This window comes from Antechinus flavipes, chromosome 1, assembly GCF_016432865.1.
Source record: "Antechinus flavipes isolate AdamAnt ecotype Samford, QLD, Australia chromosome 1, AdamAnt_v2, whole genome shotgun sequence".
Taxonomy (NCBI): Eukaryota; Metazoa; Chordata; class Mammalia; order Dasyuromorphia; family Dasyuridae; genus Antechinus; species Antechinus flavipes.
Window position 1 is genome coordinate 543,828,378 of NC_067398.1, and position 72,089 is coordinate 543,900,466.

Consider the following 72,089-nt stretch of genomic DNA (forward strand, 5'->3'; position numbering starts at 1 on the left):
TTAGGGCAAGGAAGTCCACTTTCCCCTTCAAACAAATTAATCTTTTATAACCTGTATTACAAGAAGCAATTAAATAAAAAAGAGGAAACAATCATGGGGGCCTTATTTGGGACTCTTTCGGGCTTGAGTTAACATTTGCACCAGTCAGAGATTTTCAATTAGTAGTGCCTTAGAAAACACGGACCCCTGCCTTTGTCAGGGAGCTGGAGAAGAAGAAGAGCAAATAGATTGGAAATGGCCTTATAGCTCCAGCTCCTGGGAAAATGTAACAGGTGTTCCAGCTCAGCTGGGTGTGAGATTGATGAAAAAGGCCCACTCAGACTTTGCCCATAGAATTCCCCTTTCTAACCAGGGCTTCAAGGAGGAAGAAACTAATGACTTCATTACCATCTCAATTCTGGGAAATGCTTGGTCCAGACCTGAATCATGAAAGGAAAGGTATAGCACTCTGTGTGACCTTACAAGATCAAAATGTTATTTAGAGCAATTCCATTAGTTAGGGCTATAAACCTGAAAGAACACACCCTTTTGGGCTCACTCTTTGCCCATAAAAAACAAAACAAAACAAAACAAAACAACACACACAAAGATGGGGGGGGGAGGAAAGGGGAAAAAAAAAAAAAACATATTCTGCAGTCATTGTATAGCATTATTTCCTCTGCTTTCTTTGAAAAGCCTCTACTTCCAGCACTTCTTCCCTTCATTCTGTGTTGTGACATATTCAATAGCTCTTGTCCCTTTCCCATTTCCAGTGGGTTATAATTGGGGGGTAAAGCTGAAGCCAAGAATGATGTCAAATTTTCAGGCAGTACAAGGCGAAATAAATCTCTTCAGTCCTAATAGTACTTAACTGAACTAACAGTAGTAATTAACAGCCATTTTTTATTAGATAATTACTTCTTTTATTAATCCAGAATGGGAAAAACATAGCATGTGAGAGATTGTCTCCTGTCCTATTCAGCCCTAAAAACAGTCCTTGGGAGCTGTTTTTATTTTATTTTGCATCCATATATCAACTAAAGAAAAAACTCAACCAGTGAAAAAATATTGTTTCAGCCAATTTCTTGCTGTCCATTTGTCACTAGGGGTGGGAATAGTAATTTGTCCCCTTGATCTTCCATTAGGATCATATTATTGGATCATAGATTTAGAGCTGGAAGGGACCTTTGCAATTTAACAGCATAGATTTAGAGCTGCAAGGGACCTTAGAGGTCACTCAGTCCAAACTCCTAATTTAACAGATGAAAAAACCAAAGTTCAGAGAGGTTAAATCAATCAATCAATCAACATGAATTTATTAAACACTTATTTATGTTCCAGGCACCTTGCTAGGTTTTGAGAACATGAATATAAAAATAAGAAAGTTCCTGACATCAGTATCACATAGCTATGAAGAGGCAAAACAGAAATTTGAACCCAAGTTTTTCTGCTGCTAATTCAGCACTTATTTCTATTATGAAATCATACTTAAAAAAATAAAATAAAATACTAGGTCTCTCTACCTTCCCTAGGCTGGATATGCAGAAACTAATACATGAGCCAGATCCCATGATTGATCAGCATGGGTGCTTAGAAATGCTCTTTAAGTTGACTCTTCCAAGGAAACTTATTGGTCCCCTGTTCCTGAGGGAGCAACATATAAGGTTGGACTTAATGCTGACATCTAGTTGGTTTATCACACTGTAAGTCAGAATTCCCAAACACGAGCCATCCCTTAGCCTCAGCCACTTTGGTATCAGGGATGACTGGTATGTGCCATCACATCTGGCTGTGTGTCACTCTTAACCCTAGAAATCATCTTATCTGAGACATCATTTAAAAAAAATAAATTTCTATTGATGCCATTTATTTTTTAACATCACTAAAATTCTTCACAGTATCTTTCCCCTCACCTTCCAGGTCACCTCATATAACAAATGATATTTTTTTAAAGAAAAAAAGAAGAAAAAATGAATATAATTTATTAATACATCAAAGAAGTCTAAAAATATCTGCAATGTTCCACTCAAGTCTTGGGACTCCTATCTCTGTAAGGGAGTATGGAGTCGGATGGCTTCTCATACCCCTTCTTTCAAGCTGAAATTGTTCTTTCTAATTTTACAATATTTACTTTTGATATATGTGTTTGTGTGTGTGGTTAGTCATTCCATTTACATGGTGGAAATCATAATTCTTTGGGAGAGGAAATGAAGGGGAACAATTCTGTGAGGCATTTTGCTGATATAAAAATGATTCTAGTAAAAACTTATTTATAAAAATTAAGTAGCTGAACAAGATGATTTCTAGGGTCAAAATAAGTGCTATAGAAAGTTGTAGTGGTATATGCCTATTATCCTTGTTATTAGAGAATGCTTCTCTGCATTCATCATATTTATTTTTTTGCAAAACAGTCATATTTTATTTTATTCATATACCACCACAATTTATTTAGCTGTTCCCAATTTGTTTAGCTTCATTTTATAGTAAAGTTAAGAGACTTGTCCAAGAAGAAAGCAGCAGGTCCAGGCCCTTTGTCTTCATACCTAAAGAAGTTAACCTCCCATGTGTTCTGCTTTCCAAGACAAAGGAGATACATTTCAGAAAAATCTAGCTTTCATGACCTGAGACATAAACAGAAAAAAAGGACATTAAATTTAGCTCAGAGAATGCAGGTTTGTGTCCTAGTTCATATGGCCTAATTCTGCCATTTGCTAGCTATATGACTTTGAGTAAGTTAATCAATCCATTCATCAATAAATCAGCATTTATTATTGTTATTATTGATGATGATGATGATGATGATAAGAAGATATGCCGGTCATTGTGCAAAGCACCAGGCATACAAAAAGAGACCAAAGACATCCCTTGAGTTTTCCTCAAAGAGATCCTTTTCAATAGGGGGAGACTTCATGCTAAAATATACATATATGTATGCAAGCTATGGACAGAACAAATAGGAAATAATTAACAGAGGTATTTTGGATTTTGAGACAGTTGGAGAAATAAGATTAGAGGTCATTTCTGGATCTGAGTTTCCTTAGTTATTGGTCAAGATGTTCATTCTTTATTATATACTTCAATTGGGTGGGCAAGTGCTGCATTGGAAAGAGTGATGGGCCTAGGAAGACTGAGTTCAAATCTTGCCTCAAATATTTATTGGTGTGTGACCCTGGGCAAGTCATTTAACTATATTTGTTCAGTTTTTTCATCTGTAAAATGAGCTGAAGAAGGAAATGGAAAACCTCTCCAGTATCTTTGTCAAGAAAATTCTAAATGAGGTCATAAAGTGTCAGACATGACTGAAAAATGACTAAATAACAATAATATGCTTCAATCACTGTAAATTTATATTATTATACATGATGGTACATAAGTGTCATTTCCCTTTTAGACTATAAGCTTCTTGAACTGAGGCACTCTGGTGATTTTCATTATTTAATACCCATTGATTTGCACACAAGAGAATTGGATGTTTTCTGTGAATTTATTTGATATAATTCCTAACATTTATATAGCACTGGAAGCTTTACAAAGGGACTTCTTATGCATCCTCTTATTTGACTCTCAATCCAACCCAGAGGTAGGCTCTCTAACTGCCATTTTTTTTTTTGGGGGGAGCCAGGACTCAGCTAGGAAGTCTCAGAGCCTAGGTGTGAACACATAGTCTTTGATTCCAAAATCTACAGTGATATAAAGCAATCAGTCCACCATTCTTATAGTTATACTATGCTTCTTCTTCAAATAAAATGTTTATATTGATTAATGCTTTTTCAACATAACTAATTCAAGGACAAGCATATTCTGTATTGATTATTAAATCTTTCCCTTTAGAAAGACCACAAATTCATCTCAGGAAGTGTCAAACACATGCAACCTACTACATTGCCAAGTGTGGTCTGAACCAGATTAAAATGTTAAAATAAAAAAAAATTAAAATTAGGAAACATTTAACAAAACAAATAAAATATAATAAAAATAGATAATATGAATATGTGGTTTTCTAAGGAAATATATAGTTCATAAGGACCCTTTGTTTGGTTTAGTGGTCTCCCTTTCTATTTGGATTTGACATCACTGGTTTAGACCAACATTCCTTTTTCTCTAGAGGCATAATAATGTTGTCTTTTAAAAAAAATGAGATCATAAAATACTTTCTGGATGGCCATTCCCATAAACTCAAACTATAATGTGGCATTGATCATAAAAATGAGGACATTGAATATCAGCTTTTATTGCATGAGAGGTGGATGAGTAGCAGAAACTTCTAATTTGTTATGATTTGATTCAAATCAATTTATAGATATCAGAGACTTGTCTAAGACTAAGTTTAAGTAGGTCTTGAGCTTCATTCTAACTCTGTGATTAACTTGGATAAGACACATGTTTTCCTGGTCTCAGTTTTCTAATCTGGCAAATTGGGTCAATGCCATTCTCTACTTCCCTAAAGTGTAATGAAGATTAATTAGGAAAAAAAAGGCTTTAAAATGCCTTAAAATGGGTATAAGACCAATGCAAAGTAGAGCATCATTTTAATATCAATTTTGTGCGAAACTAACAGAAACAATCCTTGTTCTTTTGGTCCTTAATGGTAGGGACTGTTTAATTTTGTCTTTATATACCCAGTACCTAATCTGGTACATGGTAGGAACTTCATGAGTGCTTTTGAGTTGATTAATTGTCAGTGGTATGTTGCTTATTATACAATACTCCATTCATCTGGAAATGATTATTTCATTTTTCTTATAGTAATTTGTTGGATCTTTCATGGCTTTCCCACAGTTTTCAAGTAGAAGGAACTTTAGCAGTCATGTAGTTTACAATCTCTTCATTTTACAAATATGAAAGAGTAGGGTAATATATTGAATAGACAGACCAAGAGAAGCCTAAGTTCAACTTTGCCCTCCTATCCCTACTAGCTGTGTGATACAGGACAAGTCACTACTACATCTCAATGTTTATATATGTATATATATACACACACAAATACACATATATATACATATATATGTATATATATACACACACAAACACATATATATATACATATATATATATATATATATATATATATATATATATATATATATATATAGTAAATAATAATGACACCTACTAGGCTTGTTATGATGATAAAATGAAATGAAATTATAAATCACTTTATATATTAAATCACTAAGTGCTCTCTTCTCTAATTATTACTAATTAGGAATTAGGATTTTTTATTTCTATTGTTCTTATAGATAAGGAACCCAAGACTCAGAAAGTAGAACAACCAAGGTCATACACAAAGCAAATAGAAAAGTCAGGATTCAAACTCAGCATGTGTAATAAACATTTTGAGGATTGCTTACTGCATTTCCAATAAACATTTATTAAGCACCTACTTGTGCCATATAAAAACAAAATAACAAAATAAATAGGCACCTTCTTGTGCAAAATACTATATAAAAACAAAACAAAACACATTATTTAGGGACAAAATAAACAAAAGACGGACACTATAAGACCTAGAGATCATTTAGCACAGTCCATATCTGATCAGACAATTCTCTTCACAACATCCCTTACAAGAGGTCATCCAGTTTTCACTTCAGGACTACAAGTGAGGCATCCCACTCTGAGCCAGTCTAGTCCATTTTAGATTAATCTAATTGTTGAAAGGTTTTTCTGACACAAATCCTAAATATTCTGTCTTAGAATGTTTATATATTGCTCATTTTATACACTGAGAATACTTGGAGACTGTTATTATATCAACTTCAAGTCTTCTTTCTTCAAAGTTCTTCTCATTTCCTTCAACCAATTCTTAATTCAAATGACATGTATTTATATCTATTACCATCCTAATTATTCTCCTTTGTGTATTTGTCTTTACCAAAATATAGAACCTGGAATGAAATCTTATATTCTAGAGGTGACCTGATCAAGAAAAAATAAAATAGACTTATTCTCTAAAGAGTCCTGTAATATTCCTCTTTATGTGGACAGACATCACATCTCATTTGGTTTTGTTTGGTTTTTGATTGCCACGTTACTTTGTTGATTCATATTGAGTTTTCATTCTTTGAAAATCTGAAAATTATCCTTTTCTACTAAAACCTTCATAGCCTTTACTTTATGCTTTCTATTTTGTGTCTGAGAGGTTGATGGTTTGATTTCAAGTTCTAGATTTTACATTTATTGTGATTGCATTTCATTTCATTAGAATTGGTTCATTCTTTTACCTTACTGAGATTTCTTGGTTTGGATACTAAGATGGATACAAGACCAAGGCAAAATAGGCTATCCTTTCTATTCCAACCTTGTGGGAAATTAATAGAAATGATCTTTGTACTTTGGATCTTTAATGGTAGGCAATGTGTAATGTTTGTCTTTGTATACCCAGCATCTAACCTGGCACATGGTAGGAACTTCATAAGTCCTTTTGGGTTGATTAATTGCCAGTAGTATACTGTTTATTGTACACGGTCCCATTCATCTGAGAATGATTATTTCATTGTTCTTATAGCAATTTACTGGATCTTTCAAAACTTTCTATAGTCTTAAGGTAGAAGGAACTTTAGCAGTCATGTAGTACAATTTCTTCATTTTACAAGTATGAGAGAGCAGGGTAGTGTAGTGAGTGGATAGACCATGATAGACCTAAATTAAACTCTGCCCTCAAATCCTTACTGCTTATATGATCCAGGACAACTCACTGCTCCATCTGTGCCCAACCCATATCTAACCAGAGAATCAGACCAGTTTTATTGACCTGTAAGTTAGCCCTACTAGCTCTGTGCTGTCTGCAAATTGGAAATGACTGCCATGTATGCTTTCATCTATCATGGCTAAAATATTAGGCAGTAGTAGAAGGGATATCTCATGGCATTCCAGAGGAAAATTGCTTCCAAATTGGCATCATATCATCAGTGACAATTCCTTGGATTTGATCAATAAATCAGTTTGAATCTATTTAACTGTGACCTTGTATAACATATCATTCCATTTTGTTTGCAATGATAGCATGAAATGTTTTGTCAAAATCTATAATAAACCACATCTATACATTACCATGAACAACCACTGTAACAACCCTTTTGTAAATGTAAATGAGGTTACTTTTTTATGGTCCCTTCATTAAAGAGGAAAGTGATTTTTCTGAAACTAACATGTATACATATATTGGATTTAACATGTATTTCAACATATTTAACATGTTGTTAAATATGTTAACATCTCTGACTACCTGCCAGCTAGGGAAGGGGATGGGGGGAAGGAAGGGAAAATTTGGAACAAAAGATTTTGCAAGGCTCGATGTTGGGAAATTTATGCATACATATGCTTTAAAAATAAAAAAAAATCAATCAATTAATTAACTAATTTTTAAAAAGAGTTTTTGAAAGATATAAAAAATAAAAGTTTTTCCAGATTGATTGGCTCTTCATGTTAATTTTTACTTTATTTACCATGAGTGACTCTTCCTTCTTTATCTCCTCCCCAAGTCAGAAGTAACTCTTACTTAGTTTTCTCACTCTTCTGCTTTATGTTTCTTATGTACTTAATAATTTTAAATTTGAATCATTATAATTGATTTGCACATATTTATTCCTCCTACTGAACTGTAAGCTCCTTAAGGGCAGATATTTTGTTATTTTTCAACTTTGTGTACCCAGTATTTTCCCTGAAAGATGTACTGAATGTGGACTCGTTACAAATTTAAAGACAGTGTGATTTAGATTTTACCTTAATGGATATTCTGTGGCATTTGAACAAATTTTGGCAAGGTAAGGGTTATGAATATCCACTGGATAAAATAACTTCACTGTGCATAAAGATTTCTTTATATTACAATGTCTTTCCCACAGAAGGACTGAAAAGAACTGAGTTCAAAGGACATTAAAATTACTTCAGGATTGATTTCATTAATCTGGCAATATGGCTAGGGAAGTTGAGGAACATGTTAGATATTTCAAACATGTTGCACAAGATCTTCTGCTTCATCTTGAAAATTTAGTTCAATTAGCTTTTTTCTTCAAATCGATATTTTATTTTTAACAAATCTATATATTTTTAAGGTTCTTGGATATTCTTCCCCCTATATTTTCTCAATAGTATTTTATTTTTCCCAATACATATAAAGATAGTTTTCAACATACATGTCTGAAAGATTTTGTGTTCCAAATTTTTTTCCCTCTCTCCCCACTGTCCCCTCCGATGTATAATTCTTCTAAATATATTTCCATATTTGTCATGAACAACTTTTACTATTAAATTAACATTTAATTATTGAAAGTCTCTAGTCCCATATGGGTTGGGGTAGTTAATTTTAAATTAAATTTATAATCAGTTTTCTGGGAAGCACAGTCCCATATTCACCTGGGTAAGGGTTACAAATAATACTTATCAGGGGAATTCTGGGCATTCCTTCCTTGTGAAGAGATATGGTACTTTGGATTTTTCATAGATAAAATGGGATGAATAATGGCCAATTCCTACAGTAGCAAAGGGGTATAGAGTCCCTTATACAAGCATTGAGAATCAGAATGCTGGCTCTCTAATCATTTTCCCTAAGATTCAGTTATAAAGCTTGTAGTCTAACAATCTTTTCCTCACCTTGAAACTTAGAATATCAGAAGGACTGCATGGTTATTTTAAGACATAGTATACAGCATTACAACTTTTCTATGTCAGAAGAATAGAGGTGGAAAGACCAATTTTCTGGGAAAATGAATAACTTTTCTCAAAAGGAAAAAAAAATCATCATGTTTCTAATGTATGATTAAGTTCATATGGACAAATCCAGGTTTTCAATGTGACCAAATTTTCATGATTATTTTGCCAACCTTATATTCTATCAAGTAATATGCCTTTTCCCCTATTTAGGACTCCTTTCCCTCTCCCTAAGGAAAGAAAAATTTGGAGTTTTAGAATATAAAAACAATTGTATTATATATATATACATATATATACATATATATACACATACATATATACATATATATATACACATACATATATACATATATATATATATATATATACATTTGTATATGCATATGTGTGTCTTAGTGACATTTCAAAAGACTACTTTGCAAGCACACTCCTTATTTTTTTCCCTTTAATGAACAAAGATTAGCATAAAAATCATTGGGTTAAATTTTGAATTTATAATTATGTAATTAACTATGTCACTGGCATAGGTATCACAATTTGAATTTTTTAGTGTGATTTTCTATGTAGGTAGAGAAGCATTTGAAACTTTGGGATTATGGGAAAGAGGAATGGAGATACTCTGTAAGGAATGAAATTTCAAATAATGGAATTTCCATAGTTATAGAGTTTTCCATAAAAACAAAGTATTTAGTAGAACTATTAGATTTTTAGAAATTGCCTAGCTTAATCTCTCAAATGATTATTTATTTTATAATATACCAGTTAGCTAACCATTCATTCTCTTCTATATTTTCAGCAATAGGAGCCCATCCCTTTGAAAATTTTATGTTTCATTATTGTAGTATATGTTTTTTTTTTTTTTTTTAAGTTCTTCCTTACATTGAGCTAATTTTTCTCTCCCTTTAATCTCTAAGCACTGGTCCTAGTTCCACTCTCTAGGTCAGGGAGTTCTCAACCTGTGGGCCCCTATAGGAGTGTGCTGGAATAGCTTGAACTGGAACCTAGGAGCATTGTTAAAAATTTCATTGTGAGCATTTACACCTCAAAAATCAGCAAATGTTTCAAGATAGCATTTGATTTGTTGTTTTATTGATTGTGAGGACAAAAAATATGATGCAAAATATTAATAAAGCAAATTAAACTTTAATATGTTTCATGCATACATTTTTTTGAACAGCTGATTATTGAACATTTACCAGTAGACTATTAAGTCCACTTATCTTCAAAGGATCCATGGGTAGATATCCACAGTTTTATCTCTAAATGAAATAAGCAATAAATATCATTTAGAAAAGGGATCCATAAATTTCACTAGTAGTCAAAGAAGTTCATGGCACAAAATACTAAGAACTGCAGCTTTAGAGCAACTTAAATAAGTATACTTTAAAAAAAAATAACTATGCTAGAACACTATTGTGCTATAAAAATGAAAGCAAAATGCTTTCAGAAAAATCTGAAAATACTTACATGAACTCATGCAAGTGAAGAGAACAGAACCAGGAAAACATTGTACATGTTAACAGCAATATTGTATGTAATTAACTGCAAATTTAGCTATTCTCAAAAGTATGATGAACCAAAACAATATGAAAGACTTATTTAAAAAAATGCTAACCATCTCCAGAGAAAGAAGTAATAAAGTCTGAATGAAGATTGAAGCTTGTTTTAAAAACTTTTTTTATTTGTGGGGATTTGGTTTTGTTCAGTTTTGAACTATGTTTTCTTGCACAACATGACTTATATAGAAATATGTTTTGTATGACTGTGGCACATATAATTTATAAATTTGCTTGCCTTTTCACTGAAGAGACAGGAGTCAAAGGGAGAAGAAGGAAAGAATTTGACACTCAAAATTTTAAAAAAATAATGTTTAAAAATGTTTACATGTAGTTGGAAAAATAAAATATTTTTAAAAAATAAGTGTACCTTTTCAACCATGGTAATTCATTTAACTAAACATTTGCATGTAGCTATCCCATCCAATCTAAATCTCTTCCTCCTCCTACAAAATTATTTCATAAGCTCCCAACATCTTGATCACTGTCTCCTGAATGCCACCTAGCTTGCCATCATTTCTCTGAAAGTATTAGATGTAGATGTGGTAGGACACCTAAACCAACTGAAGGTGGGTTTCCCTTTATCTTAACTCCATATGCTTCTAATAAAGAAGAATCACATTACATAGTGGATTGTGTCTCCATCAGTAGGAAAAAGTACCCACAGCAGTGACAATCCAGATTCTTTGAAGCATCAATTTATTGAAGGTGAAATGGGCCACTCCAGTGATTATTATGGGACTGAATATTTATGTACTGTTGTGCTGTTGTGACAATGATGCAGATAATGACTATTTTTTGCAAACATTCCTTGTTTTCACAGTGTGGTACTGCTCCAGTTCTTTGTCACAAACAAGTCTGCCAATGGAAAACTTGGTCTGGGAAATGGCATTGCATCTTTGAACTTGAAGGATGATGTTGTAGTTTATACTCTCTTAGACTCTGAGAAAATAACTTCTTTTTTTTTCCTTAAATGTTCCTTAAACCTTTTTAAAAAGGTTTCTTAAATGGGAGGTAGTTGATATACTTCCCTGGGAGTGAATAAGAGAAAGCTCTCTCAGACTTTTCCTCTCTTCCTTCTAGTCAGTCAAGAATAGAATAAGAGCTCAGCTGCTAGCAATTAATTGCCTCATCTGGGACAGAGAGGGACTCAGTTCACACACTTCAGGCTTTCATGGCTACACCCTCTAGGAGAAACAACAACAAAAAACGAGCAGTGACTATATAGGGAAATTGTCTTATGGGAAAGCTCATTGGTTTGGTTCCAGTGTTCTGTGACAGGGCCAACAAAACTTTAATGTCTGTAATGCTATTCATACTATCTCATCTCTTTGGTTCTATATCCCTGTCAATTATCTACACAAGCTTATTTGTTTTGTTTTTTTTTTTTTTTTTTAGAATCCTCTAACTGCAAGTGCTGTCTTTATTCATTCTGAGGAACCAATAATGCTTGCTATTGAATATATATATGTATATATGTATATGTACACACATACATGGCTATATGAATGAAAAAACCATATATGATTATATGAATAAGTCAAAAATTCTTTTTTAAGGATTTTTGTATATATTAAAAGTTTATTACTTCTCCCTAAAAGAATCTTAAATAGCATATTGTACTTAGAATTCCAAGATGGTACTTGAGTTGAATCCTGAAAGGCATGAGGATTTCTATGAGGCTATGAAAAAAGGAAGACATAAGCCAAGAGCTCTGTGACTGTGTCTTAACAAGTTCCTCAGAGTCAGGAGATACTTCTGACAATTCAAGGAGCCTTTATTTAAATATTTATGTACAGGATTTTGGGAAGAAGGTTGATATAGATTCACACCCATATACATGTACTTTCATTCTAACATATAAATGCATAATACACATACACACAAATATATCCATGGAAACATGGAAGGAAATCTAGCAGAGGTTTCTGTGAGGTTGCAGAGAATCATATATTTATATGTATTGATGCTTTGTATGCAGAATCCTTAATAGCAGAAATAATTATTATAATAATGACACCTCCATTTATTGTGTGCTTTATAATTTATAAAATAGCAAAGGAAGTCTGACCCCTCTATTTGGGGACAGATTTCATCCTAAGGATGAATTTAGTCCTTCTGAGATTAAAATACAATGTACTATGTGAGAGAACCTCCTAGATCATAGAAATTTATAAACATGTACACTATATCATATGATCATGTTCTTACTTTAAAGGCATTCTCATCTTAAAATCAGTCAGTTAATAAATATTTATCTGTTTATTTATTAGCGCCTACTATGTGCTAGCCAGTTTGTTAAGCTACTTATATATGCCAAAGTTAATGTGAATGGCATATAATGTCAGCTGGTCAGGAACATATCTTCTCCTTAGAAGATGCTTTATTTCCTTCTGAACTATCTCAGGACCACCTTCTATATGATGTTCATCTTGGATCCCGCAGGTTGGTACTGCCTCCCAGTATCAACAAAGTACCTTTGTATTTATATGTGCTTACACATATACTATATTGTTTCCTCCATTAGAATGCAAGCTTTTTGAAGGCAAGTATTGGTTCCTTTCTGGTATGACTGGTATTTAACTCATAGTAGACAGTTAGATAGTGTAATAACTAGAGTGTAAGACCTGGAGGCAGAAAGAGTTATCTTACTGAGTTCAAATCTGGCTGCAGAAACTTATTGGCTGTGTTACCCTAGGTAAGTCACTTCACTGTTTGCCTCAGTTTCTTCATCTGTAAAATGAGCTGGAAAAGGAAATGGCAAACTACTCCAGTATCTTTGCCAAGAAAGTCTCAAATATATCATGAAGCATTGGACCTGACTGAAAAGACTGGAAAAAAAAAAGGCTTTTGATGCTTATTGATTGATTGATTCCATCCCCTGGTGGGGAGGTGGAATAGGCAATAAGAGTGAAGTGGGAGCAGAGTAAACAACATATATATTCACCTTTTTTTATGAGCTGACTTTTCCATAAATTCTTTTCTAACTATTCTGGCTAATGCCCATCTTCCCTTTTCTTTGATACTGTAGAGCATCACCAAATCTCAACAATTCCCTCAGTATGTAGCTACAATTACCTTCAATAAAGTTCAAAGATGAGAGCACTTTGATAGGTAATGAATTCCCTGTAATCTGAAAATATAAGTGTGGCTATGACTTTTTTTTAATAATAGCTTTTTATTTTCAAAATACATCCAAAGATAGTTTTCAACATTCAGCCTTCAAAAACTTTGTTTCAAAATTTTCTCCTCTCAACCTTCTTCCCTAGACAGCAAATAATCCAATATAGGTAAACATGTACAATTCTTCTAAACATCTTTCCACATTTCTCAAGTGACTATGTGTAATGACCGCGTATTTTAAATCAGCCAGAGTCAGGAATTCAGGTTAAGGGAAAAATCTTCAATCTTTATTGAAGTGAAGAGGTGAATAAAGATTGCGATAGCAAATATAGGCAAGAAAGATTGCGATAGCAATATGGGCAGTTGCCCATATTCCAATATGGAAGCCAGCTAACAGAGAGAGATGTGAACTGAGCCAACCGTGGCAATGGCAATCTCCAAAGTCTCTCCTTCCCCTTCCTTTTCCACTCCCCTGCCTCCACCCACCAAAATCGTCATTTCCTATACAACACATCAGGACTTGCACAAAGAGTGGGCGGGGGCCATTCTTTCTCCAAGCTTATATATTAATAGAGTATGGTCCAATTACTATTTAGCCTCATGTGCTTGGGACCTCAGTACATCAACTCAAGCCTCAGCCCATTACAACTATGGCTTTAGAAGGCTTGACTATGATTATCAGAAGTTGTGATAGAAGCAAATCATCCCCCTCATCATGCCTGATTGCAAACCCAGTGATTTTTTTAAATGAGGAAAAAGTCTACATTAAAAGAGACTTTTTTTCTATAAGTATAACGTTGCTAAGGAAAACTTCCCGGGAACCCTAATGTACTAGCATCAATATCTTTAAGAGAAGTGGTGGGGAAATTGTCTATCACTACTATCATGAAATCTGAGAGTTCTCAATCATTGGTAAGTTCCACTGCCAGCAAGACCAATTGTATACTTTTGGAATTATAGTATGGCTACAGATCTTGACATGGAATGGTTTACAAAAATCTTTACTACATGACATTTACAGGAGAGGCAAAGGAAAAAGATGAGTGTTGCACAATGACCTTATGGAAGCATTTGACATTATCTGCCAGATTCTAAATTGAATGATGCTCGAACTACTGATGTGTCTTCAGTGTTTGGTTGTTGTGAGAATGACTGGAGAAAACAATTCATTGTTAGAAATGAGACAGCAAGAAGGCTATGAAATATATAACTGTCAATATTGTTTCTTTTTTACTTCAATGAAGCTGGAATCTCACCTTCACTTGTATAGATCACAAGCTTTCAGCTTTACTACTCCATATTCTGGGGTCATGTCTTTTAAAAATATATATATCTTTACTTATTTCATCATGTATTTCCCAATTATATTTAAAAATTTTTAACATGAACTTTTGAAAAAATTGAGTTCCATATTCTTTCCCTTTCCAATTCTTTCTTCATCCATGGAAAAAGCAAGAAATATATCTGTTACACATGTGAATCATGTAAAATATTAATTTATTAGTCATATTAAAAAAAGAAAACACATACAAAACAAAAATAATAAAATAAAAAACTATACTTCATTCTGTACTCAGAGTTCAACAGTTCTTTTTCCAGAGAAGGATAATATTTTTCAGTATGCATCCTTCAGGAATTATTTTGAATCATAGTTTTTATCAGAATAACTAATGTTAAAATATTACTGTTAATGTATATAATGTTCTTTTGGGTCTGCTCATTTTGCTTTGCATCAGTTCATATTTGTCTTCCCAAATGTTTCTGAAACCATTTGCTCATCACTTTTTATAGTATCACAAACACATACCACAACTTGTTCAGACTCTCCCCAAATGATAAACATTTCCTGAGTTTCCAATCCTCAGCCACCATAAAGAGAGCCACTAGAAATATTTTTGTACAAATAGGTTCTTGCCCTTCCCTCACTTTAAAAAATCTCTTTGGGATACAAGCCTAATAATGATATTGATGGATCAAAGGGTATAAACAGTTTTATAATTTTTGGGCAGGGTTCCAAATTGCTTTCCAGAATGTTTTGATCAGTTCACATCTCTACCAAGAGTGCATTAGTGTCCCAATTTTTCCACATTCCCTCCAACATTTGTCATTTTCTTTTTCTGACACATTAGCTAATCTGATTGATGAGAAATGGTGTCTCAATTGTTTTAGTTTGCTTTTCTTTAATCAATAATGCTATAGATTTTTTTTTCATGTGACTATTGATAGCTTTGATTCTTCTTCTGAAAACTATCTGTTCTTCATTTCATCATTTATCAATTGAAGAATGGCTCTTATTTGTATAAATTTCACTCAGTTCTCTATATATTTGAGAAATTAGACTTTAATGAAAAAAACTTGGTACAAATTTCCCTTCCACTCCATCCCTCAGTTTTCTTTCCTTCTAATTTTGGCTGTATCAGTTTTGTTTGGGCAAAATTTTTTAAATTTCATAAAGTCAAAGTTATTCATTTTTACTTTCCATGATATGCTCTATCTCTTATTTGGTCATGAACTCTTCACTTAGATCTGACAAGTAAAAATTTCAGCATTCCCCTAATTTGCTTGTGACATTACCTTTCATTTCTAAATCATTTACCCATTTTAACTTTATTTTGGTATCCATGGAGATATTGGTCTATGTTAAATTTATGCTAAACCACTTTCCACATTTCCTAAAATTTTTTTGTCAGATGTTAAATTCTTGTCCCCAAATCTTGGATCAAACATCAAATTACTATGGCCAATTACTACTGTATATTGTGAACCTAATCTATTTCACTGATTTAGCATTCTATTTCTTAGCCAGTACCAGATTATTTTGATGATTACTGCTTCTTAATGTAGTTTGGAATCTGGTACTCCCAGGCTGCCTACCTTCACATTTTTTCTCATTGATTTTCTCAATATTCTTGATCTTTTGTTTTTCTAGGTGAGTTTTATTATTTTTCTAGCTCTATAAACTAATTCTTTGATAGTTTGATTGGTATGGCACTGAATGTGTAAATTAATTTGAGCAGAATTTTCATTTTTATTATATTGATGATTCATGCATCAGCAATTAATATTTCTCCAATTGTTTAAAACTATATGAATGAAATGTGTTTTGTGATATGTTCACATAGTTATTGTGTTTGCCTTGACAACTTGACTCTGAAGTATTTCTAGTGATTTTAAGTGAAATTTCTTTCTCTCTCTTCCTGTCAGGTTTTATTGGTAATAAACAGAAATGCTGATGTTTTATGTGAGTTTATTTTATATCCTGCAACTTTGCTTAAGGTGTTTTCACTAGCTTTTGTGTTGATTCTCTAAGTATGCCATCATATCATGTGCAAAAAAGTGATAGTTTTGTTTCCTCATTGCCTATTAATGTTCTTTCATTTTCTTTTTAATATTTATTTTATATTTAAATTTAAAACTTGCCTTTGGGAAGAATGTGCTCATTAATGGAAAGAGAAGAACTGACCCAAGTAAATCTTTAGTGCATGGGAAAAGCTACAGAAAGAATCATGCAAGATATCCTGGGGATCCTTTTCTTAAATGGGCATTTCCATGTGTTCTGCTAGTGTATTAAGAAGACACTCAGGGCTTCTCCCTCTCTTCAATACCTAGACATCATATTGTGACTATGATTGGTCACTTCCCCAGAGTAAAGGGATCTATATCCCACAAGGGGGATTCTATAATGACACTAATTCAGATGCAACTCTGGTTGCACTGTGTATTATACTTTTTAAATAGCAAAATTCAGTATTCTAAAATATAGAGCACAGATATTAGGGGAACAGTAAGGGAAGACTACAGATATTGTAGGAAAAGAACTTTAATTTGGAATTAAGCACCTGATTTGAAGACATGGCTAAAGGAATAAACAAAACCAGCAGGTAGCTTCTTTGGCTATGCTGCAGCAGAAATCGGTGTCTCCCTCTCAGAACAATCCTTTTGTCCTAGCAGGTGGGAAGTAATGAGGGCTCCATAAAGGTCTCCAACAGTTGCCATGAATCTTAAAGATCTTTCCTGCAATCATGATTTACTATTGCAAGAACTAATCAGTATTTCTGCCTAGGTTTGGGCCCTGGGATATTTCATGGGAGCATTTGTTGGTACTGTATATTAAAGCACAGTGACCTAGAGCAAACAGATAAAATATGATTATGATCTATGGGGTTTTGACCCCAAACTCTCTTGCCTATTTTGCAATTTATGTCACTGAGACATTGAGAGATTTAATGACTTGACCAAGGTCTCACAGCCAGTTATACATCACAAGCAAGGTGTGTGTCCATCACTTTGAGCTGCCCCTCCAAAAATTTGAAAGGGGACAAGCTAGCAACTGGATCTGTGAATTCACTGATATTAAAAACATTTAGATAAGAAACTCTTTCATACAAATGCAAGTCAACCCCTTCTCTACAATTTGCAATTTTATAAAATTATGTGAAACATGACAGATTAAGTTGGTCTTTCTGCCTCAAATGGTTTTCCTAAATCTCAAATCTGACCATATCATCCCTGCCCCTACCCCAATCCTACTCAACCAGCATCAAATTCAAAATGCTCTGTTTGACATTCAAAGTTCTTTATGACCTTCCCCTCCTTGTTCCTCACTGTCTTTCCAGTCTTCAAAACCTCCCTCCCTGCTATGGACTTTTCAGTTCAGTGGCACTGGCCTTCTGGCTATTATATGATCAAGGCATTTCCCCCTCTCAGCACTTCTTGCTCCTTTCTTGTCTGGACTGCTCTTTCTCCTTTATTCTGATTTCCCTGGTTCTCTTTGAGGTCCAACTAAAATTTTATCTTTTAATAGAAGTCTTTCCCAACCCCTCCTAATTCTAGCCTTCCATCTATTAATTATCTCCAATTTATCATATATATGTATATATACATACAGATGTATATATATATATATATGTATATCTCTGTATGTCTGTGTATTTGCAGTTTGTCTCACCCATTAAATTATGAAGGCAGGGACTGTCTTTTGCCTTTATTTTTTTAAAATCTTCAACTCTCAGTACAGTGCCTGGAACATAATAGGTGTTTAATAAATGTTTATGGACTTATCCAAGCAATGGAAGCACATTCTCCTGAATGTTCTTGATTTCAGTGAAATTGGAATCGTATAGAAATTGTAACTAAATAGTGGGTGGGCTTACAATTGTGCTCAGAGGGATAAAGAAAGGAATGAGCAGAATCAGTGGTGTTGTCCCCTCATGGGCAAGAAGAAAGTATTTTAGAATCTTTTGTGTCATCTCCCAATGCTCATAATTAGCATAAACAAATAGATCAGGAAGTAAACAGACACCTAAATATTAAGTTGTCACTTCTATAACAAAAAGAGCATGGGAGAGGAAAAGTTATGTTGAAAAAAATTGATTATTTGGGACAAGGGAATAAAAGAGATAAAAATTTGTAGATAATTCAGAAATCTAATCTGCATATCATGACATACTTTAGAGAGTTAGAAGGCCTTGAACTTGATAAGTATCTATCATCTCTTTCTCTGTCTGCCTCTTTCTTTCTTTCTCACAAATACATATACACACACAAATACACACACATTCCTTCAGTGCCTGATATTTTGCTTGTGATTAAAGATTTGACCAATATTATAGCACTTCTAATTATAGCCATTATAATCATACATTAGTTGAATGCTTACAGCTTGATGGGTAGAGTATACTCAAAATGCAAGTTCTGCTTTCAAGGTACTTGAATTGTACAGAATTCGCGCTTTAACCATTTCATATTTCTGCATTTTTGGATGTTTCTTGAATTTCTGCACATGAATGGAAAAACTACCATCCAGGACCCTGGGTCCTTTGGGGGTACTATGTGTGCCAAAGAAAACATCAGCAACTAGAAAGCTTAAAGTTCATATTTTCTGTGATTTTGATTGTTGTCAGCATCTTCTTATTGGATTGTACCATCCTGGCTCAAGAAAGTATGGCCATCTGGTTGTAAAAACACCTGACAGCAGCAATGTTTCTTAAAGCTATGAGGCAAGATGTAATCTGATTTTAAGGCTACCTCTACTGTAAGTTGTACTAATATGATAACGTACTCCACATGACTGAGAATATAATTTGTAGGCTCTTCACTTTTGACAAAAGGGCAAAGGGACAAAGAGAAAGAATAAAACAACCATAAAAGGGTGGTGAAGAACTTGCCCTTTAAACATATGTATGTCTTTAGGGACTATAAGTATTGCCTGAAGTGACTCCCTCACCTCCAATATTCTATTTTCTACCTCTCCTCCATACGAGGGATGAAATTCAAAGGAAGGGAGTGATCAAATAAGATAAGATACATAATATATTTAAATATAGGAAGAATACAATATCACATTAATATAATACTGTAAATTCAGTTAAACATTTTACTTACAACAACCCTGAGAGGTAAATTATTTCCAGCATTATTATAATGATAATAACATTTTTACTCATGAGGAAACTGAGGGTCAGAGGGAATATGTGAATTGCCCAAGGAAATAGGAGTAATTAATATCAGAGTCAGGATTTAAATTTGTTTTTCATGACTCTAGGCAGAGTATCCCTACCCCAGGTCATTCTGATTCCTAACTAGAAGGATTCTAATTAATCAATTAAAGATGAAGGGTAGGACTGAAGGGTGGGAATCTAGAAGTACATTAGAGTAGACTAAACACATAGATTAGATGATATATAAATAGAAAGAATGGACCTCAGCCATTAGCCATTTAATAAATATTTATTAAATATGTTCTATATGCCATGCACTGAGCTGAATAATAAGGGTACAAAAATATAAATATATTTATATGTAATTATATACATAAATACATTTTTATAGTTATATCTATATAATACAAATTTGTTCTCAAGAAGGATTCTAGCTTTAACAAGTAGTTTAGCAAATATTAATATTTTTCAACTACAAAAAAAGTTGGGTGAAAAGAAGTATGTCCAAGACTACTACTAAAAATCTAATCAAAACAAATATTCTAATGTAGGTGAATATTGTGGCTTAGTCATTTTGGTCATGTCCAATTCTTTGTTACTTTATTTAGGGTTTTCTTGACAAAGATAGAGTGGCCATTCATTTTGCAGATGAGGAAACTGAAGCAAACAGAGTGAAGCAATTTATCCAGGGCCACAAAGCTAGTAAATGTCTGAGACTGAATTTGAATTTTGGAAGTTGAGTCTTCCTGACTTAAGGCCTGGAACTCTGTCCACTGTGCCACCTAGGTGCCCATGATTATTGTATCCTTTTACTCAAAATCTTATTCCTACCATACTTAATACAATCATGATTCAAACATTCAAGTTCCCCTACAAATTAGGTTCAATCTACTTTTCCAACTTCATTTCATACCTTTTCTTTTAATAAACTTTATTAAACTACTCTCCATTCCCCCTTGCTCTTCCTGTACTTTTCCATCTTCATGTTTTTGCTTATGCTGTGCACCCAGAAATAGTGAACCTCCAATTTCCCTGCCCTCTAAAATTTCACCCCTTTCTTCAAAGTTTAACTCCAGTGAAAATTTATCCATGAAAAATTATTTGAATTTTTGTGTAAATGTAATCACATTTGTGAAATCTCATTATCCTTTTCTAGACTACTTTCTGAAATTTATTTCTCTCTCCTATGGTAGTTTGTGTATGTCTATACTTGTCTTTCCTTGGTTTTTCCCTACCACTTCCTTCCCTTCCCCCTCCTTCCTTCCTTCTCTCCCTACCTCCCTTCTCCCTCATTCCCTCCTTTTGTCCCTTCCTCTCTTCTTTCCTTCCTACCTTCCTCCATTCCTTCCTCCTCTCCCTCTTTCCCTTCCACACTGTAAGTCTATGTCACAGGATTTGAATGCAGAATGACTGCCAGCTCTCTTCTTTATATCACAAAGCCTCTATGTCAGGCCAAACAAACAGTAAAATTTGAAAGTCTTTGCCTCTTATGGACATTGCTTAAGCAAGGGCTAAGGGATGGTGTGGTTCAACGAAAAATATGCTCTATAACTTAGAAGATTTGGGTCTTTGTTCGGAGATCTTTGTCTTGGGTTGCTATGAATTGTGTGATACCAGATAACTCATTTAGCCTCTGTTTGCCATATATAAAATGGGGGAGGGGTGAAGAGATGAACTGTCATGTCTCTTTTAAGCACCAACACTCATGACTATATTTTTTTCAATACCACATGTAGTACATTCAGACGCTGAAAACCATGTTAGCACTCAACCTTTATGATTTGTGCCATGGACTCATATCAGAAAACACATACACACACACACACACACACACTCACTCACATATTTTGTATCAGCTAAAAGCTGAGTAAGCTGAGGGGAAAAATGATGAAGCTTAATCTTGTTTTCTTTTTGGGAGGTTGAGATATTATTTGGGCTCTCCTTGGAGCCAGCCTTGTCTCTCTGGTAGACGCTGGTGCTGTCCAGCACTCTTCCCTTTGCCAGTCATCCCAGCAATAAGAAGTTTTAGCCCAATGAATTCCATCTCCTAGCAGCTACCAGGGCTGCTTGCAGCTTCAATGAACTTTATTTGAGAAGGTGGGGGGGTGTGATCCTCCAACTTTGTAATACTGAGCACTGATGCATGAGAAGCTTTTGTAAAACAGAAGAAAAAAATTGGAAAATAAAAAATGCTCTTTGCCTCAGGAATGTCTCCTAGGACTAATGAAAAAATACTAATTTTAATAAAAGTAAAATCATTTTAAATCAAAGAACCTTGGAATCATATTAAAAATAAGATTGAAATGAGAAGTGTTGAAAGAAAATAATTATATTCCTCAAATTCAGCAGCATCTTAATCCACTCCAGTTCTGCTCTCTTGGTTTATGACGCCCTAGAAATTCTCCCTGGAATTATTTCCTTGTAACTCACTGTAGTCATTTCTTTGTGTTCAGGTTGAATGGGATGGTAGAGTGATGCAGAGGTTTTCTTTATTCACTCAGAACATACTGATAGGAAGTTTAAGATTCCCTTTCCTTTCACAAAGCCACAAGCATCATATTTTTATTTTTTAATTGTTCCAAGATCAATGTGAAGGAGTGTATACATAATGGCTTAGAATTAAGATCCAGTCACAGTTCAGTTAACCCCATGATAAAATATAAAACACTCATTTTTCATCTCTTCCTCCCTCTCACAGCACTTCTATCTCTCTCTTTCCTGAACTTTCCCTCCTCTCTGACTTTCATTCCTTTTCTTCTTTTCTTTTTTCTTCTTACCTCTTCTTCCTGCTTTCTTTCCCTCCCTCCTTTCCTCCCCACTCTCTTGTTTTTCTCCCATATATACTCCTCTCTTTCTTTCTTTCCATCATCATAAGATCTAGGCTTGAATTTTGGCTCTGTTATCATAGTCTGTATGACCTTGAAGCAATCATTTGCCTTCTCTAAATCTCAGTTTCCTTATCTATAAAATGAGGAATTGGATTAGGATGACCTTTAAATCAGTTCTAGCTTTTAATCTATGAGTTTGTGATTCTTTTATTTCTCCTCTACCTATTCACTCCTATTCCCTTCTATTTCCTTCCTTCCTTTTAACTTCAGAAATTACCAAGGAGGATATATCAACTCCTCATCATTCATGGAGTTTGTGGAGCCTATAAAGAAACCTAGCTTTGGAATCTGTTCTTGGAAATCAAAAGAAAATCATAAATGCATTTTATGTTATTAAATTACTCCACATCTTTATTGGTGTCCCTGCTATCGTTTTCCCCTTCATTCCCTTTATTACTCCCTTCCCCCACTACATCTTTCCATTGCTTCTTAACCCCCTCCATTCATGTTTTGAAGAAATTTTTTTAATTCTTTCTCAATAAGATTATAGTTATTCATTCTCTCTCTCTCTTTCTCCCTCCCTCCCCTGTTTCTCTTTTAATTTGGCTGTAGACCGGGAAACAAGAAAATTAGAGAGAGACGGGAGGTTGAGAAGGAACGATACAGAGGAGGGAAGTAAGAAGGAGAAGGGGCCAGAAATGTAGAAGAAGAGGGAAATTTTAGAAAGAGAGGGAAAGGAATAAGGGGGAGGTGAGAGACAGACACACACAGAAGGAGGGAGGGGGGAGTGTGTGTGTTTGTGTGTGTGTGTGAGAGAGAGAGAGAGAGAGAGAGAGAGAGAGAGAGAGAGAGAGAGAGAGAGAGAGAGAGAGAGAGAGAGAAAGAGAGAGAGAGAGAACGAGAACAGAGCGAGAGAGAGAGAGAGAGAGAGAGAGAGAGAGAGAGAGAGAGAGAGAACGAGAACAGAGCTTGCCCAGATGGTAGAAGACCTAAAAGAAGGAACATTTTCTCATGCTTTTAAAAAGAGCACTTTCTTTCCTGCCTAATATTTAGCTCCTTCAAATGCAAATGGAGAGGTTTTGCTCCAAGGTTAGCATAACAATTATGGGAAAGCTTTAAATCTTATGCGTTTGTTTACATGATGAAAGGAATTCACAATCCAAAAGCTCTGAGGCCAGGGCTTTTCACCAGCTATTTTCTGACTAACTAGTGAACTGCAAGTCAATTTTAGACCACAAAGAAAACCAATTTATATCAGTGTGTAAGCTAATTTTGGAGGGAGTTCTACATTTTAACCAGTGCTTAAAAAAAAAAAAAAAAAAAGACTGCTACAAAAAAAAAAAAAAAAGTGATTTCATTTGTCCCCTTTTCCGTTTGAAAGTTTGATGTGACTCTGGAGCTAATTGGTGTTAGTGATCAGGCACTAAGGTCTTCATTACTGAGGACAATAGAAATCCATGGGGAATGGTAATAACATAGGGAAGGGATCTGGCTTGCTAAAACAGAAGGTTTTTGGAATCCCAAACTCATAAAAATGTCTTTGAAGGCTTTTCCATTCCCATTCTGTACTCCATTTGGCTTGGACTCTATGGCATTTCATAAAGCGATGTGTGGTTTTTAGTGCTGGTGACAAGTATTAGATTGATACTGCAAGGGAATAAAAACTTGTCACCATGGACAGCTGCTGCGCATGTGTGGGTTAGACCTGGGCAACATGGGCTCTGTTCCAGTGACTCTCCCTAGTGCCTCTCATTCTAACACTAAGCCAAGCAGGGACAAATTTGAATATAAGGAAGGGGGAAAGGGAGGGTGGGAAGCTCCTCTCTTTTACTCTAATATATTAGTTTAAGATACACATAACTCTCCTCTTTCAGGACACAAGATTTGAGATGTTTTAAGATTCCATTTTATTTAAAAACCTCTTTTTTTTTTTTTTTTTTGCGATGCAGGAGGGTAAATAGGAAAAAGAAAGAGAGAGTTTATTAAGTTTATTAAGCCCCAAAACTTTCTTGACTATGATTTTTAAAATATGAAATAATCTAGAAATCTCCCTACTAAGATGCAATGGTACAGAAGAAATCCAATTAATATTGGCCAATTCAAATATGATTTTTAAATTTTAACAATAAAACATTAAATTACCATTAGCCTATAAACTCAAGAATATATATATTTTTACATTAAATAGATGAAATTCTTCATTACAGCGTGGACAATGTGCCATAGGAAATAGTATTCTAGACTAGAAGTTGGGAAGACCTGGATTCTAATTTCTTCACAGACATTCAAGTCTTTCAATCTCTGTCAATCCTTGTTCTCCATCTGCACAATAGTTGTAAAAACAAAACTTGCCTCATAATGTTGTTGTGAGGATCAAATGAGCTGATGTAAGTATTTTGTGAATCTTCAAGTACAGTATTCTCTTTATACAAACATACAGATTGTACATGCATATTTACATGTTTACATATATATTTATATATAAACAATAGCTAACTATATTTACTTTTCTCAATTTACTACAATCTCCATTGACACATTGTTTAATTTATTAATTGGTCAATTAATTGAAATTTGAAAAGGAAAATCAACATTTTAATTCAATAAACTTGTATCAGGTATCTTTTTTTCTATAATGCATTATACATGAATGTACGTGGATTTAAGATTATTTTGTAATAAGGGAGCAAATATATATTCACAAATGACTCTGAAGAAAGGGAAGATAAGTATGAAAGACAGATCCAGGAAAATTTTAAAATTGATATAGAATTAGAGATTTTAAAAGCCATCTAGTGTATTTGCCTAGAGGGTTATAAGTATATTGAGTAAAAAGTTCTCTTTCAGTTGGGATGGATGAAAAAGAAAGAAGATGTGGTGAATGAGTCAGAGTTTGGAAGAAAAGGAAGATAATTTTCTCATTCCTACTATTATTTGCCTAAATTGAGATGTGTATTTTGGATTTGGGATATTAGATATCTCATACCTTTTCCATGTAGAAAGGTCTAAGAAATCTTTGAAAGTCTTTTGATAATTATCTAAGATGGTGTAGTGTCAATGTCTACCTGGCTTAGAGTACAAGTATCTGGGAGTTTGATCTCAGTTCTTATAGTTCAGTTATTTAAGCAATAAACATTTGTTAAGTACCTACCAGGTTTTAGGCATAGGTTAAACACTTAAAATACAAAAAAAGGGCAAAAGACAGTCCAGGCTCTCAAAGGGTTTATTATCTAACAGGAAAGATAAGATATAAACAAAAGAAAATGAAACACAAACTATGTGCAGGATAAATAGGAAATAATTAACAGAAAGAAGACACTGTAATTAAGAGAGATTAATTAAAGTTCCCTGTAGAAATTTTATAGATAAAGAAATGGAGACCAATTCAGTTAAGTTCAATTAAATACAATTCAACCAGCATTTTTTAATTATCATCTATGTGTTAAGGATCATGACTAAGTGCATTATAAGAGGCAGGTCAATTCTCCAAAGCTTCCACAGCTGTGAACATCTGAAGGAGTTACAAAGAAGCCTTTAATGATACAGGTGGTTTTTGTGGACTGAGAATGAAAAAAATTGGAGGCAGAGAGAAGAGGAGAGAGGTCAGAGAACAGCAACTGCTTTTCAGTCTCCTTGTATCATCCTCTCACATGAGGAGATCCATTCTGCAGGTCTGGGTTGGATCTCCAGAAATCACTGTCAGGTAGCTCCCATATTACAACATCTATGTTTCTGACCATTGTAGTAGGTGCTGGTGATACAAAGATAAAATGAAAATAGTCCCTTCCCTAAGATGCTTACATTCTAAAGTGAGGGAAAATGTCTACATATAAATTAATAGTATCTATCTGTCATCTATCAAACAATTTAAAGTTACTTGGGAAAGAGATGCTACTATGAGGAGAGCAGGGTTTCTTAAACTTCTTCCACTTGAGATCCCTTTTCTTTTTCTTTCTTTTCTTTTTTTTTTTTTTTAAAGATTTTTATTTTCAAAACATATGCATAAAGAGTTTTCAACATTCACACTTGCAAAATCATGTGTTCCAAATTTTTTTCTTCCTCCATTCCCTCTATCTCCTTCCCAGATGGTAAGTAATCCAATATATGTTAAATATATGCAGTTCTTCTATACATATTTCTACAATTATCATGATACACAAGAAAAATCAGATCAAAAAGGAAAAAAATGAGAAAGAAAACAAAATTCAAGCAAACAACAAAAAAAAATGAAAATACTGTTTTGATCTATATTCAGCTCCCACCTTACTTTCAAGTAGTCTACACATCACTATCATTTTAATAAGAGAAGTGATATATTATATGCTTACTAAATATTTATTTAAATTTATTTTAATTCTATTTTTTGTTTCTGTTTATAATTAATATTTCTAATTTTAATGCTATTTCTAATATATACTTTTTAGTGCTAAACATCAAATTACATTTTTGATTTTGTCTAAAAATTCTGGCATTTTATAAATATAATATATCAGCCTACCAACCAATTAATATTCATTAAATAATTAATGTGTAAAGGCAGGAACTCACCAACCTTTCCCCCAAACTGCTCCAATTTCCTTTAAATAATGACTCAAAACAAATTGTAGAGCATCAGAACTCACAAAAAGACAGAGTAGAACAATTTTTGAGATGAAGATAACTTAGAGGGTCAATGGAAAAGTTCTGTGGCACCAGTGTGGGAGTCTAGGCTGCAGTCCCAGGGCAGACAGCATCCCCACAGCCTCAGACCCAGCTCTAGCCCCAATGTCAGCAAAGCATAAATAGGCCTACTGACTTCTGAATCAGCAGAAACACTGGAGATTTCTGGATCTCTCAGCCCAGAAACACCAAAGACAACTTGGAAGATCTGCATGAAAGATTTGTCAGGAGGGTGAGAGGGCCTTGTGAAATCAGGAAACCAAGAGTGGGCATGGGCAGTAGTGGTAGCTTCCTGAATCTTCAGCTCACAGGAGATCTTTTTATTAACATTGAAGAAGGATTCTGCTGCTTTAGCACACTAGATTTTACAGCTACAGTGGAATAGGGACATTCTTAACAGTTTCAGGACAGAAAAGAGGGCTGGTGGTCCAGTCCCTAGAAGGATCTCTGAAAGAAGCTGCATCAAACCCTTAAAGATGACTATGAGGCTTCCATTCTAGAAGCAGAGCCCTACTTTAACAAAGAGTTAAAAGCAAGTAATAGGCTAGAAAAATGAGCAGATAACAGAAAAAAATTTCTTACCATAGAAAGTTACTATCGTGAGAAGGAAGATCAAAACAACCAGAAGAAGATAACAAACTTGAAGATTCTCCATCCAAAGCCTCCAAGAAAAATATGAATTGGTTTCAAACTATAAAAGAGCTCAAAAGGAACTTTGAAAATATAGTAAGAGAGGTAGAGGAAAAATTAGGAAGAGAATTGGTAGTGATACAAAAGAAAATCCAAAAAAAAGCTAATGAGGAGAAGGTCTTTAAAAGCAAAATTGGCCAAATGGAAAGGAAGTACAAAACCTCACTGAGAAAAATAATTCCTTAAAGATTAAAATTAAGTAAATGTAAGCTAATGACTTTATGAGAAATCAAGATGCCATAAAGTAATACCAAGAAAATGAAAAAAAAAAAAAATAGAAAAAAAAATGTGAAATATCTCATTGGAAAAACTATTGACCTGGAAAATAGATTCAGGAGAGGTAATTTAAAAATTACTGGTCCACCTGAAAATCATGATCAAAAAAAGAAGAAGCCTGGACATCATCTTTCAAAAAATTATCAAGGAAAACTCTCTTGATATTCCAGAACCAGTGGGTAAAATAGAAATTGAAAGAATCCAGTGATCACTTCCTAAAATAGATCCCCAAATATCAGTTCCCAAGAATATTATATTTAAGTTCCAGAACTCTGAGGTTAAGGAGAAAATATTACAAGCACCTAAAAGAAACAATTCAAGGATACTGGAGCCATAGTCAGGATAGCATAAGATTTAGCAGCTTCTACATTAAAGGACCAGAAAGCTTGGAATATGATATTCTGGAGAGCAATGGAGCTAGGATTACAATAAAGAATCACTACCTAGCAGAGCTGAATATAATCCTTCAGGGAAAAGGCAAAAATTCAATGAAATAGAGAATTTTCAATCATTCATGATGAAAAGATCAGTGCTGACCAGAAAATCTGATTTTCAAATACAGGACTCAGCAGAAGCATAAGGAGGTAATCAGGAAAGTGATATTATAAAGGACTTAATAAGGTTAATCTATTTATATTACTAAATGGGAGGATGATACTTAAACTCATCAGGACTTTCTTATTATTGTGGCAGTTAGGAGTATGGACAGAGGACACAGGTGTAAGTTGAATATGAAGGGGTAATATCTAAAAAAAGAAATTAAGGGGTAAAAGAAGAAGATAGTGGGAAAAAAAAGAAAGGGAGAAGTGGAATGATATGAATTATCTGCCACAAAAAGAAGTAAGAAAAATCTTTTATAGTGGAGGGGAAGAGGGAGAGGAAAGGGTGATAAAAGTAAACCTTACTCTTATCCAAATTGGTTCAAAGAGAAAATAACATGCTTACTCAATAAGAATATAGAAACTTATGATACCCTGCAGAAAAGAAGGAAATGACATAAAAGAAGGGAAGAAGGTGCTAGAAGAGAGGATATATTGGGGGAGGGGTTGGTCAGTATCAAAACAGTTTGGAGAAGGGACAGGTTGAAAGGAGAAGAGAATAGAATAAATGGGGGGAAATACAGTTAGCAATAGCACAAATGTAAAAAGAATTTTGAAGCAAATTTCTCTGAGAAGTTCTAATTTCTTAAACATAAAGGGACATAAAGTCAAATGTCTTTAAGTAAAGTAAGAGCTGTGCCCCAATTGATAAATGACAAAAAAGATATGATCTATGCCCAAAGGGCTATAATATTATATATATCCTTTGATGTAACAATACTACTACTAAGCATGAATCTCAAAAGATTTTTTTTTTTTTTTTGGCTGAGGCAGTTGGGGTTAAGTGACTTGCCCAAGGTCACACCCAGCTAGGAAGTTTTAAGTATCTGAGGTCAGATTTGAACTCAGGTCCTTCTGATTTCAGGGCTGGTGCTCTATCCACTATGCCAACTAGCTGCCCCAAAGTATGAATCTCAAAAGGTATTTTTAAAAAGGAAAAAGTCCCATATTTTCAGAAAGTTTATATTAGCTCTCTTCTCAGGGCAAAAAATTGGAAACTGAGGGGATGACCAGCAGTTGGGAAATGGTTGAACAAATTGTGCTATGTGACTGTATAAACTGAAGCAAAGTTAAATGTACTGTGTACAAAGTAATAGCAATGTTCTAGGATGATGAGCTGTGAATGACTTTGCTATTCTCAGCAATATATTGATTCACGACTACTCTGAAGGACTTATGATGAAAAATGCTATCCATACCCAGAGAAAGAACTGATTGTTTCTGAATATAGGTTGAAGCATATTCTCTCCTCTCCTCTCCTCTCCTCTCCTCTCCTCTCCTCTCCTCTCCTCTCCTCTCCTCTCCTCTCCTCTCCTTTTTTTGTCTCTCTGTCTCTCTCTTTCTTTCTGCCTCTCCCCTCCCCACCTTGAGGGTTTTTTCTTGGGGGTAGGGGCAGAGATTTATATTTGCTTTCACATAGAAAAATATGTGTCTTATGAAAATGTTTTGCATAATTTCACATGTATTTTCTTAATGGGGCCTGGGGATAGAGATAAAAGAGAGGAAAAAGAATTCAAAGTTTTAAAAACAAATGTTAAAAAATTGTTTTGAATATAACAGGAAAAATAAAAATATTAATTGGACTAATTTAAGAGAATTATTGTTATGTGTCTGACATAAAGATTCAAAAGAAAAGCAGAAATATTTTGCTCTCAGGGAGCTTACAGTCAGTTAGACTGTAGACAGACAGTGAGAAAGACAATATACAAATGAATAGGTACATATTTATATATATATGTATTAATATATGTATATATATACATATCAAGATATATACAAAATATTTAAATAGAAATATTTCTATGTATCTATTTATATGAAGTATAAAGTAACCTTAAAGAGAAAGGCTATAGAATATTGCATGCTATTTAACTTTATACTTATAATTACTATTATAAGAAACATTTTGAGATGACTGTTATACATAGACCCATGTATATGGCTTTCTTTGGGAAAGGGGTAGTAGAACTTGTGCAAGCATACTTCATTTCTGAAATTACTGAAAAAATATCCATAAATCACATTTGTGTAAAGTGAGTAAAGTTAAACTATACCAACAAGCTTTTTAAAAAAATTATATTGTTAACTATTTTGTAATCAGCCTTTCACTTACTTATTGTGGAAATCTAAACTTTTTCATATAACTTCAAGTTGGCCTTGCTTAAAAAAGGGTGTGCCTATATATCTGACACAATCAGCATCTGAAGAAGTGTTTTCATTTAGCTGGACCTCCATTAGGTTTATGTTTTTAAAACTCATTTTTAATGGATGTGATCCCATTAGATGAATCTCTGTTTTGCCGACTCCTTTAGGGCTACCCAATCTCAATAGCTTTTCACTACAAAAAGCATTTATTTCTCTTTGAGATATTGCTGTTTTGTTCTGAACACCAAATCATGGAAGAGAACCTCAATTCAGGGATGCTACAGATTTCTTTTACCCTTGGAGTTATCCTGTGTCACAGCTGACTGCTTTAGTACCAATAAAATTCTAAGGGCTCCTGTTTTACTGGGTGCAGTACTGACTAGCAAAGTCATTCCTATTAAATATTAACATCATTTACTGAGAGTATAATTAGAAATAAAATAAACGGGCATATAAAATTTATATTTTAATCATCCTTGCACTCCACATCAGGTATTTGGAGATAGTCTATGTTTGGTATAAAGTGAGTTAGCAGAGTTGGGTTGTAATGATATTATAGCTGCCATCCCCAAACAAGTGGGATTTCACAAGCATTCCAATACTTTGATACTTTGTGGAATAATGAAGAGGATATGGAGATTTATATGTAGATGGATTGGGTTTATGAGGGTAAAGTACTAGAGTGATGATGATAGTAAGGCACAGTGGGGAAGGTCAGAATTTAACAAGTCTTAGATATAGGGGTGTAAGCTACCATTCTATATATCACACACATAACACACACACAAAGTTTATATTACCCAGAAAAATGAGACAGTTTCTATGGATCTATGTTTTTCTCTAGATACAGATAACTGGCTTAAATTACATGAGATATCATAAGGATTCAGCCTTTTGTGGGCCATCTGAAAATTGTTACTTTGGAGGAGGAGTAAATCTATGTAGAAATGACCCAATAGCTTCCTTAAAGATCTAAATGAGATATTCTGAAATAGAATTGATGTTCAGACTAATCTTTAATATCCTGGATTGGGAACTAGTCAGGAACATATCAAAGTTGTGACCTTTTAAAGCTTAAAGAATGTCTTTACAGAACAGATAAAGTCTTGATTTTTTTTTTTTTTTTTTTTATGGTCATTAAGGAAATGTGGAGACATGTTGGGTAGCACAGTATTTTAGTAAACCAGTAAAGAAAAGAATCTATTTCTGAAGTCTTTGCATACTTTGCATACTTATCTAGGGGCCCTTTGGGAATCTGAAAGATTTTAAGGGCACTGTCAGATTAATTTTAATATATGGTTTTTACTATAGACTCAGGAAGCAGAAGATAGTTTCAGAGATGAATCAATGACTAAAACTTAGGAATCTTTCCTAGAAACAGACTCTAAAACTGCATTGTCTGAAACAGATTAATCATATCACCTGGCTGAGTATCCTCATGTCTAAGGTCACTCCTGTACTTGATTAGATGGCACATTGCATAGAGCACTGAGCTTGGTATCAGAAAAATCTGAGTTCAGATTTGGCTTTAGATATGTACCAGCTATGTGATCCTGGGCAAGGTCGCATAATCCTGTTTGTGCATTGAGCCATGGCATGGGTGAGGAAGAAAATGCATTCTAGATATGGAGACTACCCGTGCAAAAACACACAATTAGGAGATTGAATTAATAATACCTAGCAGAATCAGCTTGACTAGAACAGAAAGTGCATAAAGAGGAGTAACATGAAAAATAAAACAAAACTGAAAGAGTTTTGGAAATTGGAAGATGGAGCCTGATTTTTAAAAGTTGTAAATGTAAGGGTGAGGATTTTGCTTCAGAGAGTCAAGAAGACTTTTGGGTAGGGATAATTTGATGTTATATAGTTTCTTTACTTTGTGCATTTTTATTTGTTTCCTATACTTGGAAATCTCCTTTATCTCTACTTTCTATCAGGCTTACTTTCCTTCAAGTCTCCATTAAAATCCCACCTTTTTCAAAAAACCTTTCTTAATCCCCCTTGATGCTAGTACCTTTTCTCTGTTATTTCTAATTTATCTTGTGCGTATACTCACATATACACATATTCACATATATGTATGTATACATCTACATGTGGGACAGGTAGGTGCCAAAGTGGAGAGAGCCCTGGGCTTGAAAATAGACTCATTTTCCTAAGTTCAAATCCAGGCTCGGATATTTACTAGCTATGACCCTGAGTAAGTCACTTTACTTTGCTTGATCTGTAAAATGAGCTGGAGAAGAAAATAAACCATTCTAGTATCTCTACCAAGAAAACCCCAAATAAGGTCACAAAGAATCAGTCACAACTAAAACAATTGAACAAACAACAGCACATATATGTGTAGATATATGTTTTACTCATAAGTTTATACATGGTTGTTTGCATGTCATGTTCCACATTAGATTATGTGAGTACAGACTGTTTTTTGTCTTTCTTTGTATTCTTTGTATTTTGTACAGTGCCTGGCATATGACAAATAAATGCTCATTGCTTGACAAAGTAAGATATAGATTTTAGAAATGCCATTTTGACACTGTAAGGGATGTAGATTGGGAGGGGAAGCCAATTAAGTTTCTTGCTTCATGACTGTTATAATGTAAGTTTTTTTTTTTTCTATAAATATTTAGCTTCTCTTTTTGACTATAATATAAACAAACAATGTAGTCTAGAAGACATTGTGGCTATCCATTCAAATTTAACAGGTAACATTCTCTACAATCTTAGATTATTATTCTCACATGTATTCACTTATCAGAATCATTTTTTTCCTTTAAATGCTGCATGAAAATGATACATCCATCACTGAGGAGGGAAAAAAAGGTTCTGAGTTTCTTATTTTCCTTCCAAATTGCATGAACTTGGCCCACGTAGTATTTGGCAGAAGTGAGTGCAAGAAAGATTTTGTTGGGAAACCTTAAAGACCCTTTTCTTTAAAACTAACAACTCTTTACCAATAAAACTGGACATCATCACTGATTCATTAGCACTTGCCGATGGCCAGTTTTTATTCCAGTATTTGCAAAGATAATGGTAAGAAATTAAACCCCTTAAATTAAAAGAGAAAAATGAGCTAGTTTTCATTATAGAGCAGTAGTATGTAAGTATATCTACTTTTCTTTTTTAGCTCTTTCAGATTAGTGGATATATTTATAATGGGTGGAGATTTTTAATCACTGGGGATAATAACCTCATGTTTTTTTATTAGTCTCTTGACTTTAAGAGACTATTCAAATAATAGTTTAGCTAATAGTCTTGCTGCTTTTAGTGAAAAGGAAGCAATGTTTTTGTTATTACTCAAGAAAAGCATATTGCCCCTTAATGATCCCTTATCAATGAGGTCCTTGTGTCGAATCCTTTTGGATCACATCTGTCAGCATTCAGAAGACTGATTAGGTATTTTCAATAGAATTGATCATAAACTTTCATCTTAGTTTCTCTTCTATTATTTGTTGCTTTGTTCTATGTGGTCATTTAGAATAGTGCTAGTTAGAGCTTTGATATAGCTCAGTGGTAACTTTACCACTTGGGGTGCATCAGGAAACACAATTTTCATACTTTGAATTAGTAAGAAAGAAATAAAGATGCAATACCCTAGTGGATATTTTAGTAGATGGCATTTGAAATTTTATTTTTATTCCTTTTATGGCTTTAGTATTAGCAGGTAAGTGAGGGAAACATCAGGGCTTCTATTCCTGAATTTCTGTAAACTGGTTTCAATCTGGGCAAACTTTAGTCTTGATTTTTCAGCCTAGTCTGTGAAAATGTAGCAAGGTATTTTGGTCAAATAGAGTGGTATAATATATAAAGCTTATGCCTAGACTTTAAATTTCTTTCATGAAAGTATCCCATTTATGGATAAGGGTTTATTGACCTAGAATACATCATGTGTTTTTTGAAAGATAAAGAACACTTAGTGGTACCAATAAAATTATTTTGCTTTATACATATTAAATTTAGGTAGAGAAAACAATATGCTTTTCCCCTGCTCCACCTCCTCAAGTCCATATATTTCGAAAGGCATAAACCGGAGTATAGTGGTGTGTATTTAACCTTTTCCATAGACAATCCCCTAGGAATGATTTTATGTAAAATTTCAAATAGAGGAGAATCAAGCTCAACTGAAGCATAGCCCTTATGGAGAAAAATATCATCAGTAGAGGTCCTGTTCTATAGACCAGGAAGAGATGAAATATTTAGAATAGACTGAAAACTTTGAACAAATAACTCAGGTCTTTCTGGCTGTAGACCCTGAACTCTACCATTGTTTCACTGCTTATTGTTGCTTAATTTGTGTCTTATTTTGGCATATAGTATGTATTTAATAATGCTGGTTGATCGATCAATTGATTTCATCTGTGCTGATTATTATTGCATTATCTTGTCTAATCTAATCTGATTGGAGATTTGCTTGCCTCACAAAATGGTTAAAAGTAAGTTGAACTTTTACTAAATCTCAAATACAATCACAAATAATTGTGGTCCCAGAGGTTACAATAAAAAATAATGGAGCTTCTGTATGACCCATCTTTAATCCTGACATCATATCCCTATGTAGTAAGCAAAAGTCTCAATGAAATTTCTACAAGTATCATCTCCTTATTGTGAGGGAAGATTTCACCTCAGAAGAATGGGATCCAACAAAGTGATCAGGGATTCAAGGGCTATACTTGGAATTAAAAAAAGACTTTAGTTTAAGTCATGTCTTTGACACAGATTACCCATATAACTAACTGTAGGCAAATCACAACCATTCAGAGCCCCAGACAATGCTTTAAAACTCAATCACAAATGTTTTTCTGCATTAATAGAGAAGTGAATTTTCACATAGGAATTCTCCATAATGATGAAATCATATATAATGATAATGAAAATTGTGCTGTCATTCCCCCCCCCCCAAAAAAAAAAGAAAATTAGAGTTGAGTTGGCATTGTATAGTAGATAAAGTGCTGGACTAGGAATCCTGGATTCAAATCTTATTTCTGTGTTCCTGGGCAAATGTCTTAAGATTTAGTTTCCTGATTTTAAAAAATGAAGGGCTGGATATGATGATCTTTAAAGTGTCTAGTGGTTATACATCCGTGATCTTATGACTATTATCATTTTTAAGAGAATAGTTAACTGTATTGAAACAGTTATGCCCAGCCTTTTAAAAATTCTATTCAATGTGACTTCACCAGCATTTCTGGGGCAGGAGATGGTTACTAATTAGTGTTGGGGATGGGAAGTGAAATTGTGCATGTGTATGTGTAGGAGGAAAGGTAAGTAGCTGAGGAATGCTTGAGATCTTCCCTTTAGTTTATTTCATTTCCAGGCTTCCACACCTCATTGCTCAGATAAATGCAACTATGTGATAATTTTTTCAGGTATTTTTATAATGAGATGATGCTTTCTCTTAAAACACACACACACACACACACACACACACACACACACACACACACACACACACCATCTTTCATTTTCTCTTCTCAAAATGCCACAGAACTATAGAGTTTATTCATCCATCATCTCACCTAAGGGTCATCCATCTCTTTGGTCAATTTTGCAGCTTTCCTCTGGACCTTCTCCAGAATCTGAGAATTCTAACAGTTCCTTTGGAGCTATTATACTTTCTCACATCAGTAAGTTCTAAGTTAAGTGGATCTGTAATCATGCAGGCTGACAAAACAGAGAAAGATATTATAGCCTTCAGTATCCTGTCAATGATCCATGGGATATGAGGCTCAGATCTCCAGTAGAACCCCGTCCCCTCTCCCCCCCACCCAACTCTTCTGATTTAAACAAAATGACAAAGGGTAAGGAAGACACAAAGAAAGACATTAAACTACAGCACCTTTAAGTACCTGACTTAAAATTACTAAAGGAAGGACAGCCTCTACTAATTGCATTTTGCTCTTAACTCATCCTGCTGTGCTTGGTTATTGCAGTGAACATGGGGAACTTTCACATGCTGAGCAGACCTCCTGCACTAGCTGGTTTCTGAGAGTGAGTTAAGGATGGAGGGGAAGGCTTCGCCCTGCACCTCTTTGCTTTAGTGAGTGTAACTTAGGGCCTCCACTGAGGGGTGTGCATGTACGTGTGCATGTGTGTGAGAGCACACCCATGTGCACATGTGTGTTTGTGTGTGTGTTAATTCTATCATAGTATTATCAGGTAAGAGTCAGCAAAGGACCAAGTACTCTCTCCAACCTCTGACCATAATGAATGTAAAATGTTTGTAGTAATAGATAGATTGAAATGAAAATCCCCTTCTTCTTGGCATGTGAGAGATTTGCAATCACATTTGGATTCTCAGAGCGGCTGCTTGATTGGAGATTAACGCGTGGGTGGATTGACCTTTCTTGCAAGAGCTGTTGTTTTTGCACTAAATGTGTGAAAAACAAATTTCAAATAGCTGGCCTATTGTACTTCTCTTGTGATTCATATTATCACCCCTTTTAGATTTCTCAGCAGTAATGGCACTTATTAAAACTCACCAGGCCTTTTTTCTCCCCCGGTTTTCTTTTCTTCTGTGGGGGTGGAATTTTCTACCCACAGGAAGGTCAGTTGCACCTCGGTTCTCATGCTGTCACAGAACATGGAAGTTCTTGATTAACTTGTGCTTGGGGCCAGAGAATGTGTGTTTTAGAAAATAAATGGAATCATCTGTGGAGCTTGGTGTGCAGGTTGTTCACTGTGGCCTGAAGAAATACTATTCATTATTTTCCCCAGACAACATGAGCTATCGATTACACATTTGCTGTGTATAGATCCATTTCCCAATCTTGTGTTTTATTCATGCATTAAACGCTGCTTCTTCAGGCTACAGTGATTGGACCCTTTTTTCCTTAGCATCATAGAATCTGGAGATTCAAAGGGAGTAAAGTAACCAGCTAATGAAAATTTCCACTCAGTACAGGAATCCTATCATTTCATATGGCTATTCAAAACTTTGCCTGACCAATTCAAGCGACAGGGATATTCCTTGTTTCCTTTGTGCTTTTAGTTTCTCCAAGACTTGAGTCAATTGAGAGCTCATAGATCCTATAAGTTTCTGAGTTCTGAAGAAAAGATGAAATTCTATAATATATCAAAAAACAAACAAACAAACAAACAAACTCTAAAACAATGAATTCTTCTAAGAATGTAATGTAATGTTCCATATTGAGCATCTCCAATGAGTGATGGGGAGGCCGATGAGAGTAGGCAAGCGTAGCCCAAACTAACAGAGGAAGAAGTAAATATCCTAAACAGTCCCATCTCAGAAAAAGAAATAGAACAAACTATCAATCAACTCCCTAAGAAAAAATCCCCAGGACCAGATGGATTTACATGTGAATTCTACCAAACATTTAAAGAACAATTAACTCCAATGTTATATAAACTATTTGAAAAAAATAGGGATTGAAGGAGTCCTACCAAACTCCTTTTATGACACAGACATGGTACTGATACCTAAACCAGGTAGGCTGAAAACAGAGAAAGAAAATTATAGACCAATCTCCCTAATGAATATTGATGCTAAAATCTTAAATAAAATATTAGCAAAAAGATTACAGAAAATCGTCACCAGGATAATACACTATGACCAAGTAGGATTTATACCAGGAATGCAGGGCTGGTTCAATATTAGGAAAACTATTAGCATAATTGACTATATCAATAACCAACCAAACAAAAACCATATGATCATCTCAATAGATGCAGAAAAAGCATTTGATAAAATCCAACATCCATTCCTAATAAAAACACTTGAGAGCATAGGAATAAATGGACTTTTCCTTAAAATAGTCAGTAGCATATATTTAAAACCATCAGTAAGCATCATATGCAATGGGGAAAAACTGGAACCTTTCCCAGTAAGATCTGGAGTGAAGCAAGGTTGCCCACTATCACCATTATTATTTAATATCGTATTAGAAACACTAGCCTCGGCAATAAGAGTCGAGAAAAATATTAAAGGAATTAGAGTAGGCAATGAGGAAACCAAACTATCACTCTTTGCAGATGATATGATGGTATACCTAGAGAACCCCAGAGATTCTATTAAAAAGCTATTGGAAATAATTCATAATTTTAGCAAAGTAGCTGGTTACAAAATAAATCCCCATAAATCCTCAGCATTTTTATACATCACCAACAAAACCCAACAGCAAGAGATACAAAGAGAAATCCCATTCAGAATAACTGTTGATACCATAAAATATTTGGGAATCTATCTACCAAAGGAAAGTCAGGAATTATATGAGCAAAATTATAAAAAAGTCTCCACACAAATAAAGTCAGACTTAAATAATTGGAAAAATATTAAGTGCTCTTGGATCGGCTGAGCGAACATAATAAAGATGACAATACTCCCTAAACTAATCTATTTATTTAGTGCTATACCAATCAGACTTCCAAGAAAATATTTTAATGATCTAGAAAAAATAACAACAAAATTCATATGGAACAATAAAAAGTCGAGAATCTCAAGGGAATTAATGAAAAAAAACCAAATGAAGGTGGCCTAGCTGTACCTGATCTAAAATTATATTATAAAGCAGCAGTCACCAAAACCATTTGGTATTGGCTAAGAAATAGATTAGTGGATCAGTGGAAAAGGCTAGGTTCACAAGACAGAATAGTCAACTATAGCAATCTAGTGTTTGACAAACCCAAAGCCCCTAACTTCTGGGAAAAGAATTCATTATTTGATAAAAACTGCTGGGATAATTGGAAATTAGTATGGCAGAAATTAGGCATGGACCCACACTTAACACCATATACCAAGATAAGATCAAAATGGGTCCATGACCTAGGCATAAAGAACGAGATTATAAATAAATTAGAGGAACATAGAATAGTTTATCTCTCAGACTTGTGGAGGAGAAAGAAATTTGTGACCAAAGATGAACTAGAGACCATTACTGATCACAAAATAGAAAATTTTGATTACATCAAATTAAAAAGCCTTTGTACAAATAAAACTAATGCAAACAAGATTAGAAGGGAAGCAACAAACTGGGAAAACATCTTCACAGTTAAAGGTTCTGATAAAGGCCTCATTTCCAAAATATATAGAGAACTGACTCAAATTTATAAGAAATCAAGCCATTCTCCAATTGATAAATGGTCAAAGGATGTGAACAGACAATTTTCAGAGGATGAAATTGAAACTATTACCACTCATATGAAAGTGTTCCAAATCATTATTGATCAGAGAAATGCAAATTAAGACAACTCTGAGATACCACTACACACCTGTCAGATTGGCTAAGATGACAGGAAAAAATAATGATGAATGTTGGAGGGGATGTGGGAAAACTGGGACACTAATGCATTGTTGGTGGAGCTGTGAACGAATCCAACCATTCTGGAGAGCAATCTGGAATTATGCCCAAAAAATTATCAAATTGTGCATACCCTTTGATCCAGCAGTGTTTCTATTGGGCTTATATCCCAAAGAAATACTAAAGAAGGGAAAGGGACCTGTATGTGCCAAAATGTTTGTAGCAGCCCTGTTTGTAGTGGCTAGAAACTGGAAAATGAATGGATGCCCATCAATTGGAGAATGGCTGGGTAAATTGTGGTATATGAATGTTATGGAATATTATTGTTCTGTAAGAAATGACCAGCAGGATGAATACAGAGAGGACTGGCGAGACTTACATGGACTGATGCTGAGTGAAATGAGCAGAACCAGGAGATCATTATACACTTCGACAACGATATTGTATGAGGACATATTTTGATGGAAGTGGATTTCTTTGACAAAGAGACCTGAGTTTCAATTGATAAACGATGGACAAAAGCAGCTACACCCAAAGAAAGAACACTGGGAAACAAATGTGAACTATCAGCATTTTTGTTTTTCTTCCTGGGTTATTTATACCTTCTGAATCCAATTCTCCCTATGCAACAAGAGAACTGTTCGGTTCTGCAAACATATATTGTATCTAGGATATACTGCAACATATCCAACATATAAAGGACTGCTTGCCATCTAGGGGAGGGGGTGGAGGGAGGGAGGGAAAAAAAAATCGGAACAGAAACGAGTGTCAATATAAAGTAATTATTAAATAAAAATTTAAAAAAAAAGAGAGTAGGCAAGAGTAGTCTAAAACACATTATATACAAGAACTTGTGTGAAAGCATTCACGTAAAAGAAAACATCTAAGTATATGATTGAAAAAAGAAAAAAAAAAGCTAGGTCAGTCACATCACTAGAGTGCAGAACAAAGAGAAAGCCTGTTTAGGTCTGTCATATGTATAATGTTAAGGAAAACCAAAGCCACATCCTGAATATAATGAATGTACCTCACTTGTGGCAAACCAATAACCAATAACTGTGTAATAACCAAGAGATGGATTGCTTATCTCATTGATGAGTCATGTTTGCGAAATGGCCTAAAGGCTGCTGAGTGGGAGCTTTTGGGAGCATTTGTAGGAGGGCATGGATCAATCACACAAGATGTGAAGGTATGAGAAAGGTTATGCTCTCTATCTGTGGAGGGCAGACCAACATTGATGAGGTAATAGATCCATCGCAAGGATCAACATTCAACAAATTGAATATTTAAAGGCAGGGACTATCTTTTCCCTCTTTTTTTATTTTAGATTATTTTTTATTTTATTTTATTTGTTATTATTAGATTATTTTAGAATTGAATACAAGTTGTGTTCAGTACTTGTGACTACTTCATATACCCATCTTTCTTGTTAGTCCTATTTGATTGGTTCAAGAAAAGACAATGTAGACTAGAAAAATGATCCTCAAAATGGAGAGGAAAGAGAAAATTCTATATTTCTAGAACTTTAGATTCTTGAAATTCCCATTCTATCTAGATGGAGTAGAATTTCTGTGCTTTCTATCTTTTCCACCCTGAAGCATTTGTATCAGAATGCAACTTTTAAGTTTGCAACTAATTTAAACTTAAGAATTCAGAAACCATTTACCTCATAGGGTCTATGCATATCAAATGAAAGGCAGCAAGGTGAAGAATAAAGAACTCAGAAATAAAAGACTGGGGTTTTATCCTGTTTTTCCCACTACCCAGTTGGATAATGTTGATCAAATCATTTCACTTATTGAGCTTCAATTTCCTACTAGGTAAAATGAATAGCTTTGTCTGTATATATATATATATATATATACATATATATATATATATATATATATATATACAGACAAAGCTATTCATTATATATATATATATATATAAACAACTCTCTTTAGAGACAAAGCTATATATATATATATATATATATATATAGACAAAGCTATTCATTATATATATATATATACATATATATATATATATATATATATATATATATATATATATATATATATATATATATATATATAAACAACTCTCTTTAGAGACCACTAGTAGTACATTGTATAGAATATGCGGCCTGGAGTTAGAAAGAACTGAATTCAAATCCAGTCTTAGATGCTTCTTACCTGTGTGATCTTGTGATTCTGTCTGCCTCAGTTGCTTGAATTGTAAAGTGTGACCAAAATAACAACCAATCTTCAGGGTCGTTGTTAGGATCTAATGAAATAATATTTATAAAGCACTTAACACAATACATGGCACAGAATAGGTTTTTAGTAAATGTTTATTTCCTCTCTTTGTACAGAAATCAACCTAATCTCTGTCTAAATCCTTTCTCCTGACCAAGGCCAGTTCACAAAGAAATAGCCTGCTATTTGTCCTCCATGCATCCTTTTCAGAGAGACATGTGGGGCTCTCTGAACACAAAATGCACTCCTGGGTCCTGATGAAGCTCATAGCATACACATTGGTTTTAAATAGCTATGGGAGCATACTGATGTGAAAACACATTTGGTGCCATCAAAAGACCATCTCATGGGGGACTTGTATAGAGTCTTATTCACAGAATAGATAAAAGTATGCACAATCTTCAGGGTCACTGGGGAGTCCGGGGGAAATGTCATCCAGTCTAACAAAGGCAGCCAACAGAAATCTACAGTTTTGCCATCTGGCCAAATGAGAGGCAGTGCTGAGGTGGCAAATAGAATTTTCTCTGACCCTGTTGCTGCCCTAGAGAGACAGAGTGTTTTGGACCTATAGATTCCTGTGGACAGGAATGATAATAAGTACAAAATTGCCTGACATTTTAAGGCTTAAAGAAATAATAAAAAGGACAATGAAAAGGGAAACTCTTAGGGTACCCAAGTGACTCAATTATTAGAATATTGGGCTTACTAAGAAAACCCTGAGTTCGAATTAAACCTTGGAAACTTACACATGATGTGACTCTGGGCAAGTAATTTAACCTCTGTCTGCTTCAATTTTTTCACCTGTAAAATGAGGATCATAATAGCACCTGACTCCCTGAGTCATTGTGAGGATCAATTGAGATACTATTTGTAAAGTGCTTAGCAGAGATTATTACACATAGTATAATTGTTATAGAATTGTTATAAAGACCTGAATTTAAATCTTGTCTCATAAAGCTTTCAGTTCACATGACTTTTGATGAATTATGTAACCACACTGAGCCTCATTTTCTCCGTCCATTAAATGTTAGGGATAGAATGGATAATCTCTGAGGTCCCTCATAGCTTTCAACTTAGATTCTTATGCGAGATTCATCTAAGAACTTCCTATTTCTACTGTCATAATGTTGTTGTTTTGTTTGTTTTTTGGAATAGATGGCTAAGATTTTCCTGAGAGGAAATGGGATGTAATGCATACAGGGCTGAAGCTGAAGCTAAGAAGACCTTAGTTCTATTCTTCGCCCTGGTACTTTCTAGCTACAGTGACTAAAGTGAAGTCACTTAAATTCTCTGAGCCTCAGTTTCTTAATTCATAAAATGGAAACAATAATGCCTATAGTATCTACTTCCCAGAATCAATGTGAGGCTCAAATGGAATAAGGATTAAGTATTTTGCAAAATTGAAAACAGCATTTGTATCAATCCATATATGTAACTATATAAAAATCTACATCTGTACCTATATCTATATACAGGTACAATATGCACATATACATATATTTGTGTATACATATACATACAAGCATACAATATACACAGTTGTGTTTATGTACATAGGTGTGCATATGCACATACATGTATGTACAAATGATTTTGTTATTGTTATAGGTTGTAATTAATTATGGTGGGTATAACTAGGAAAGTACTACCACAATTTTCCTGTCTCAACAGGTTTTAAAGGGTGCATCAAAATGTAGGGGATGCTACAGGAGATGGGAAGGGGTAGGAACTGGACTGGAGGTAAGAGTATTTTAAGGTATTTAGATATCAAATGAATAGCACAAAAACTTTAATTCTCTTTTGGACCATAGGCTAGCTTCAAGGCTGCAGAAATGAGCTTTGGAGACTAAGGAATACAAAAAGAAAGGAGAGAAGAAATATATTTCTTATGTTAAACTTATTTCAGTTTTATCAAGGACAGAAATTTCTTAAATCAGCTTAAAAATAGAAGTGGTACCTATGACAAGTGAACATCATGACTAAGTGAATGCAGTTAATCAGTAAAAAAGCAATTTTAAACATTTATTACATGCAGGCATTCTGCTAAGCTATTGGGGAAACAAAGAAAAAAATGTTAAAATGTTATCTGCTGGCAAAGAGCTTACATTCTAGTAGTTGGAGGAGACAATTGAAATAAACATTTATAGGTTTGATAACCCAAAAAAGAGCATACAAAGTGATCTTAGCGGGGTACTGGTTGAAGATGAAGTTCAGGGAAGGCATCTGCACAGTTGGCTTTTGAGCTGAGATTGAAGGAAATCTAGGCGTCAGTAAACATTTATGAAGCACTTATTTATGTGCCAAGCACTGTGTTAAGCATTGGTGATACAAAGAAGGCACAAAAAAAGACCTCCTCTCAAGAACTTCACAGTCTAATGAGGAAGTCAAAGCATAAAAAAAAGGGGGAAACTAGGGGAAGGAGGGTGGGAGAAGAAGGGAATCTGACAAAAGGGCATTATGAAGACCAATAGCCAGGATGGGAAATAGTTTGAGGAGATGTAAGTTAACTTGCTGAATCAAGTTTCTAGAGATCATAAAGTCCAAGAGAGCACAGAAGAGGAAATTATGAAGTGAATTTCTTGGGTTTCCTCCTCAACTGGAGGGTCTCATAGGAATTCCCAGATGTCCAGCTTCCACCCTCTTCAGCCAAAGGGAAGTTGGTCTACCAAGGGAGGGGTGCTGAGTATATATGAATTTCAGAGTTGATTTTATCTTGAAGAATGATTAATTTCTGGAGATTTATGATATCTAGAAGAGCAACTGGGTGACAAATGATGATGATTTTAAGAAGTGGGCATGAGAGGAATAGAAAGTTGTGCATAACAGATTTGCGGTTTCATGGACAATCATCTTTTTTATTATAGTATGTTATGGAAATGCTTGTCTTTTCCCATAAATTAAAAATGAAATAAAGAATTATTTTCAAAAAGGAGAGCAATCCAAGCATGAGGTCAGCTAGTGCAGAGACACAGAGAGACTCTCATTTGTCACTAGTGACAAAAAAAGAAACACTTGGGGTACAACTCTATTGAAGGCTATATGACCACACCAGGACACAGATGATTCAGAAGAAATCCAACCATCAATTATCACATTTGTAAATCATTCCCATTTTGAAAACAAGCAATGTATTTCAATACTGTATGGAGAAACACAGAAATTTACAGAACTCCTTAGGAAGGAAAGCCAAAAAATATTCCTATATCAACATTACTGCAGTGCATTATTAAATGGTGGCAAGCCACCTACAGATTCATCTGCATTCTGAAATGGTTCCAATCTGGGGGTGAACCTTGGGTGGTCTGTCTGAGGTGAGAACCTCAGTTTGTCTGGTGATCAATCTCTGCCTGTTATTGGCATCTCTGCCTGTGGGGCTCACAAACAAATGCCTATGTTTTAAGAAAGAGCTGAATTCTGTCCAAGACTGTGGAAGGAAATCTTTTTTTCCTTCCAGGAGTTAGCTGCCCGGGCAAGTTTTTCTTAACTTCCTATAATGCCTGGAGATTTTATTCTAGTTTAGTTTTCCTTTTCTGAAAGATAAGTTGGCACATTCACCTTGAAGGAAGTAGATCCTTGTAATGATGCTCACCCTTTCTGTGACCCTTGTCAGGGGTTATTTTATTGTCTCTTCAGTAAGAGGAATCATAATAATAGGTACTAAATGGCTAGAAGAAGAACTCCGAGGGGGACATTAACAAAGACCCCAAAGAATTGATCCCTACTCCAGAATTGTCTTTTGGGGAAAGGAGCTTCCTCCTTCTGATGTGTTGATAAAATAAAGCAGAATTCTGGGAGGAGAGAGCCTGATTTCCCTGCTGCTCTTATTTGTCCTTCCTTCTTAAAAAGACCATAGCATCAGGGAGATAATACCATGATATGCATGTGAATTGGATTTAAGTGATGGAGGGCTGTCCCGAGTCAGCAGTCTCACTTTCTCTTCCACAGCCATATGGGTCCAGTGGTCAGATATAAATTTCTTGAATGATTCTAGGTAAGCCAAATCTTTCTGGGACTTAGTTTTCTGATGTATGAAATGGGTGGGTCGGTGAAGACTGGATTAGATGATCTCTCTGCTTTTTCCTGCTCTGAAAATATGAGTGTATGATTCTGAAGTGATTGGATAACTCATCCCTGAAAAGGGACCATTTTCTTCTTGAAGTTTTTCACATCTTCAAGTTAGACATGTATTGAATAGCCTAGGTCAACTGGCTTAAGCAGAAGTTTGAAAGAGATAGAACTTACTTATGTTATCCCTACTTTCTTTTTCTACCTTTTACCTCATTTCAGAACTTCCCCTCAAGTCTAGGGCTCTTGTGATCTGGTATAGAGTCACAGACTTAGCATCATAAGAGTACATCTCTCACCTCATGAAGCTATTGAGATGAGACAAACTAATTTTCATTAGGGTGTTATTTAATGAAAATAACTCAATGTACTCTTTATTTCAGGAATATTTGAAAATGAAAAAGGAATTTCTGGTGACATCATTTTAAACAAAAGGAATGAATAGCTAATGACCGAAATTCATGTGTTGGTATCACTAAGTATGTAAAGAAATTGGGAAAGTAAAGTTCTTCTGAAAACTTTCTTAAAATACACTGTATATCACTGTCTGTCTCCTCTACTACCTCTAAGGCTGACAATCTTTAGATAGTTTCTAGTATGAATCCAAAAGATTGTCATCCCAGATTCATAAAATTCATAAAATTTCAAAATTATAAGAAATATTAGAGTATTAGTACCACTGTAATGACTTTATAGCTGAGGAAATTGTAGATCAGAAAGGAAACATAATTTCTTCAAGGTAACTTAGCAAATTGGGAGCTTGACTGAGACTGGTTGTATCTCAAGTATTATATCAAATGTATTTTGCTACTATGTGCTGGAGGGCAATTTAAAAAAAAAGTAAATTTCATATATTTTGTTTTTATATCATCAGTAGGATTATTACTTTAGCATTCTTCCCCCTCCTTCTTCAGAGAACCATCCCAAATAGTAAATAGTGGTTTTTAAAAGGAAACAAAGAGGGAAAAATTTCTACAGTCAATAAATGAAATTAAAAAGTCTAAACATGCAATATATAGTATCTATGGGCCTCTCACCTCTATGAAGGGGTGCGTTGGGGTCTATTCTTCATATCTTTTCTTTCAAGTCATGTCTGATAGATACAATTTTGCTATATTCACTTGTGTGTGTGTGTGTGTGTGTGTGTGTGTGTGTGTGTGTGTATGTGAGAGAGAGAGAGAGAGGGAGGGAGAGAGAGGGAGAGAGAGAGGGAGGGAGAGAGAGGGAGAGACAGAGAGAGAATATATATGCACTTGCTATAGGCATTGTGTGTATATATATATTATGTTGTCTTTGTTCATTTTACTATGTCAGTCCAATGTAGATCTTTCCATGCTTCTCTGTATTCATCATAACCATCATTTCTTATAGCCCAGTAATGTATTACAATCATGTACCACAGTTTATTTAACCATTCCCCAGTCAGTGGGCTTCTTTATTTCCAATTCTTTTCTATCACAAAAATGCTATTTTACATATTTTGGTGCATCCCTGAAAAGGAATTTTTGAAATTACTTATGGCTTCCTTGATATCAAAGTTCAATAAGGGAATATTTGGGTCAAAGGAAATGGACATTTTAATCACTTTATTTGTACAATTCTGAATCTTTCCCAAAATTATTATGCTGATTCATAATCCAAGAATACACTAGTGTACCTATCTTCCTTTAACCCTTCCAACATTGTTGCAATTTGTTGGTCATCTTTGTCAATTTGCAGAGTGTGAAGTGAAGTCTCAGGGTAGTTTTGATCGATATTTCTCATTACATAATTTTTGGAGTATTCTTTTCTGCAGTTGTGAATACTTTGCATTTCTTCTTTAGAAAATTGTTTGGTTTTTTTTTTTTTTAATATCCTTTGATCAATTATCTATTTGGGAATGAATGACTACTACATACATAAACACATGTTTATATATATTGTATGAATGCATACATGTATGCTAATACTTCTGTTTTAGATAAACAAATCTTTATCAGTAAAAACTGATACAAAGTTTTTTTCTTTTGACTGCTTCTCTTCTTATCCTAGGTATGCTAATTTTAACATTGCAGAACCTTTTTAGTTTAATGTAATCAAAATTATTTTATCTTTTGTTATTTTTTTCTATCTCTTTCCTTTAAGAATCTCTCCTACTCATACCTGTGAGAAGTATATGATGTATTTTTAATATTTTTGTAACATGCTCTTTTATATTAAGGTTATGTTAACATTTCTATTTAAGAACATATTGTGGTGCTTGGTGTAGGACATTAGTCTAGGCCCAGATTCTCACAGAGTTTTCCTGTTTCCCCAGTAACTTTTACCAAACAGGTAGTTCTTTCTGGGATAATTTATGGTTTCATCTTTATCAATAATGAGTTATTGAGTACCATTGTTTTTGATTTTTACTTGTCTAGCCTGTTTCATTGATCTATGTCTCTATTTTTTAACCTATACCAGATGGTTTTGATGATTGCTGCTTTGTAAGGCAATTTTAATTGTCAAACCTTTTCTAGTATTGCATCTGCCACTGCCAAAATATTTTACAAATATTTAAAGATTATTCTAAAATACAAGTTTTTGAGAATTTATGTGGTCTGAAAAAGAGCTAGATATTCCCTGGGTTACACTATACTAGCTACCAGATAATACTAAATAGAAATAGTCACCACCAACATCATTATTCTTAATGATACTTTGAATTGAAAAAGCACCTTTCTAAGGAGCTCTCAAAGTATATAGCATGTAATTCAGTAACTCACAACATTTTGTTGATGATGGGGTGAGGGGCAAATGTAGTTGAAGAAATTGCATGGCTGACAGTTCCCTACATCTTCCCTATCTGGTATTATTGGTCACATGGCAACAATTCGATTTCAGTCTTCTTTTTTCCTCGTGTTTTCCAGTAGTTCTTCAGAAGTACTAAATGGAGGCTGATATTTCCTTCCTCCTCCACTGGCACTTCTATCTAACATTATCATTAAAATGACTGAAAAAGGGGATACATTGGAGATGAGGCCAAGTTGGTGGAGAGTAGACAGGACATTCCCAGCTTCTCTCAGAATCAACACTAACTCATTTCGGAGTTATGAATAATGAATTTCGGAGTAAGAGAACCCACAAATATTTGGATTGTCATAATTTTCCAATTTAAGATATCTTAGAAAGAGTTCAGAAAAGGTCTATCTAAATTGGGAAGGTGGGGAAGGCAGGTGCTGGTGCAGGTGTTGGGTGACATGGGGAGGCTCAGCATGGTACAGGGAAGTCAAGTGTGGGGAATCCAGCAGGAGACTCTTAGCCAAAATACAAAAGCATTAGTTACTCTGTGCTGGTTCAAAAAGCCAGTAGATCAGCAGACCAGCTGTAAGACCACCAGTGCAAGTAGAAAAGACAAATTGTGAGGCCCCAAAGCCCAGCATAATAAGCAGGATTTGGCCCAAAACCAATGGAAAAGCCTGCAGCACCACTGGTTCCAGAACAGTCAGTGAGAATCCCCTGTCCTACAGAGGAAGCGCCATACCATCTTCTCTGTGTCTTTCAAGTAGACATCAATTTTTAAAAATGAGCAAAAAAGCAAAAAGAGCTCTATGGAGAACTACTATCGAGACAGGGAAGATCACAAAACAAACTCAAAAAGAGACAGCAAAGGCAAAAAACTGTCAGGTGAAAACCCAAAGAAGGACATGAACAAGTCTGCAGCTTAAAAGGCTCTCTTTGAAGAATTCAAAAAGCATCTTAAAAGAGACAGAAGAAAAATGGGTAAAGGAAATGAGCTTTACAGGAAGTTATGATATTTTGGAGAAAAAAGTCAACAGCTTGACAGAAGAAAACAACTACTTAAAATAAATTTGGCAAAATGGAAAAATACTGGACAAAACTTTTTAAAAATATATATTTATACAGTTATCTTGCTGCACAAGAAAAATCAGATCAAAAGAAAAAAACAGAGAAAGAAAACAAAATGCAATCAAATAGCAACAGAAAAAGTGAAAATATTATATTGTGGTCCACACTCAGTTCCCATGGTCCTCTTCCTGGGTTTAGATGGCTCTCTTCATCACTGAACAATTGGAACTGGTTTGGATCATCTCGTTGTTTGAAGAGAGCCATGTCTGTCAGAATTGATCATCGTATAGTCCTGTTGTTGCCATGTATAATGATCTCCTGGTTCTGCTCATTTCACTTAGCATCAGTTCATTTAGGTCTTTCCAGGTCTCTTTAGACCTGCTGGTTGTTTCTTACAGAACAATAATATTCCATAGCATTCATATACCATAATTTATTCAGTCATTCTCCATTTGATTGGTATCCATTCAGTTTCCAATTTCTTGACACTATAAAAAGGGCTGCCACAAACATTTTTGAACATGTGGATCCCTTTCTCTACTTTAAGATCTTGAACAAAGCTTGTGAAATAATAAATTTGGTGAAATTAAAAAAAGAAAACAATTCCTTAAAAAATATAATTGGTGAAATGGGAAAAAATTCACCGAGCAAAACAACTTTAAAAGTACAATTGGTCAAATCCAAAAGGAAGTAAAAGAACTAACTAAAGAAAATATTCATTAAAAATTGGATTTGGACAAATAGAAATAAATGACTCAATGAGACATCAAGAATCAGTCACACTAATTAAAAAAAAAACAATAGAAGAAAATGTAAAATGCTTCATTGGAAAAACAATTTACCTAGAAAATAGATGCAGGAGAGACTAAGAAATACTAAACTACCTGAAGGTCATGAGGGAATGAAAGAGCCTGGACAACATATTTCAAAAAAGTCATCAAAGAAAACTGTTTTGATAGCCTAGAACCAATAGGTAAAATAATCATTGAAAGAATCTGTTGATCACTTCCTGAAAGAGACACAAAAATGAAACTACAAAAATATAGTAGCTTAATTCCAAAATTATCATGTCAAGGAGAAAATACTATAAGCAGCTAGAAAGAAACAATTCAAATATCAAAGAGCTACAAGCAGGATTACCCAAGACCTAGCAGCTTCCATATTAAAGGACCAGAAGGCATGGATGCAAAGTAATTGGGATTGCAACCAAAAATCAATTACCCAACAAAATTAAGCATTATCTTTCAGGGAAAAGATAGACATTCAATTCAACAGAGGATTTTCAATCATTTCTGATGAAAAGACCAAAGATGAACAGAAAATCTGATCTCCAAATACAAGACTCAAGAGAAGCATAAAAAGGTAAATAGAAGAAAAACCCCACCATATTATAAAGCTTAAAATGTTTACATATCCACATGGGAAAGGCATACATGTAACTCTTGAGAACTGTATCCTTGGTTAGGAAAATTATAAGGGATATATTTAGAGGGTGTAGAAATAAATGACATTATATGTAACATTGTAAACATGACATTATAAAAAAGAAATTAGGGGTGGAAAAGGGATTGTACTGGGAGAAGAGGAAGGGGGAGGTAAAATGGGAACAAATTACATCAATGAACAGACACAAAAGATCTTATAGTTGAGGGAAAGAAAAGAAGAAGATGAGTATTGTTTGAACAGAAGTAGAAGGGGAAAGGGATAAGAAAATGGGGGATGAAAAAAGGGAGGATAGATTGAGGAAGGTGGTGGTCAAAAGCAAAACACTGGTGAGGAATGAAAGGATAAAAGGAGAGAAAAAAGTATAACTTTGGAAAATTAGGATGACAGGAAATACAGAGTGAATGGGATGAATTCTTCCATAAAATGGAAGCAGATATAGTGGATTAAAAGCCAAAATTCTTCAATATGTTTTTACAAGAAACTCATTTGAAACAGAATGATACATAGAGTAAAATATAAAAGGTTGGAGCAGAAAATACACTTTGATTAAGTAACAAAAAAGCAGGGGTAACAATCCTAATTGCAGACCAGTCAGAAGCAATAATATCAGATCATGATGCAATAAAAATTATATGTAATAAAGGACCATGGAAAAATAGACCAAAAATTAATTGGAAGCTAAATAATCTAATAAAAAAAATGAGTGGGTAAAACAACAAATTATAAAAACAATCAATAATTTCATTCAAGAGAATGACAATAAAAAGACAATATCAAAATTTATGGAATACAGTCAAAGCAGTTCTTAGTGGAAATTTTATATCTCTCGATGCATGCATGAATGAAATAGAGAAAGAGAAGTTCAGTGAACTGGGCATACAAATGTAAAAATCTAGAAAAAAGAACAAATTTAAACTCTTTGTAGAAACCCTTTTTGTAATGACAAAGGATCTGAAAATTGAGTGTATGCTCCTCCATTGAGGAATAGCTCTAGATTAGCTCTACTAATAATACTATACATAATATAATAGTAATTATTTAATAATAATAATTTAATAATAATAATAATTTAATAATAATAATTAATTAGTAGATTAGCTCTACTCTGTCTTAAGACCCTAATAATTGGAAGAATGGGTATTACACTGATGTCAAAGAATGATTTTTTAAAAAAATAAAAATCTCTAGTGTTTTCAGCAGATCCCATATAAAGGATTTTATGAAAAGACATGGACAATAATAACTATAGATTAATATGCTCATTGGAAAATTATACAAGACAGAAAAGTATAGTTAGAATACTACCTGTACCATTGGAGAGAGTGCCCACATTGATGGGAACCTGGATTCATTGAAATATTTTGAATAATAGCTCAGCTTTAGCCACTGGCATTTTTGAGGGACCAGTGAGTGCTTATAAAGCAGAAATTAGTCATGAAGTTTGCCAGTTATACCTGTTACTCCTTTGTTAACGTGAAAGTGTCAATCATGATGCTTTCTTGTGAGTGTTATATAGTGCTGGAGGACAGTAGCAACTTTGATAGCTACATAACACCCCCAGTTCCAATAAGAAGTCATGCCACATTTGGTGGCTTTAATTTCTGATACACTTTTGCTTTATGAGTTTACTGATTTCTCTAGGAAAAAAAGATGGAAGGATTACCAGATTGCAGATGATGAAGTGATATTTTCAGGGCAGCATTGCCAGTTGTCTCCATCAATATCTTGTCTTTAGACCAGATGATTCTGAAGTGAAAAGTAAGATAGGTGACCTTGCACTGTCCTCCCTCACTTAAATCCAATTCACTTGCACATTATGGCATCTCCCTCCCCCTCCAATATCATGGTCCTTTTTGAGAATGAAGGATAGATAATAACAAGGTTCTGAACAATCTAGACTCATTTCTTTTCCTTCTGGGCGTTGGATAAGAGGTTCTGTTGTTGGATTAAAATTTTTTTATTAGTCTCTGCCCTTATTTATTGAATAGTTGAGTTCTAGTTCTGGTTCTGTTCTTTAGTTTTAATTTTCTAAACTTTGGTTTGAAGATTGCCTCCTTACTTGGAAAAAGCAGATTGTCCTGGCTGTTCTAGAAATTACTTTAAATTAAAATGCAAATACAAGTTCAACTTTTAAAAATTTCCTACTGGATGTAGTTCACAATACTCCATGAAATTTACACAGTTTAAATAAAAAAAAAATCTCCTGCTATTTTTGAAGCTCACACTCTCCTAGGGGGATGTGGCATATGCATGGATGATTTCATTCCCAAAATAAGGGTTATGTGAGATCCTAGGAGTTCAAGGAGGAAATTCATTAGTAACCAAGAGTGTTAGCAAAAGATTACTGGAGTAAGTAGCATGGAAATTAGGTTTTCAAGTACACAAATTCAACAAGTGAAGAAGGAAAGTGAAAATTCGATAGGAAACAAAATGAACTAAGGTGAGAAAACAGAATCATTCAGGGAACATCAAAGAGATTGTAAGCTATTCAGTTTACCTCTGGGACTTAGAGTGATACCTAACCAGAAGTAGCATGCCCTAAAGTTGGACAGGCAGAGTAGTGGCAGATTATGGAGGGTCTTGGATACTAGGCAAAAACAAAATGAACTTCAGTTAGGAGATACGAAAAATTTGGACCAAAAGAGTAAAGAGATCAGATCTACAATTAAACTGCATGAATAAATGAATTCATAGCTGAACCAACTAAAGGATATTGTCCTAGCTGAGAGATGAAGAATAGATGGAGGGGCAGAGAGAGGAGGTGAGAAGAAGTGTGGGGGTGAGGAGGCGGGGAGGGGCTTATTATATAGCTCAGTAAATTATAACGAGTGAGAAGAAAGATCCAAAGATGTTTTTGAATAGAGGATTCTAAATGAAAGGCACTGTTACTTACTTAGATAATGAAGTTCAAAGGAACAATTGTTGCTGTTTGTCCTTTCTCAAAGAGGACCATGACATCAGGAAAGTCATGATGGGAGACCTTGAACTTTTTAAGCTGAGGGCTTTAACAGTTTGAGGCAATGCTCAATCAGTGATTGAGCTTAGGTAAGAAATAAGGCAGAGAATGATCTTTTACCTAAGTTTAAAAATATTAGTTTGGGAGGGGAAGGTGCTCAAGGTTTTTGGCCAAAACAGAAACAATTGTTATTTCCATTTACTCTGAGCTAATCAGAACCCAAACAGTGACTAAGTAGAGACCTATTACTGGTCAATTAATGAAGGTCAGAGTGATTTAGGTAGGTTTAAAGGGAAGACAAGAGCCTTGATTTGATACTCATTCAGTTTGAAGGGTGGAGAAAACATCAAGAGGAGATGTTCTGTTTCAAGGCCACCTGATAAAAAGAGTCAAGATTTTCATAACAGAGAGATTTGGATAAAGGTTGAACATGTTTGGTCATCTTTACTGATACTATTTTCTCATGAATTATAGAATGTTGTTATAGAACATATATAGTTATAGAAAATGGGAGAAGAATGCTGTACACCAGGAGTTCAAGGATGTTTCTTCTATTATCCATGTCGATAAATGAAAAGGAAACAGATTGTCCTATGACAATTACAAAGGGGCAATTTCTCTGTCATTGCTGGCATGATTCTTGCTAGAGTTTTTCTTAATAGGATTATCCTTCATCTGGAAAATGGTCATCTACCCAAGAGCCAGTGTGGATTCAGAAAGGGCTGAAGAATGGCCAATATGGTGTTTGCTGCTGCATAACTCCAGGAGAAATGCTAAGGGAAGAACAGAGGGCTGTACATAATGTTCTTCAATCTGACCATGACCTTTGACATTGTGAGAACCTGTGGAAGATCATGCTGAAATTTGGTCTCCTGGAGAACTAATTTTCTATGCCAATTTTATGAGGACATGTTTGTATAGATTCTGGATAATGGACAATGTTCTTGTGCTTTCCCAGTCACCAACAGAGTGAAACAGGGTAGTGTACTTGGTCTCATGCTGTTTAACTGTCCATCATGGTGTGCCTGCATCAAAGAAGGCGCTGTGCTCCAAGAGTGAAGTAAAATTACAGGAACTCAAAAGAAATGTGAAATGTACAAATTTAGAGATATCTCTATTCCAGATATTCATATAATTTGTGCTGGTCTTTGGTAGAGCCTTCCTAGCTCATATTAGTTTGATCAACCAGAGCCAGATGTGCTATACTTTGACCCCAACAATGTGGTGTCATTTTGGTCTTTTTTGAGAATCCAGAACAATAATTATAAAACTGATGCACTGAATATAGAGGGTCCAATCTCAATCTTGAAATGTTGGAATTATTTTTTGAATGTCTATTTTTGTTTCTCATGAATTTTCCTTTTTACCCTTTAATTGATGTGTTCTATCTAGTGTCTCAAAAAGATTCTCTTTTTGTGAAAAATAGAATTTTTCTAAAAGTCAGACTGCTCCAGGAAAGAAGGAGTCACATAACCCTACTGCAGTGGGATCCCTATGAGGCAAAATGTGAAATACCAAGTAGTGGACAAACAGGCCACTTGTTTCATTTTTAACAATAGTACTTTATATTTTTCCCCAGTTACATGTCAAGAAAATTTAGGGCATTTATTTTTACAAGATTTTGAGTTTCAAAGATTTTGAATTTCAAGTTTTTCTCCTTCCTTCCTTTCTTCCCCTCCTCTGAAGATGTGAGTTTATATATGTGCTATTATGTAAAAATATTTCCATATTAGTCACAGTTGTGAAAGAAGAAATAAATCAAAAGGAAAAAAATGAGAAAAAATAAAGTGAAATAAATTGCTTCAATCTGCATTCAGAATCTATAGATTCTTATATATTCATATATCTATGTATATGTATACATACACACACACACACACACACACACACACACACATATATATGGATAGCATTTGCCTCTGTGAGTCCTTTGTGCTTTTTTGTATCATTGTAATTATAGAGATGAGCTGAGATGATCATAGTTGATCATCACACATTCTTGTTGATACTCATTTTGCATCAGTGTGTATAAGTCTTTCCAGGATTTTCTGAAATCTGCTTGTTCATCATTTCTTAGTGCACAATAGTATTCCATTATATTCATATACCACAGTTTGTTCAACCATGTGCCAATTGATGGGAAGCCCCCAAATTTAAAGATTTTGCCACTATAAAAAAAACTTATAAATGTTTTTACATATGTTGGTTCTTCCCCCTTTTTTATGATTTCTTGGGGATATAGACCTACTAGTGATATTGCTAGATCAAAGGGTATATACATAGTTTGATTGCTCTTTGGGTACAGTCCAAATTGCACTCTAGAATGTTTGCATTAGCTCCCAACTCCATCAGTGCCCTGCTTTTCCCACGTTTTCTCCAATATTTATCAATTTCCTTTTTATCATATTAGCCAATCAAGTAGGTATCAGTTGATATCTCAGATTTGTTTTAGTTTGCAGTTCTCTAATCAAAAATGATTTAGAGCAATTCTCTATATACCTACCAATAGCTTTGATTTCTTCATCTGAAAACAGCCAATTAACATCCTTTGACCATTTCTCAATTGAGGAATGATTTGTATTCTTCTAATTTTGACTCAGTTCTCCATATATTCGAGGAATGAGGCTTTTATTACAGATGCTTGCTATTAAGATTGGTTCCCAGCTTTATACTTTCTAATCTTGGTTGCATTGATTTTATTTGTACAAAAGCTTTTTAGTTTAATATAAACAAAATGATCTGTTTTGCATTTTATGATGCTCTTTTATTTGATCATGAATTCTTCCCCTCCACCCTAGAACTGACAAGTAAACTATTGTTCTTCTAATTTGATTATGGCATCACCCTTTATGTCTAGATCATGTACCTATTTTTGGTATATGGTATGAGGTGTTAGTCTATACTTATTTTGTATTCTATCGTTTTCCAGTTTTTCCATTGTTTTTGTCAACTAGTGAGTTTTTGTCCCCAAAGCTGAGGTCTTCAGATTTATCAAATACTAGGTTACTGTGGTCATTGACTACTGTCTTGTGTACCAAATCCATAGATCCATTTTATAATTTTTTAGCCAGTACCTGTTACTTTTGATGATTATTGCTTTATAATATAGTGTTGCTATGCCACTTTCTTTCTTTTTTTAAAAATTAGTTTTCTTGATATTCTTGATCTTTTATTCTTCCAGATGAAATTTATTTTTTTTTCCCTAGCTCTATTACATGATTATTTGGAGGGTAGTTTGATCTGACACTGAATAAATAAATTAGTTTATAGTTATTTTAAAGGGAATTTTTCTATCTTTTGCTGCTGAACTTTGTTGTTCATATAAAGAAATACTAATGATTTATGTAGGTTTATCTTATATTCTACAATTTTGCTGAAATTATTAGTTATTACAAGTAGTTGTTTAGTTGATGCTTTATGTTTCTCCAAGTGTACCATCATATTATCTGTAAAGAGTTATAGTTTTGTTTCCTCATTGTCTATTTTAATTCCTTTAATCTCTTTTTCTTCTCTTATTGTTATAGCTAACATTTCAAGGACTATATGTAATAATAGTGGTGATAATGGGGCACTCTTGATTCACTCCTGACCTTACTGGGAAGGCTTCTAGCTTGCCCTCATTACAGACAACACTTGCTGATTGTTTTAGATAGATACTGCTTGTCATTTTAAGGAAGCACTTCCTTAATTCCCTTGATATTCTTGACCTTTTGTTCTTCCATATGTATTTTGTCAAAAGCTTTTTCAGTATCTATTGAGATAATTATATGATTTCTGCTAATTTTGTTATTGATGTGGTCAATTATGTTGGTGTTTTTCCTAATATTGAACCAATCCCGAAATTCTGACATAAATCCCACCTGGTCATAGTATATAATACTTGTGAAATGTTGCTGTAATTGCTTTGCTATTATTGTATTCAAAATTTTTGCAGCAGTGTTCATTGGTGTAATTGGCATGAAATTTTCTTGCTCTGTTTTAGCTCTTCCTGGTTTAGGTATTAGTATCATATTTTTGTCATAAAAGGAATTTTGTAGGACTCCTTCTTTGCCTATTTTTCCAAATAGTTTATATCACACTTGAATTAACATTTCTTTAACCATTTGGTAGAATTTATATAGCCAAGTAAGTTCTGAGGGTTTTTTCCTAGGATTTGTCCAATTTAATAACTTATTTTTTATTTAATTTATTAATGGCTTGTTCAATTTATTTTTCTAAGATGGAGTGTGTTTTCCTGATTTGATAATCTAGGTAATTTATATTTTCATAAATATTCATTGATTTTGCTTTGATTGTGAGATTTAATGGTATATAATTGGGAAGAATGTTTCTTAATGATTATTTTAATTTCTTTTTTATAGTTAATTTCACCCATTCCATTTTTGATACTGGATATTTAGTTTTTTCTTACATTTTTTCAATCAAACTAGTCACTGGTTAACTTACTTTTTTAAATGAAACCAGCTCTTAAATTTATTTATTAACTCAATTTTTTTAAGCTTTAAATCTCATTAATCTCAAATCTGAGAAATAAATTTACCCCGATGTATTGATTTGGCTCCATCCCATAAGTTTTGGTATGTTATGTCATTATTATCATCCTTTTTAATGAAATTATTGATTATTTCTATTATTTGTTGACTCACTTATTTTTAGGATTAGATAATTTAGTTTCCAATTCATTTTAATTTATTTTTCTACTCCCCTTTGTTGAATGTGGTTTTTATTACATGATGATCTGAAGAGAATACATTTAATATTTCTGCCCTTTTACATTCGATTTTGCTTACATGGTCTATTTTTGTGTAGATACTCTTGAGAAAATGGTATATTTCTTTCTGTTTACATTCAGTTTTTTCCAAAGATCTGTCATATCAAATTTTTCTAATATTCTATTTACTGCTTAGTTTTATCCTTGTTTATTTTTTAGTTGGATTCATCTACTTCTGAAAGGAGACAGTTGAGGTCTATTTCTTCCTATAACTTCTTAGAAATAACTTAACTTCTTTAAGAATTTGAATATTATACTACTTGATAAAAAATATTTAGTATTGCGATTACACCATTGAATATGGAGCTTTTGGGCAAGATGCAGTCTCCTTCTTTATCTCTCTTAATTAGCTATATTTTTGCTTTGACTTTGAGAGCAGGATTGCTACCACTGCATTTTTTTAAAACCTTTTTTTATGCTGAAGCATAATAGATTCAGCATCAGTCCCTTACCTATACTCTGTGTGTGTTCCTTTACTTCAAGTGTTTTTCTTGAAAATGATATATTATTCAGTTCTGGTTTTTGATACACTCTGTTTTATGGGAGAGTTCATCCCATTCACATTCACAGTTATCATTACTAGCTGTGCATTTCCCATTATCCTATTCTTCCTCCTTTTTGTTCTTTTTTTCCTTTTATCTTTTGCCTTCTCACTGGTATTTTGCTTATGTCTATAGCTTCCCTGATCTGCTCTCCCTTATGTCAATTCCCATTCTATCCCTTTACCCTATGTCTTTTTCTCCTACTTCTCTGTCAGGTAAGATAGGTTTTTATATTCAACTGATTGTGTATATTCTTCTCTCATTGAGCCAATACTGATAAGTAAGATTCAAGCAATGCTCATTTCCCACACTACCATTTACGTTTCCACTGGTAACTGTAAGAAGCATGAGACTTTTTTATATGAAGTAATTAACATTATTCTACCTTTCCTTCCTCTTCCTCATGTCTTAATTTTTTTTTATGTCCTTCTCTTAAATTCTCTTTATACCTGTAACCTCTGTCTATGTATATTCCTTTGAGTTGTAGTATTAGTTATATATGTTTTTAAAGAATTACAAATATCATCTTCCTTGTTTTCTTTTCTCTTTTTACTTATTTTTGCTTTTCTTGGGTCTTGATATTGGAGGTCAAATTGTAGGTTTAATTTTAGTTTTCTCTTTATCAAGGCTTGAAATTCTTCTGTTTCATTGTATGACCATTCCCCTCCCACCTTGATACATTATGCTTAATTTTGCTGGGTTAGTGATTCTTGGTTGTAGTCCTAGCTCCTTTGCTTTCCAGAATAGCATTTTCCATGATCTATGATCCTTTAATGCTATAGCTGTCAAATTCTATGTAATCTTGATTGTAACTCCCCAATATTTGAATTGTTTCTTTCTGGCCTCTTTTCCTTAACTTGGTAGTTCTGAAATTTGCTATGATTTTCTTGGGATTTATATTTTGAGATTTTATTCCTCAGGTGATTGATGAGTTTTTTTTTCAATGCCTATTTTTCTCCCTGGTTCCAGAATATCAATGAACTTTTCCTTGACAATTTCTTGAAAGATGCTATTGAATTGAAATATCCTATTTCTGAATTTGACTTTCAGATAGCCTATTAATTTTGATGGTGTCTCTCCTGGATCTATTTTGCAGATCAGTTTATTTTTCCCATGATGTATTTTACATTTTCTTTTATTTACCATTCTTCTGAATTTGTTTGATTTATTCTTGATGCCTCATGGAATCTTCTACTTGCCCAATTCTAACTTTTAAGGTGCTGTTTTCCTTTATTAGCTTTTGTATTTTTCCCATTTGGCCAATTGTACTCTTTAAGTAGTTATTTTCTTCAGTAAATTTTTATCTCCTTTTCCATTTAGCCAGTTTACTTTTTAAAGCACTTTTCCAAGATGTTGACACTTTTTTCATAATTTTCTTGCATTACTCTCATTTATTTTCCCAATTTTTCTTCTACCTTTCTTATATAATTTTTGCACTTTTTTGAGCCTTTCCATGAGTTTTTTTGTGGACTTTGTGGGCCTATCATTATAACAACTTTATAATTATTTTTTGAAATTATTTATTGTTCATCTGCACCCTATTTCTTTTTTTTAAAGATTTGATCTGAACTCCCAGGGTGGAAGGAGTCCTATCTTAGGCTTTTTATGCCAGTGGGTGCAGGCCCTGGCTGCTTAGGTGCTGCTGCACTGATGAGGCCTTTGGAGGATCCTCATGGCTGGTCCTGTGCTGAGGGGATTGAGTGGGTCAGGGTGGTTAGCACTGCCTGGGTCTGTAAGGGTCTGGTGATTTACCTCCTGTTGAGCTGGGGTTCTAGTGCTGGTGTCTGGGGTGTTCTGAGACACAATGGCATTGTTTTTGAATTTTATTGGGGCTACACTGAAGCAGGGGGTGATCTGTCCCTCAGGTGGCCTGTCTGTCTGGGGCTACACTGAAGCTCTTGGGTCTGGCTGCTGGAGGATGCCTGTTTGCCTGAGGCTCTGTTGAAGCATGAGAAGATCTGGCCCCTGGAGGATGTCAATATATAATCAATGTAGCCCAGGACTATATTGAAACACATGATAGTGCCTGCAACTGGAGCTTACAGACTTCCCTGGCTGCCAAGGCATATACAGGGTCCTGGGATGGACATCTGCCAACTCCACCATACAGGGCCCGGGATTTCTTTCTGGTTTGCTCAGGTAAGGCTTGCTGCTGGCTTGCTAGAAAACTTCCTATCCTGGACTGTGCTCCTTTACCCCAATTATCTGAATGAGATGGAGTCCTCCTATAGAGTCCTTCAAGTTTCCTGACTTGAAAGATTGTTTCACCATCTCTCTTTGCTGGTAGTCCAACTCTAGGACCTCTTTTGGGATTCTACTTTATGGTTTCCCAGAAGTGAACCTGAGAGATTTACAGTAATTCACTGTTTACTCTGACACCTTGGCTCCCAGAAGTCTTTATCATATTTTTTTTCTTTTACAGGGTATTTTGGCATATTGTATACCTTCAAGTCCAAGAACACTTAAAGATTATAGCTCTAGATGGGTTCTTAACTAGGAATTTGTAAACTCTTTTCTTTTTTTTATTATTTTGAAAACTGTATTCCAATAAAATTTGTTTCCTTTGTAATCCTATATACTTTATTTTGTGTATATTCTGAAAAAGGGACAATGGATTTCACCAGAATACCAGGGGAGTTCATGATACAAAAAAGGTTACTCTAGCAGAATATAATTATAGAGATAAAGGGTATTTTAGAAGCAATCAAATGCAATTTTCTTATTCTGGAGGAGAAAAAAAAGGAAGCCTAGAAAGGTCATGCAATGGACCCAATATCAATGTATACTATTTATGCATTAGAGGCAGGATAAAACCTAAACCTATGGTCTTTAACTTTAATATCAATGCTCTTTCCATTGTAGCAAAAGTCAGTGTTTTTCCTCTAGATTTTTCCTGAAAAGGGGAAGTGATAGAGGTAAGAAACATTGAGGATGGGAGTAGTTCTATTCTTTTTTTTTTTTTTATAAGATCTGAATGTGGCAATGGTATAATTTTAAAAGAATGGGAAAAATGGGGAAAGGTCCCTCTCATATATTTTGCCCAAATCCCTCCTTTCCTTCCCCCTCTCTATTTTTCTCTCCCCTATCTCTTTGTCTCTGTTTCTTTCTCTCTCTTTCTCTCTCTCTCTCTCTCTCCATCTTTCTTTGTCTCTGTTTCTATCTTTGTCTCTCTCTCTCTTCCTTTCCTCTGTTTGTCTCTCTGTCTCTGTCTCGCCATGTTTGTGTCTCTCTCTCTGTCTCTCTTTCTCTGTCTGTCTGTCTGTCTGTCTCTCTTTCTCAGTCTCTCTCTCTCTCTCTCTTTGTCTCTCTTTCTCTCTCTGTCTCTGTCTCTCTTTTCCTCCCTGTCTCTCTCCTCCCTGTCTTCTTTCATCTTTTCCCTCTCCATATACACACATCTATCTGTCTGTCTGTCTGACTACCTAGAAAAGTTCTCCCTGCATGGGAACTTTGTTCTCCAGGCCTCTCCTGGGGAGATGTTTTGAGCCCACCTCCCTATCTCCCTCTTAAACAATCCTTTAGAATCTTTCCCTTGCTCGGAAATACCTTTGATTCACACTTGGCCTCTCACTGAATTGGAAAAGTTGGTTCCATTCTCTTAGCAGGTAAATAGTCCTAAAGCCTTTCATGGTTTTGTCAGAGCTGAAAAGCATTGCATCTGTTCCAAGCTAAGCGAGGCCAATCTTTTACTGTTTTCAAGTGGGTCTTTCCTCCCCCCTTCCCTCTCCTATTAAGGGCCCAGTCACAATGCTGCTCTAATCAGCTTCATTGATTTAAAGCTCATTTGCACTTGGCTTCCAGGCGAAGGTCTGGAGCTCAAGTTGAAAACCTTTAAATCAGAAGTCAGAATGAAAAGCCGTAGGTAGATCATATTGTCTGTCTGCTGTGCAGAAGAATGACAGCTTCTGAGCCCTGCAAATTAACTAGAGGAATAAAAGGCCCAGAGAAAGGTTTTACCCTGCGTTCCTGTAACCTCTGCTCGCTGAGTTCTACAGCACAGCTAGCCACATTCCTGCTTCATCATGTAAATTGATGGAGCTGCCTGAATATATTGTGTTGTGATGCTTTCCAGCAGTCACATTCTGCTTAGTTTCATTTGGATTTTCACCTAATTGCCAAACTGATTCCCATCTGTAATAACTTTTAACATTTATTTTTCCCAAAGGGAAAAATTGTCTTGTCTGTATTCTGCAATTAAGAAGGTGATGAAATATTCAGGGTATGCTTCCACTCTGACTAAATTCTTTTGTTAACTTTATCAGATAAACTATAAAATATTAACCAGGCTTCCTGTCTGAGCATGTGCAGGCTGTATAATGTTTGCCAGGCATATTTTTTAAATACTCATTTAATTTTAAAAATTGAATTAACTATTAAATGGATCAGTCTTTCTTCCCTTCTCAAAATCAATGTCATAAGTACTCAAGCTGCTGGCTGCTTGGCAAGGGAGGGGTGAGGGGAAGAGACTGAAGGTCCCTGCTTGTAATTATGTAAGTGGAAATGTATATCAAACGAATCCTGTTTCTTCCAAAGTGAACAACCCTATATCAAATTAAACAGAAATAATGCTGAATTGTATTAGTCACTAATGTGTATTATCATTGCTTGCCTTGACACATCATTTCTTTACCATTTTCAAATATTTCTTTTTCTTTTTATTTGCTGAGACAATTGGGGTTAAGTGACTTGCCCAAGGTCACACAGCTAGGGAGTGTTAAGTGTCTGAGGTCACATTTGAACTCAGGTCCTCCTGATTTCAAGGCTGGTGCTTTATCCACTGCACCACCTAGGTGACCCATGATATGATTCTTATATGAATAAGTGATCAATCCTAGGTTTTTTTCTAAAATATATAGAGATTAAATGGCTTGCTCAGAGGCACACAGTGAATTTTCAGACAGTACTTGAACACAGGTCCATTTAACTTCAAGATCAGCTCTTCATTCATTATGCTTACTTCTTTTACATACTTTTTTCTAATATTTATAAAAGCTGAGCTAATTTTTACCCTGCTCCACCCTGTGGCCTATCTAACTCATATTATGTATCCATAACCACAGAGTCATTGCCAAAATAAAAGACTAATTGAAAACTCTTGTAAAGAATTCCCTCAATCCAATTTGTCCCGACATGTATTTTGAACTGAACCAAGGTCAAAATGTAAACTTGATTTAAAGCACTCTTCAATTGACAGATGTGGAAGTACAGCCAATGATAATACTTGGAAATATCAGGCTTGCTATTGATGGAATAGAGAATTAACTACAGATGTCTCACCAATTGAGTACTGAAAGCAGCAGGAAGATTTCAAGAGGCAAAGTATCTGCATTGGGTAGGCAAAGGATGCTAATTAGTAACTAAGTAATAGATCTGTAGAGGATATATGATATGGGGTCTTTATATATATAGCTTCAACTTGGTAAAGTCAGCAAATTTAAATTAGTTAGCTTGGTATGTTGATTAGAGGTCATTATGATTCATAATTCCCTTAGACTTAAGACTGAAATTTATTATTATTGTTGTTGTTGTTGTTGCCCTATTATTACTTATGCTAAGCTACTATTGATTTTTCACCCATGGCTATTGTTACTGAGTATTGATACATCTCAGTAAGGGATTATATATTCTATCTACCAATTGGGTGAGAATAATTGAAAAGAATTATGAAATGGAAGAAATTGTGCCAAAAAATGAAAGAAAAAGTATGACAGATCCTCAAAACCCCACTTGGCTCCACTTGTGGAGACAGAGTAGTTTATCTTCTTATCCTGCATGTTTTTTACCTTTTTAGTTTCTTGGAATGTTATGTGTTTATTTTTGAAGGGTTAGTTGTGGGCATATGTCTGTTTTTGTTTGCATAATTATTTATGTTTTTCCTCTCTTTTTTTTTTAGTCTTTAAATTCCTTGGGTGGGGGGGCAGTGTTTGTTACTTTTTTTCAAACCATTTGAATAGGTTTGAGATTTAATAAATGCTGACCCAATCATAGATAGATTTTTGTAAATCCCAGTGAAACTATCATGTTTGTGAGCATCAGAAAATATGATCAACTTCCATCCCTTTTCTTGTTCCCAAGTAATTGCCTTTTTTTTAACTCCCAACCTTAAGTAGTTAAAAAAATAATAATTATAATGCTGATTTTGAAGAGTGAATTTGCCATAGTGAATAGAATGCTAAACTTAGGGAAAAAGATCTGTCTTCGAATCCTGACTTTAAGGATTCTTTGAAAGCTTCTGTGAAGTTTAGATTTTTTATCTATAAATTTCTTTTCTATAACACTTGCAGTGCCTATTTCAGAGTTATTCTGAGGCTTAAATGATGTTTGTTGTTTCTGTTGTAATGATATTTAGATGTTTTTCATGAGTTTTGTCTACATAGATATGAATATAACTACATGAGTTTGCTAAATGAGATTCTCAGGGAGACATGAGTAATCTCTAGACTCTACCCCATCCCTGAAAATAATATTTTGATTCTTTTTAGTAGGGGAACAGGATCCTGGGACTATGAGGCTGGCCACTCTTTTCTCCTCATAGAAGAGTTAATTGGCTAGAAATCCATCTGCTCCCTTAAATATGGGAAATGAGCTTTGGGGGTTTGTGGCCATTTCCCTGGTCTTTATCTCTTAATGCCCTAAAGTAAAATGAGTGCCCCTAAGAGATATCTGAAGGCTTAACTCTCTTCCTCCCAAATGCTAATTTTCAAAGACTGTGACATACTAAATATTGAGTAAATCTATTCATCGGAATCTATTAGCAAACAGTATTATAGACATTATGAAGATCAGAATATACCAAATAATACACAGAACAATTAAGCTCTCCCACTGGGAGTGAAGGAATTGCTTAAATTTCTAGTGTGGTAAGCTCAAAAGAGGGACATGCTCAAGGTTCTAGCCTCTCTACTTGTTGGCTTCTTCTCAGTCTTTCTTTCCCTCTAAGGATCTCTGGCTAAAAAGCCAGAGCCAGATAAGGAGTCTCTCTTTTCCTAAGCTTTCATTAATTGCGTCTCATGTAGGCAAGGAGCATTAAATTAACTTCTCCACTAATGAGAATCTTATGCAAAAGCTCAGACTTTTACAGACTTATTATACAAGATCATCGAAGTAAAGATAGAAGGAGCTTTAGAATTTTCTCCATCCAAACTCTTCATTTTAAAGTTGAAGAAACTGGCTCCCAGGTATTAAATGAATTGGCCAAAAATCAATGTTGTTGTTATCATTCATCTTTCATTTTCAATGACACTATTAAAGTAATATCTTGGATTATATTCCTCCAGGTAGCAAATGGTGAATTTGGAGTTTGAATTCAAATCACTGGACATCAGAGGCAATGATCTTTGTCTGTACTGTGTCCGTTATCAATTGCTTCCTTCGACTTGATGCTGTGCCATAAAAATTATGCATTTTTTGGACACAATTGGCTAAACTCTTTTCTTTTCTGAAATACACCCACACACATATTATCTGAGGAAATATAGTTATGTGGATAAAGTGCTGAATTCAAAGTTCCATTCTGTTTCTTACTAAATTTGATACTTTGAGTAAGTGACAAACTTCTATGGACCACAGTTTCCCCTTATTTGTAAAACAAGGTTAGACTAGATGGCCTCTCTATTTCATTATCATCTTAGATCTATGATTCTATGAATGAATAACAGGGAAAAAGTGAGTTTAGATGGGTTCATTGAATTGATATTGGGACTAAAGGAGAATTATTATTCTTTTTACATGAGAAGAGGATGACTGAGGCTTCTAAGACTGAGAAACTGTAATATATAAGAACATTTTTAATGTTCTCTTGTTTAATAAGATTATTTCACAAGCATTGAGACTAAGACATAAGTGGGGAAAAGGAAAAAAAAAGGATCGTGGAAGAGCCAGTATAGAATCCCATGGAGTGATTTTTCTAAAATACAAATCACCTTTGTTCTGCTCATTTTTATCAACAAAATATGTCCACATCTGTCTAAAATATTATAACACCCTCCTGAGTAAAAACAATCTTTTTGCTCTTTTCCTATACTGATGATTTGCTTGCCCTAATTTGTGTTTTGTCTGGTCCTCTCAGGAATCAACTACACATATTTGCAAAATAGAGGGCCAAATTAAAGAATAACTGAACCCCAGACTCAGAAGGGACCTTAGAGAGGCATTTAGTGATAGAATATATCTAACAAGAACTAGTATTGATGATTTTGGCAGCCATCTGTGTCTAAATTTAAGGAGAATACATTTCAAAGATTATGCATAAAGAGAAGTATAGTAAAATACTACAAAAGAAATTATCTAGGTGGGTTAGAAAGATTTCAAAGTTTTTTCTTTTTAAGAAGGAAATCCTGAAGAAACAAGGGAAACTATACCTTCCTAGCTGTGAACTTAAGCTAGCCATCATGATTTCCTCCCACCATGCTGGTCCCCTTCTGTCCCTAGTGAATTTGTTCTAGGGCTTCCCGTTTGAAAATGGGCTCAGGTATATCATCATGCAAAATTACCATTCTGTCGACTAAATGGACTTCATCACAGTGCCTCTGTGTGATTGCCTTTCCCTCCTTTAATCCCTTTCAGCCTATTCCAGGTTCCCTTTACCACTGTTTTCCACTATTAGAATATAAACTCCTTGAGGACAGGGTCTATATTTTTACTAATATTTGTATCCTGAGCTTTTATTGTCACCTTGGGAAAAAATCTCCAGTTATATATCTCAGGAAGCTATGCTTGGTCCTATTTCTTGTTTGGTTTTGTTGTTTTTTAAAATATGTTTATCAATGCCTTAGTTAAAAGTATTGATAGCAGACTTTTAAGATTGGATAACACAAAGCTGTGTCAGGCAAGTTTCTTAACAGTCAGTATTCAAAATGCTTTCCCTCTTTATGCTCATCCCATCTCTTTCTGCCTTCCCAGGATTTCTTTGAGGCCTAATTAAAATCAACCATTTTAAGAAAAGGTTTTCCAGATCTACCTTAATTCTATCACCTTCTCTGTGTTATCTTCAAGTTATACTTATATCTCTCTTGCTTGTACATAGTCATTAGCATGTTGTACACTCCATCACCCATCTTCACCCCTGCCCAGTCCTGAATTAGGCTATGAACTGCTAGAGACAGGGAATGCCTTTTGTCATTCTTTATATCTTCCCCATTGCTTAACATATGTTCACACATAGTAGTAGGCACTTAATCAATGTTTATTGACTGAATTTTGTAGCTTAAATTATTGTGCCAAATCTAGTTCCAAAACTCACTTTATTTTTTTAAAATTAAATTTATTTTATTCTGAATTTAAGAAATAAAATAAGCATTTCCATAACATAGTAGAATAGAAAAAAAGATGATTGTACATGAAACGGCAAATCTCTTATGTATTACTTGCTATAATTTCAAATATGTTATAAAGTTATCATGTAACATTTTTCCTGTTTTTGTCCTTTTTTTTTCCCTTCCCTCTGCTTTAGAATGGCTACCATCAGACACAAATGAGTAATGAGTATATATGTATGCATGCATGTACAAATGAGTAATGAGTATATATATGTACATGTATATATATATACATACATACATATATATATAGATATAGATATAGTCTATCTATATATGTAAAAACATAATATACATACTTCTTTTTATCTGTTCTAAAGTGCAGTGAGAGCTATGGCAGTACAATTCCGACTCTGCTTTTTGCAGACTTAGCTATTTTCTTTTCATTGCTGCTCTTTTTTTCCCACTGATGAATTCCAAGTTCTCCATCTTGATTAGGGGCCCATACCAGCCTGTCTTCCCTCACATTCTGGCTCCTGACTTCTGAACTTTGAACCATAGTGCTATGTGAAAACCCAGGTGTACTTATTGTATTCTATAGATAGAGAATCTCCTGTAAAACTTGTCCTCTGGTACTTATTATTTTAGATGCATTACTTAATCTCTTTTGGTCTCTTTTTCTTATCCATAAGATGGGTTTGGACCAACTGGTCTTATAGATCTCTTTTAGATTTAAATCAGGAATTCTTAGCTTGGGATACATGAACTGTGGGTTTCAGGGGAATCTATGATGTTTGATGGGAAATATATTTATTTATTTAGATATAATTGGTTTTCTTTGTTTAATCAGATGTATTTTATTTAATGCATAAAAACAGAATTGTGGGAAAAAGTCTATAGGTTTTACCAGATAGCCAAAGGAGTTTATTGTGCAAAGAACTAAGAACTTTTTCTCTAGATCTATGATGGTATTGTGCTGATTCTGTGATTCTATCATCTAATTAAGAATAGAGGTTTTTCACATGAGATCATTATATACTTAGCACAATTCCTGGCCTGTAAAATGTGCTTAATAAACATTTATTCTCTCTGTCTCTGCCTCTGTCTCTCCCATTCTTCCCCTTCACCTACTTTTTATCTTTTAAACACTTCTTTTCTTTCTCCCTCCATCCCTCCTTTCGTCATTCCTTCCTTTCTTTTTTTCCTTCTTTCCTTCCTCCCTCCATTCTTTCTTCTCTCCCTCTCGTTCTTCCCTGTGCCACTGATAAAGTCAGGTATCATTAAAATAGTCTTTTTAAAAACTTTGCTTTTAAATAGTTTTATAATAATTGCATTATGTACTTTTAAGAATCTTCAATTAATTTTACAACACAAATATGATGTTGATCCCCAAACTAAGAAGAGCCAAAACAGAGAAAGAAAATTATAGAGTGAAATTTTCAATAAATACTAGCAAAGAATTACAACAATTTATCACAAGGATCCATATGTTATGACCAGATGGGATTTATAACTGATTTAATATTAGGAAAATTATTTGAAAATTGACCATATTGACAAAACCAACAGAAACCATAAGATTATCTCACTGTCCTGAAAAAGCCTTTGACAAAATACAGCACTTATTCCTAGCACCAAATTTTGTCTCACTTTCTCCCTAACTTATCGTTTTCCCAAGACAGTAAGCAATCTGATGTAGGTTATACACTTACAATCATTTTAAACATGTTTGCATATTTGTCATATTGTGAAAGAAAAATCAGAACAAAAGGAAAAAAAAGAGAAAGAAAAAGCAAACAAACAAAAATGGTGAAAATAATGTTTCAGTTTTGCTGTTACTGTGTACAATGTTCTTCTACTTCTGCTTACTTCATGCAGCATTAGTTCATGTAAGTCTTTCTGAACTTTTCTGAAATCATCCTACTCATCATTTCTTATAGGACAATAATATTCCATTATATTCATATACCATAATTTATTCAGTCATTTCCCAATTTCTAATTTCTTTCCACTTCAAAAAGAGCTGCTACAAACATTTTTCCATGTATGGTTCCTTTCCCCTTTCTTATGATTTCTTTGGAATACAAACCCAGTAGTGAAACTGCTGGATCAAAGGGTATGCAGTTTTGTAATTCTCTAAGCAAAAGAACTCAAAATTTTAAAATAAAAATATCAAAAAATTTCAAAAGATAAATTTATGAGAATATTGAGGACAGGAAAGAAACTTTCTGAATCTTCCATATGTCCTACAATGTCTAGGATCATATTTTGCATAAGAACAGCCCAATCAGAGCTCATTATTGTTGTCAAGGGCGTATTGTGTGTTGTAGAATGAACAAATTCCTGCATACCTGTTCTAAAAAAAAAGACAACAGAAAATGTAAGTACCCTTGGTATAATAGGCATTTGGAAATGCTCTTTAATTCTCCTCACATAGTTCCTAGTCACATGACAAGAGCATAATTTAGGTTGATTACAGCTATGCTGGAGACTGCTGAATGGATACCTTGGGAATTGAGTCTTATGGCTAAAATTTCAAATTCCCACTGTGAAGATTTATCACATAACATCAAAGATAAAGAAGTTGCTTGCTTTTAATTATTGTCCTTTGGGGTGTATTGATTAAGTATTGATACCTGGACAAATTTTCTTGCCCTGAGCAAGAGGATCTAATGGGAGGGAAAAATGAATAATCTGATATTCTGTAAATGTATGACTTTTTAGTCACACTTTAGTTTTCATCTGAAATTGAAATACCTAGACAGACCACCTACCAAACC